The following is a 72089-nucleotide window of genomic DNA, read 5'->3' as shown; positions in this document are numbered from 1 at the left end:
TCATAGACTCATGAGATCTTGGGATGTGGAGTCCTTACATTTTTCAGAAAATAAAATTGATAGATCAACATCAACCTCTGACAACTTCATGATGTTCATTCTAGTTACTATTCGGTTGTTCCCTGAAGCCAAACAGTAAGTCAGAGTGAGTCGTTGACTTTCAATCTGAAGTCATTCACCTCTTTGTTGAGTAACATATTGACTCTTCTTCTTCAAATAATTGACTCATGTACTTCATTTGCAGTCAGGACGACAGCATTATCGATTTTAAAAGTTAAGGCAGCTTCTATAGGCCTACCTGAATAAAGTAGGAGTACAGGAAGGTTCCACTGTTTGAAACCAATCGTTAGATGTTTGGACATACCAGTCGATTTTTTTTAATTACTATTTTCGGTCGACACCATTTCTTTGGAAACGGGAGGGGGCTCCAATAAATAAGACCGATTTCCACATCTTTTAAACTATCATTCCGAAACGTGCAATCGATACTCGTTATATAGGTTCTAAAAATCAGCATCTCCGTATATTGCTGTTATATTGCTTTCAGTCATTTCCACTTCAGCTTGCTGCCTGTTCACAGAGGCATCTAAGACCGTGTTTGTTTTTCCCTTTGCCAGGCAGTCATGTAAATCGACTAGATAATCATATTATTAATAATTTCTTGTACATAATATAAATGCCTCTTGATATTCCCCCACAAGGGTACTCTCGGTTAAGGAGTACAAGAGGCGACAATTGGCAAACATTCTTCAGCATGTTCAGATGCACTTGAAGACGTCAATCATAGGGTAATGTCCCCTAGCCTGTCGTTAGGCAGACCCAGAGGGCGTTGTAGAGTGTGCCGTCCGTGAGTTCCCATCGTCTGCAATTCAGATTTGTATTTGTTGAACACTAAAAGTGAACTTGCGCGAACAGAGCCTCTATCTGATTACAGGCACGAGCATTCAGTTGGAAAATAAGTGATTTCGTTGCCCTTATGGGAGGAATTCATTCTCATTATTTAGCCCCTCAGTAAGAACATGAAGGAACTGTCCACTATTCTCCCTGACTTCAAGATGGTGTGACTGTGAGAGCAAGAAACATATCTAACATGTCTATCATGTCTATATAGGCCTACTATTTTAGTGCCTATATAATTCATTGAAATTTATTTCACTTTCGGGTAGTTTTGCTAACAATGTTTTATCTTTTCTTCATTGTTCCACCGAACAGGTTCTTGCTGTCAAGAGATATCGCAAGCTCTGTCCCTTATTTACTGCTTCCAGGCTGCAAGTTGAGAGGTAAGTCAATTCAAAAGTGAAGAAGACAGATGGAACATTATTCCATTCGTATGTGTTACACAAGTTAAGAGAACTAATTTTCTGAAACTTAACAAAGGTTCAATGTCCTCTCATTTATGATGCCAATATTCCGAATATCCTCCTTTGCACACCTACATCTAAATATTCTTGTTCACATGACAAATTTTGGTTATTTGAAACAATAGTCAATTGATGCTATCGCGATTGGTGTAGATGTCTTGTTATCATTGGCAGGCCTCACCAAGCTAATCAAACATGGCATCCATCTCATTTACTCCTTGCCTATCGAACTTTCCCCTTTCATGTCCGTCTATCGCCCCAGAGAACTGACAGGTTTAAGCTATAAAATCGATAGTAGTCTAGTGAAAAAAATGCTTGGTGTGATCGCCTGCATGCTTTATATTCTGTCAATACACTTTCACTACTAGTATTTACTCCCGTTCACAAGGTGCCTTTGTAACTGGCTGTTCGAGCCTACTGAATCTTGACAGGATAATGGTGACAATGTTGATGATAGTAATGATGATATAATGATAATGACGATGGTGATAATAGTAATGATGCTGGTGGTGGTGGCTGTGATGATGATAATGACGACGATGATGTTGATTATCATGTTGACCATCATGCTTGATCATTGATGTTGATGCCCATTTACGACAGTGGAGTATGTATGGTGATGATGTTGACTGATTAATGATTGTAAACAATGGTGGCAAACGTAGTGACATCGACGACATCCTTGTCCGTGATGGTGTTACTGGTGGTGTCGCTCCTTCTATAGTTTTGATTTGGTTTTAAACAATATTATTTTCTAGTTTAAAAGTGAGAGTAATTTAAAGCAGACCAGCAATGGTAGTAATTATGACATTTAGATGCTTCGAGATGGTTAGTTACATAAAATATCATACCATTTTCATCAAATTATATTAAACAAATAACAGTCTCGGCTCACACGCCTTGACGATAGCAGACGTCATCGCAGAGTGTATCTTCGGTGGTTTCACCTTCTACTGTTTTACCTGCCTTGCGGCGGCGTCGTTGTCCGGGTCATGTTTTCGTCGTTCCGCGTCAAAGCCCGTATCGATGTCGCTATGCAGAGAAGCGAGTGGGAGGATGATCGAAATCGACCGCCGTCATCAATTTGGGTCACCGTGCCGCTCTTCCTTGACAGTTGATGGTGTTGTTGAAGCAGTAAAATCCTCCAAAAGTGCATTTTGCGGGAGAGTGAAAACTGCCGAGATATGAAGATTCTGTTTTGGTAAAGTGCATCTTCATAGTGAATCTATTGGAATGTTGTTTCAGCTTTCCTTGTTAAAGGTTGCATTGGGGCCCTGTTTCAAAGGGTCAAAACACGATGCAGTGTCCTCATGGAAATCATTCTACATATTCTGTGTGTTTGAGCTACCAGTCCGTTGCCCATACACAGTCTTAAATCAATATCAGATCTTTATGGAATTTCTTGATACAGAATTCATCTGAAGATTGAGTATTAATAAGAATACTTTTTGTTACATTTATTTTCATTCAACCCGTAACAAATATCGACGACCCTGCCTTTTATAAGGTGCATTCAGTAATGTGCATATACTATTTTTAGTGCAGCACTAGTTTGAATGCCTACATTTATTCAATCTTCCTTTGTGGCGGAGGCAAATGCGGCAAACGACATACATTGAGAGACAGCACCAGGACGGGTCCCGACTTTTTTTACCCATCTTACAACATTATCATTATGCAGGCTGAATTTGGATACATGCGCATTTAACCATTTTCAGTCGAATCTTCAACCCCTCCCCCTCTTTTCATAACAAAGAAATATATATCTTAGTATTTCCACTTTTGTTTCTTAAAGTTACGAAGATAGGATATGGATGGGGACAGTGTGGGAAGAAACTCTTGGAGCAAGTTAGCTTTTGTGAAAGCAGAAAAATCAAAGAATAAGATCAACAAAAGTTTGAGTAAAATAGGACTAGCAATAGAAGAGTTATGAGCATTTGGATGTCGAGATCACTAATGCTATGGAGATCCTCCCATTGGCAATGCGACCAAGATCTATGATGTCAACAAGCCTCCCCTTTTGGACGCTGAAAATATACCCCAAAACATCTCTTTTTGCTCAATCTAATCATATGACAAATTATTCATCAATGATATAATGTTGTGAAACCTCTGTACTTGTCCTCTCATAAAGAGAACACCTCACCTTGTGATAGACTCTATAAAAGTGAGAATATAAGTGAAATATGTACTAAAGTAATGAGGGAGTTGTACGTGTGTGACATCACAGATCTTGGTCGCATTGCCAATGGGATGATCTACATGGCATTAGTGATCTCAATATTCAAATGCTCATAACTTTCTTATTATTCATTCAATCTTTCTAAAACTTTCAACAATATGTTTCTTTGATTTTTCTCTTTGATATGGATTCAGCTGGTTTCAAGGGTTTCATTCTCCTTTAAGAATAGAATATTAAAGAAGATCGTGAAGTTTGACTAAGGAGTTCGGATTTCATGGAACTAATTGTATGCAGTTTTTAATAGCAAGTATAAATCTGGTGATTGGATTTCTAAATAAACCTCTCAGCCTGAACAAGTGCTGATTGAGACAATATTGATCTAAAACTATCTTGTCTTTGATTTCATAAGCCACTAAAAAACCAGGCCACGTCTGGCTGATCGGAATCAAATAATGTCGGCTTACTTCAGGCGTATCCCCGTAACCCCAGGCACAGTTTTGCGTGTCTGAAGCTTTCACCTGAAAATCTTCTGAATTTGGGCCGGAGTTCCGACAAGCTTTTTGACTTGTACACGCATTAAATCTCTTCCGCGTGATTCATTTACACCTAATTCTTTAGGGAAAAGGAACAAAAAGAAAGCCTTTAGGCCGCTAATGATTTGACATTTAAATCAAGATCTACGTCCCTTGAACACATGTTGAAAAGCTTTCATTGACATTCGTCGCTGTCAGTGAAGAATTCGAAGTTCCTATTAATCTTATCTAAATGTAATCATGTTTACTTAACAAAAGTTAATATTGTATAAGGCAGTAGACCTTGTGAGGCAAAATAATGAATATAAAGGACAAGAAGAAAGAGAGAAATGAAAGAACGAAAGACAGAGAAAAGTGAGATCGAAAGAAAGGAAGAATAAAAGTCAGAAAGAAAGAAAGAAGAAAAGAAAGAAAGAAAGGATGGAAGGAAGGAAGAAAGAAAGAAAGACAGAAACGGAGATGACATTGAAGAAAAAAAAATTGAAAGGTCAAAGTCACCCCAGAGTCAGACAATCACCTGAGAGTCGGCTGATCATTCTGAAAGGTTACCTCAATTTGGTTTTACCCGTATACCATAAGCAGGTGAAAAGAATACCATTAATCAAATATATCCAGACGGATATCCGAAGCTGGATATCTTGGGATCGAAAGGTATATACTATTCGAAAGTTTAGGGTCATTTTAAGGCAATAGTTGGATAATTTGGATATCGTACATGGTCAATTTCGCTTCAGTTTGTAAGTTTACGAAGAATATTACAGTTAACATGGTTTACTTCTGGTAGTTGGAATTTTCAGGAGCTCTTAAATTGTTTTTCATCGCTCTGACAACTATACTCCCCTTTAGTGGTTACACAACTACATAGGAATTATGCACACCACATTTGTTAGTGTCGGTTTATCCAGGCCTACATTTTCAAGATATTATATACAAAGAAGTAGGATCTCATTTAAAAAGAACCGTCCAACTTCTGACCAATGAAAGTTATTGCTTTATTGCAGATTACATTGATAATAGATTGTTTTAGACATGGTTTCTGTGGTTTATATGTAGCATGACCAAGCTATAAAAAATTCTAGTTTGAAACCTGTTGCCTTGAGGGTGCTTTAATACTCAGGTGAACGCTCGCAAATTACTTCTGACAAATTGCTTCTTGCGACCCGTCTGCTGTGGTTTTACGTCTTTCATTAAGAAAATTAATTTCAGAGAGTGATTTAGATGGAAGATAACCACTGAGAGAGGACGTCGAGATCCTCTCGCTTAGAAAGAGTCAAATGGAGAAAGTATAAAAAGAAGTATGTCCCTGTGGACCCCTAACGGTCTTTGCAAGGTTTAGGATAATTTCCTATATGGTTTGTTTATATAGCTAGTCTCCTCCGAGGCTGATATGACTCGGTATTAACGTGAAAATATGATCCGATATGACCCGATTGTAATCATGAGTTGCGAAGAAACTCAAACATTTTCAAAACCCTATTTGTAGCTATTGAGACACATTTATCGCAAATGATGCATGATTTAGTGCTATATACATTGTATTTGTAGATTTCTGAAAGACACACTCTATTAAAGATATATATTTGGCTTTTGTGCAAATCGAAATAATTAACTTGATTTATGAACGTTTACGAAGGCGAGGCATTATGGATTTCTTGATAAGTGAAAAATTGAGATAAATTCAGACAATTGTATCAAAGATGCTAAACAACAGGAATCTATACTAATTTGCCCCCCCCCCCCCCCAAAGTATCTGAAACAGTTTTGTGGTTGTCGCAAATGAGCCTTGAGAGGAGACTAATAAGTCATCAGTGATGGGGGAAGGCAATTCAATATCATGGGGTAATCCCTTAGGTCCTATGGTGTATCCTGGACACGTGAAGATGTGTCAACCCTCAGGTAGATAGCAACAGGTGCATACAATCCTATATAAGTTATATTTTTCTAGGACGTGTGTGGTGTGTGTGTTGGGATTGGTGCAATGTCGGGTAATGACGGAGCTGGGATTTAACTATATTATGAGAAAATGATCATTGTAAATAATAAAAGCAATTTCTGATAATGATAAATACCGAGTATCCATTTACTTTACCTTCGTCGTGAGCTGCGAAATTATATTAAAGCCTATTAATTTCATATATTTTCATTTGAAAATTACCTAAATAAAACACAATGCATGAATAAATGTTTTACAAATGCTCGTTTTTCTCCAAAAGACAAAATAATACCGATTAAAAAGAAAGAAGAAAATTATGTTTGCCTGGCTCATCTCCGATCTCATTATATTCAATCTGAATCACCTGTGTGTGGTAGGGCAGTTGCTTCCTTCACATTATTTTTGTTGTATTGTTATGTTTTCCTGGAATCTGTTTTCCAGAAATTAAAGGAACATGAAGATACTGAGTCACATCGTTCCAGTAAGCGGTTCCAAGAACTTTCTGTATTTATTAATACTTGCTCTTTGATGGAGTTCAATTAAAAAAAATATATTGTTGAAATACTTCAAATTTAACAATTTCATCAGACACTCATTATGACTGATAATTAGATCCTCCGTTGAGACACACATTTCTTGTATTTGAAAAAAAACCTGATAATTGTTTGAATGTAACGCTTCCCCTTTTCCTTTATCATGGATAGTAGCATTTAACAAGAAATAATTTTGTTGATCTTGCATTTCAAATCCCGTGTTCTAAAGATGTAGCTCCCGGATATCAAAATAAAATTTCTACAATCCGAAATGAAGTGATGAATAAATATTATGACTTACTTACTTACTTGGAAATTTACTTAAGTCAAAATGTACTTAAATGTACTTAAAATGAAACTGTCGGCATACATGGAAAGTAAATGATAAAGTATTACTTTTACGCAACAGGTGGGGACACGCGTCGCCTCATCGTCATAAATACAACGAATATACTTTGAGTAATGTTCACAGTGACGTATAGTGGAGACAATAGTGCAATGATATTAATCATCATTGTTTAACCTCCCCATCGGGGGTAGTAGCAGTGATAGTAATTAATTGCCCTGATAGCGCATTGGAAGTTAGGGTCATTGCTCTCCGTTGTATCAACCCCACTTTGCTCACATTGCCAAAGTCAATGAATCAGGAATGAGATGGATTAACTTACCGACTGCCATGTAGCTCAGGAAACAAAAAGGCTACGGCTGAATAAGAAGTCGAAACAAATACTTTTAGTGAAATGTCTCCTTTGATCAGCAGTGCATCACCGGGTGATCACCCCATGGACTTATCCATGATCACCCCAAGATCCAAAGAGTTCTGAAATCATTGGGATCTGAACTTCTATCTCCATACTCAAATTGGTCCCTGGTTCTGTTCCTGTGTACTTAAGCATTCAGCCAGCATGCTAGATAGAACGATAAATGATTCGCTGCCATTAGTTACGATATCCAAACCAACATAGTTAGCGAAGAAACAAATCCATAGGGTTAGCCAATAACAGCATGATTCAGGTATTCCTATTTTTCGATATTGATCTAAATGACCACCATTACATTTTACCAACCATATTAGCCTTCGCTGTGTGTGGAGTATCTTTGAGGACGTTACCCTTTAGACGACAATTAATTTTTTTAATGGAATGTTCTATTCCAGATATTTAACCATGTAGGGTCATCTCTATCCAAAGTATAGTGGTATGTAGGGAGGAAAATAAGAAAATAGAAACAAAATCTTGCAATTTTTAAACGTCTTTAAAAATAATGGACAACAATGAAATGCTCCCCATGTTGTGGATCTAGGATCGCTTGTGAGCAACACTTACCATGGTGTGAGCTGTTAAAAGTTTTCAAGCAAAACTTAATTCAGGACATTGTTGGTGTATCTATTCTATGAATACCTATTTAGTGTAATTGTTTAGAACTTTTGCACATTTCCAGCGCTTTGATATCACCATGGAGATATCAACACTGTGTTGATATCTCCATGGATATTTACCCAATACGCTGCCGAGTTCGTCTATTCTACATCTTTTGACCCATACTACGTCTAGCTATACCGATACATGCCAATAATGACAATGGCACAAGAAGGGTTAAGAGAAGCTAAGAATTAATGAGGACACAAAGATAATAGCATTGAAAGGGTTAAAGTGTGCTCAAGTGACTTTCATAAAGTGACTGTCCTTTCAAAGTGAACTCTGTTTAGAGAAAGACAGGCGGAAATCAGCAATCAATTGCGAGCGCTGTTGATGGCTAATGCCAATTTGATGCCCTGCCAATAACACGTATTCTGCGTCAATTTTCATTTATATTGAAATAGAAGTCATTGTCGTCAAATTTTACTCTTTTTTTCCCCCTTTATATGGAATTCTTGTTATTGACAGCTTCTGGAATGTCAGTCAGTCACATCAAAGTCACGTAGCTAGAGATGTTCTGCAATTGTTGAAGATTATTGTGCTGAAGGAAACGGTTGTCCATTAGTTCCCGGTTGTCACCCGATATTCAGGATCAAAAAGGACATTATTCTTTATAACAGGATCCGCGTCATTCATGTATTCCTCACATCATGTTAAATCCCAATGCCTTTTTAGACTTTGAACAAAATCTCAAGTGTTTCTCGGCGATTTTATTAGATGATTAGACGTTATACTGACTTTATATTTCGAACTGAATGTAGCCTACAATGATTCGCAAGTTATGTGAAATAACAATTAATCAGCCATTTTTATATACATCACTTTTAAACAAAATAACTAAAAACTTCAAAGTCAAGTCCACCCAAGTAAAATGTTGATTTGATGCAATAGAGAACTTCTGTGATATTTTTATTTTTATTCGATCAAACTTTGGCTGAAGTGGACTTGTCCTTAAAATAAAAGTGTTAGGGTAAATTAATAGACCGTTCAGTTTCCATTTTATTTTGAATAAAATTTGAATTGTATGATTTTTCATGTGATATAAAATAAATAAAAAAAGAAGGATAAAATTCCAAGGAAAGAAAGGAACAAGAATGAAGATGGGCCGTGGGCTGATAAAAAAAATCCGTCCTCGTGTCATGTTATATTAAAAGGAGGAAAACAAAGTTGTTCTTATAAAACTACCTTTACACCGGCCTTTTTCCAATATTAAACTGATATTACAAAGTAAATAGTAGATATAAATATAAATTTATTAAATTGGATAAACCATAATAACGATGCAGTAGTTCAAGAAATTGGAAATACTGGATTTTATAGAGATGTATAGGCCTACTTTGATTTGATTCACGCCATTTATCAATTTTTAATTCTATCTACTGGGTGTCATATTAATCTCTAGATGTCTTTGTTTATGGAAAAGTAGTTCACGTGGAAACAGCTAGAATTCCAGAGAAGGTCCTCCGACATATTTTTCACATTATCTGAACTTTAGATAAGGAGATGAATAAAAAAGCTATTCTATCGACAGACTATCTGCGTAACTCATCGAACTGCTGTGACTACTTTCCGGTAGCGGTAGCTCGCCTCTGTTTTAGAATGAGATAAGACACAATTTTGTGGTGACGAACTGCTGCTCTTAATTAGTGATAAAATGTGATTTAAGTGCACCTGTAATTAGCGATAAGATTCCACGATTGTAATTTGATAGAATATACTGCACATGGGTAACACGCGCCCTGGTAATGAATAATCAAGATACAAGATAATTGTGTAGAGAGGATAACTCCTTGATTGAAGTACTTAGGTAATGTTAACCATGGCGAATACTTTAAAATGTCTTTTACAGCTTTGGTATATGTCGTACATGTGGTGCGTACGATATTTGTTTCTTTCATATTCTCTAATTTTTTTTTCATTTCATTTCATTTTATTTTCCACAAATCAATCAAAATACAAAAACATATAACTCATTCCGAAATAGTATGCATAATTACAATATAAATGCAGATTCAAAGTGGATGGACCTTAAGTAAAGCAAAAGCTTGTTGTGGATAGGCCCTTAACAAATAATTAATGTGTAATCATCGATAGCTAAAAATAGTTACAGAAAAAATAGAGCTGAGCTCGGAGAAATTTACAGAACTGGACAAGGACGAAAACAGAGAACGTTACAAAGAACAGGGACACACAGGTTACTAGACAAGACAAGGAAGACAAAGCAAAACATAAAAGAGAGAAAGAAAGAAGGAAAGAAGACCCGTCTATTATATTGCTGTTCACGATTGCGACGTTTAAGGATGGCATGAAACATTTTGACAGAATTGGTCGTATGCCAATGAAATAGAAAATAGTAGACGGGTCCTTTTTTTATTCTATTGTCGTTCATCATTTCACTTAAAAAGCAAGGGGCGATAGTGAATATTATTGAACGCTATATGAGGAAAGATAATGCCATAAAAAAGCTTACTGTTGTCATGCACATGGTTCATCGGAGTGCAAACAGTCACATGTATACCACTGCACCGGCATTATTATATCAGTTTAATTCACCAGTTACATTGCGAAGCAATAACTATCTCCTTTAATTGCTAATACAATCCTCATTTTTAACAGTAACGCGCGAGAACGCACACATTAATATTATCATGTTCATACTGTCTGTTGGCGTCTCGTGCATGTGAACTGGGCTTATTGTGTGTATTTAGTTTTGCTGGTATTGCCCCAAACCCCCAAACTCAACTCATGTGTGGTTTAATAACACATTCAATATTTACATATTTACCCTAAACACGGCTCACGTGATTGCTTTGACTTGGCCGTGCAGCGGTTCTATCGTATGTTAGCGCTCTTAATTAATTGACTTAATTGGCCTAATTCCCAGATCTATCAATTTAGGATAAAGGGGAAAGCCATTGACGTACATGGTATTTTATCATGTTTATGGAAAGCAATTTCCATTAGTGGTACCTGGTGGGTGTTTCATAAAGCTGTTCGTAAGTTAAGAGCAACTATAAGAACGACTGGTGATCCTTTCTTACGCGCAAAACACTCGTCAATGAAGGTTTTTGTGTATATTATTTACCCCAAGAAAGGATCACCAGTCGTTCTTAAAGTCGCTCTTGACGTACGAACAGCTTTATGAAACGGCCCCCTGGTTCATGATGTTTTAAGGCAAACACTTTCGTGCTCCTATACTATCTCGCTCTTCAAATCCAAGCATGTAGGCTACCAGCAAAGCTAGGTTGTATTTGTATGTTTCCCTTGCCTATACAGTATACTACATTCTTTTGTTTGAAAATGGGGGTCCGTGTGAAAGGAAAGTTTAAATCAAATAAAGAAATAAAAACTCAGGAAATGTTTAAAATTTGAATAAGTTTTCGCTGAATTATTATTGCTATCTGATAAAAAAATGAGTGGCAAAGAAAACGTTTTATTCATCCAAGTTATCGGTCACTGTATTTATGAAATTCCTCTAAAAAAATCATGCAAACTTAATTATCCTGTAGGTGTGTGTTCGTATGTGTTTCAGAAGATAAATTCATACATGTATGCCTTCGGGATTGCACTCTAATAAACTAGGATAAATGTTTTAATTAGGGGCAACGTCCACTGACCACTGCGCACAATGAATTCTTTGCGCAATGCCGGAAAGGACTGATTTCCTGAGTTTGGTTTTACAGGGGGTAAGGGGAGGGAGAAGGGAAGTTGTTGAATAGGGAATGTTGGCCTATATGAGTTAACAACCTTATGTTCTTTATTCCCATTACAGATCGTTGAGGAACATATCAAAGCCCACAGACAAGATTTGATATGCTTTAGGGTTTAATTAGAAAGATATAATGTCGGTTAAATGGTCAAATTATAAGCAGACAAGTGAGTATTTCTATTTGTACTATGTACACACCATGTATACACACGATGGAAAAGTAGTCTAAGTAACCTCTCCATTTAAATTTGTCTTTATGTGCGTGCGTATTTTTGTTCTCTTTAAGATACAAATAGGCCTACTCTGCTGGCTAGTTTATGCAAATGGAATATTATATGAATGTACATGCATACGGTATGATGCACAATATGTTCTTCGGTTTTAGGTAACTGCTCTGAAACAAAATTAAAAACTATTGCAACTTGCTTAAAGCGAATGAAAATCAAGTATCACCGTCTAGGATAAGAAGTGAAATACTTTATTAAGACAATTCATTTCAAAAGACAAATTGACGCAACCTTTGTAATGAACATCGTCGGGATCAGCTAGCTACAATACCATTATAATGTGGTCTATTATGTTCCGAGATTATGTTAATGCAAGGAGCTTCCAAGCTCCTTGGTTAATGTAATTGAAACCATGTAGGCCCTACTTAGAGTTAGAGGCTGTATGTAAGGAGCGTTAAATATTTTGTTCTTATTGGAAGTTATAATTTAGCATGCCGCGAAGCTCATCCTTGCCACTTCCGAATAAAAAAAGAGGCTTTCTTGCTGTCATCGTCCTCTGTAATGCCTGTGTAATCCGCGACCTTGTTCTATAATCAGGCAGCTCTCAAGAAAGATCACAAAAATTAGCAGACAGCTTCACGAACCATGCGATACTCAAATGCATGTACTTTCATATCGACACGCGCGCGACGGACGTCCGCGCTTTCCACTTCTCCCGCGGAACGCATTATGGCACGTACCAAATGTATTTGGTGGATCGGATGGCCCTACAGCGGTTGCAAGCGGGAAGCTCATTTACTGGCAACTCCTCATCATTAATACACGTTTCCCTGGTTTTTACGGACTGACCACCAAACACGGATATTATAATTTGGAATTTAAAACTGTTTGCAGGATACCGTGCTATTGTTCAGTGAGTAAACTTATAACAAAGACATATATGTTTGTAAGTGTGGGAGTAGGCCTATTTATTTTCGCATGTGTTGTTGATTATGTCATTTGACTCTTTAATGAATTGGGAAGTCAGATATTAGTATGGTAAATAGTAATATGGCCTATGTATGATCAGGTTTCTATTATCGTATGTGATTACATACAGAACTAAATGTAGGTATTCTGTATAAAGCATAGTTGTTTAGGTTGGCATAATATTATTACAATCCTTCAGCATATCAATACGGCCCTTTAAACTACAATTAAAATGCTTATCTCTCAATACATTTTGTTTGGTGATATAAATCTACGATTCACTGTAATATATTTATCAAATTAGACACACTTCGTGGTGATATTATTTGTCTCATCACATATTACAATAGAATTATTGTTCCGCAGCAGCCAAAGAGATTCTTAAAAAAGAAATGAATTTCTCGAATTTCTCCGACAATCTTCTTACCTTGTTATTTGATAGTGTTTTGATCGGCAAGAGTGCCAGTACATTTAGCGAATACAATATGATAAGTGTGAAACTTTATAGGCATATCGAAGCGCGTTTACGGCCTATAGCCATTTGCATTCAACTCTTCAAATTCTCGTTCGATTAATATCATAATTATCATTTTCTTTTAGCAAATTGTGAGAAGATTGGTGTTTTTAATATGAATGTGTAATATCAATTCATCACTCATAATAGGCAAGGATAATATACACAGCGCCGATTTTAGCATGAATGCATATATTGTGATTGCGCTGTGCGCCCGATTAGGACGTATATGCTAAATATTGGGGTGTATACGCTTATGAAAGCGTTATGGAAAGGATGGTACTTGCTGTCCAGACAAAATGCATGTTATTTTTAATATCTATGTGACCATATTCAAGCAATGCTGTAAATCAACTCCACAGGCCTATACTTGATCAAACACTTGGGCCTAAAGTACATATCCGCAGATAAATTAGCTAACATGACAGGTCTTTTTTCTAGTCAGGAAGGGCAATAGGGAAACAGGACATAGCACTTTCCTGTGTGTTTCCGTTATAAGATAGTAGATTATCGTTTTAACAGGGTGGATGGATAAATAAGCGACACGAATCTATTAAGCAACATAGTAAAATTGGGGTTATTATGTTCATGGAGGTACTTCCGACACCGACACTTGAGCACCTCACATCTAGCGCCATGTTTCAATTTGTCGATTAACAGTAAAAATAAAAGGCCATTGAAATTATACAATTTCATTAACAGGAGTGATTAATTGATATAGGCCTATATGCCTGTGTGAGTGACTACTTCTTGCGTTTGTATTTTTTATATATAAATAACAGGTGTTTCCAGTATACCATATCCTATCCAATCATAGGCTAAACATTGACCCCCCCCCCCCCCCCTCCCCGTGATGCCAAGTATATAGGCCTACAATATATAAATACAAAATGCAGTAGCCCTTTTGCTTACGGATATTGTTACGTAATTTGCAGGCCATTACAAAAAAGATGGAGACAAAATATCCGCACTGTGTTCCACCCTGTCAGTTGCTCGTCGACATGGCCGACGTGCACTGGCTAGAGGTAGATCTATGTTAATTCGCATGTATCGGTTACACTTATGAGACGAACGGATAATCGAACACTCCGTTTAATAACTGTACGGATCATGTATGGATCATGAAGAATCCGGAGGTGTCATATTTAGTGTGACCAAGACACCAACGAGACCGGTTATCCACACGTACCGAAGTCAAAGTCTGCGTTAGGACTCCTAAATTAACGTCACTATCAATCATAAATGATGTATACTGTGGTCTATAATGACTTTCGCTCCTTATCATTAACTTTGGTGAGTCCGTCCGTTCCATAAGTGTTCATAACGAGCATTCTCGAATAATATTTTCTGTTAATGGGTTTCAGTTGGTTCTGCAAGATTTAGCAGGCCTGTCCCGCGGGGACTCCTATCGTTCAAGATGATGAATCCGTGGAATTGTGGGTAAACCTCATGAATATCAAATGCCGGTTATATTTGCTTATACAATTTGAAAATCGGATTTGATTCTTTTTCTCGGGAGTTTGCTTTTGTGGGAAAGCCGTGGGGAATAGAAGGATCTATGAGAACTGAATAAACTTGGCACTTACGTCAGAAAGCGATGTAGTTATAGCGATCTTCAGATTTCAAGTGTCTTTCTGTTCAGAAAAGTTGCATTTGAGCTCGAAGAGTATATTTAAGACTGATGAGATTAGCAGAATATAGGGCACATTTATAAAATGACCCCCCCCCCCCCCCCCCCCATTAAAAAAATCATACCCATTTCGTCTTAAGATTTGATATTTATGTCTATTCATGCTTTGGGGTAGCATATATACAATGGGTACAATATTTGGATCTTCGTACTGGCATTATGTTGATGGCGGACACTCATTATACTGGTAAATTCGATATACCGCCTATGTACATGTAGATGATAACATTTTGATGCACTAAAATGCCTGGTACAGGTCGATGCTGATTGTTTTTTTATCAACATGTGTATAATATTTCAAATTCATCAGGTTTCATACAAGTATATATTGCGTTATTTAGTTTAGTCATTTTAACCCATTCAGAGACAGGGTGTTCTTTTTTAAAAATATGAATTGATGTTAAATTGAAGCTGGATTTTGTGTCTTTTAATCTACCCGATTCGTTAACTTTGTTACTCACAATTGTGTTGAATGGTTCATCATCGTGCATGACGAACGCACGTGCATAGCCTGTCTGGTGCACGTCTCGCCGAATGGCCCCTCTGTACTCTTCCATGTTGTTTACGCTTTGATTTCATCTTGATCAATCTTTGATGAATGTTTCTCAAGTATATAAGCAAACTGCTTTTGTCTGGTGCACCCAGTCCCTTCAGAAACCCCCGCTTACACGCGTCCATGAGCCCCCGGGGCTTTGGTGAAAGACTGAGCGCGCGCTCGCTGAAGGCCCATGGATCACTGCAAGAACAAGGAAACGTCTGGATTAAAGATAACATCGACATCTGGAAGCTCGATCAAATAATCGAAGAAACTGACTTGAGGGTATAGATTTGAATCACTGATTACATACTATACATTTGAAAAATGTACAATTTTTCTAGGAATCATGATTAAAGGAGTTATATTCATTTCATTTTATTTCTATAATGCCCAGTTGACACACACACAGGAATGAATATGTGGGACTGGATACATCATGTGGCATGGGAGTTTGGTTAACTTCGAGATAATTATATTGAGTGTGATTGCTCACAAAAGCCCATACATGTATTTTGGCAATGTTTTTTTCCTAGAGCAATCATTCAAGACATGAAGGAATAAAGCCACATTTCATGTTTTACTTCTTACCAAACCAGAACCGATTTTCCCTTTAATCGCGATTCTGTAAACGAGGAGGATGACGAGACACGAGGACAAAGCCCATTGAAACGCCATCTAATGGATCCTGAAAATTAATTCTAGTCCTCCCATCATCAACAATGCCGAGAGCATGTATCTTGAAACCAATTTACATGATTTATCAGGTACTATTAGAGCAGGTGGGTAGCTGGAGTGACGAGGGGGGGGGGGGGATGAGTAGGCAGAACGTCGTCGGTCGGCTGTAATCTCTGTTGATACCAAAAGATGCAGACAGTGTGATATCAAAGAAAATGAAATTATGACATTGACCTTTTCATCATCCTTTCTTATATGAAAGCCAAAGTTATTATGAAAGTATCAAGGATATCATAGCCCTTCTCAGACTGCATGGGAAGAACTGTTATCGTGTTGGAAATCATTATGTAAATGATGACATTGTAGTATGGCACAATCGGTGATTTTCAGGATATTGAAATCTGCGAACAAATGTTTTAACGTGCCATAATTATCTATAGTGCCACTTCTCTTGACTTCATGCCGTCCGCTTAGATCAGATCGATTCAATGATTTTGGTTGTAGTCGAAGTAATGGTTATCCAGGCTGGGTTATATCCATCGTTTATCACACATGTGTTATGTAGGCCTACTATGTTGAGATCTACCGTAGATGTAAGCCAAACTTTGACAAAAGCAAATTCGAAAAATTAGAGCTTCGCTCAACTGACCCTAATCCTCATTTATCTATTAGATGCGAAATGATGATTAACTTAGAATTGGGAAGAACGAATGGACGGATATGTCATCTTGTGTATTAAAAGGTCGTACGTAAACAAATTGGAGAGCCCGAGTTGCAGACTAGATGTCAGTTTAGCCCGCGAATCGAAGAGCACCCAGACATCGCCTTTCTAGACAGATGTCAATCTTATAATCTAATCTAGTCCTAGATCTCGTTTTTTTTTTTTTGGGGGGGTAGCTTAAAACTCAGACACTGACGCAGTACTTGAAAGATCAGAACGGCTTTTTTTTTTTGGGGGGGGGGGGGTAACTTAATGATAGAAGTTAGAATTAGAGCGTGCGCGTATTCATGAGCGATCTGTGGTAGCCCCATAGACAAATGTGATTCCCGAGAGATTCATTCCACTTCCATTTTGCTGTTTTGGCCTCTTGCTTCGATTCCTTGCCATTCTCATTTCGCCATCTCCCAATCGGGAGGGGTTCCCCCGAGGTCGTCGAGCGATTGAAGATCAGGATGTTTTACCAGTTTTTGGCGCGTTTTTTTTTCTCTGTAAACAATCTTAGTCATATGCCTGAGGGCGCACGAGTCAAGATCAGAAGCAAACATCAAGGAGGTAATGGATAACCTATGAGTGTCTGCAGGTTCAATACCTAGTCACGTGATTACGGTGATACTTTCACTCTTGATCCTATCCAATATCATTTATTCCTTATAAACTATTTTCATTTATATCAACCTTCCTCTTTCGAAAAAAAGAAATTTGCACATTTGGTACCCGTGGGACCGCACTATAATTCTTTATCTTTATTCATGCAGTTCTTTAAGATTTTATCGTATATTTTTTTAATAATTATTGCCTGTTCTTAAAATTCTCTCCGTTTTTCGTCACGTGGTTCCCCTGAAATGCTGCTACAATATTGTGCCATAATTGTCTTCACCTTTCCTTTCCCTCCATTACCATATAAAATTCATCGTACATCCCCCTACGTCTTCTTACTATCGAAACGAATTATGCCTTTCGTTAATAAGCTAGGGTGACACCGGAACCGAATCAGCTGCGAATTCATCCGAATACACGTATTCGGGTGGTTTCGGGAGTATTCTCTTCTCTCTCCGCGAATGCAAGAAAATTGTTATCCACCAAAACCATCCGAACCAGGCCGGATTCGAGCAAAATCGTTCCGAATTTATTCGGGAGAATTCGGTTTTGGTGTAACCCTACCTTTGACCAGCTGTGCTTCCTTGTATTTATTTCACGGTATTCCATCTCCATTCTTTTCACTTTACACCATTTTGTCCCGTTTAGTCTATCTGTCGCACCTCCATTCATCCCTCCAGAACTTATCCAACTTACTCCTGCTGACAGTAAAGAAAAAAGGAAGAAAAAAAAAAGGAGTCAATCAGAGACTACCGTGTCGAGGGGATACCCTAACTCATTGTTTGCATTTAGTCATCTCTGTAGCAGCCATTCGATTTATTTTTTATTGAATGTTGAGAGAGCTGGCAGGTTCGAAGACGGTGTTCTTTACATTGGGGGTGATACACATGCCAGAGTAGTATACTCGAGCGAAATTTCGGCATCCTCGCTTTAGTCATAGTAAGAGAAAGTTGTAGATACCGATAATCAATACTGTTAAAATTCATATCCATGCGATTGCACTCCACTCGTTCGTTTAGTCATAGTAAAATCAATGTAACCAAAGAAAATCAATTTCCATTTTTATCGCTCGTACAACTTTGCTCAGCTTTATTTTTTAGATATAAATTTATAGCCAAATTTTAACTTAATGAGACTAGTGCAATAATCGCTCAATTTGCATATCCCCTTATTGGTAGCTTTTGCATTGGTCTTATCGGAAACCATGGATCCGAAATGAAAGGAAATTGAGGCATGCCATTTTGGTACATGAACATAATAAGAGAATACAAAGACAGATCGAGATAAAGAGCGGGGAAGGTATATGGGAGTCAAACATTTCAGATTGAATGGCAAGGAATAAAACAATAAACATGAAACACTGGGTAAGTGACATTTGATGCAGCCCCCTCCCCCACATACACACACTCACGCACCCACACACACGTAATAAGAATTATGTACAGAAATGACACAAAGTGGTGCAGACTATGGTCTATGATTATGATCTATGGTCGTAATGCTTGCCAGCAGGTGTATGGCGGAACGGATTAATAATAGTATTGTGTGTAGTAATCCCGAGGATTACAAGTATGAATATCATCGTCATAAGTTATCATGATCATATGTAAATGTTGGGGGCCATTTGGACAGTTGGACAAACAGTCAGAGACGTGGATACATGAGATCAACCTTGGTGTCTGTCTTGTAATACCAGGGATTTGTGGAGTTATTGTGGTCATGCGGTTACGTCAGAGGACTATTGATCATAATGGTTCGAGGTCCAAGCCCTTTTGCCTAATTTACGTTTGCAATTCTTGCGGACTGAAAGGGTGTTTGTGTGTCTGTGTTTGAGGCTCCTAGGACCAATTACTGTCACAGTGACACTCCCTTTAAAATTCAGTGATACTAATACTACAAAATCAAACATTGACCAGTAATGTTTTTTAACACAAAATTAAAATAACTTGACCAATTTCTTCATCTGCACTATTCTCAGAAGAGAATCGTATCACTGTGAACAAATGTGATGCACTTTTAGCTCTATTTTCCAACTAAAGTTTTGTTCAGGGAAGTCTTGACGAATGTTTTGCTACTGCAAACAGACTCCAGTCTGCATTAATTGAAACCACGCTGTCTACATGGTCTATCACTGAACTCTGTGGCATACATGAACAAAATTAAGTGAGGAAATAGTCTCGAATAACATTGACTCACACATCGTCATATTCAGTTGTATTTTTCTTTCCAAAAAATTACCCATCATAAATTAAAACCTACAAATTATCTGACTCGGCACCCTGGTGAGCTTGGTGTATTGCTAGGGATTTGAGCAGATCTGTCACCCCACTCGTAAAGATCGGTGTAAGGAAATTGGACAGACATTGCCGGAGTGAGCGTTTATTGGCCTGATTTCCTCCCCAGTCGCCCGACGATGTGGATGGGTTGATTTCGTTGATTTTTTACAAAGTTTTTTAGTGACTTCAATCTGGTTTTCATCTTAGACTGGTAAGCATCCGACAGACCCGACTATCTCATTAGCATTTCCTCAACTCGCAAATAGCCAGAATTGTCCAAATGTATTTTCCTTTCAAAATCTATTAGTGTCATGCTATTTCATGTATGTGTATTTAGTTGTCACCTTATACAGGTACCTGAATGTTACCCCCTTGCTTTCCAATTTCATGTTCGCAGAAAATTATCCAGCAACAATTGAAAACCATACATTCTACACTGTTAACAAAACCCTGATTTTACAGGGGAAAAACAAGATTTTGCAGAAAGCAATAACAGAATTATTCTGTAAATTCATAAGACAGGAATTTTTCTACAATTTAACAGAACGGGTCTGTTTAAAAAGGGGGAAATGGTGTTTTATTTAAGGAAATTTGTAAGATTCCATACACCAAATACCAATCTCCTGTAAGATTACGCAATCCTGTAAGATTACAGGTGTTCTCGAGACTCTGCTGCAGGAACTTTTTAAGGATACATTTTCTAACAGTGTAAAACGACGTGACTGTGTTTAAGTCGGTATCCATGCATTGGAAGACAATATTTTAGAATGGACGAGAATCAAGCCATAAAAAATTACGGTATCCATATATCTTGTCGATAGACTTGAAATTGTGATGTCTAAATTCTTAATAGACTCTTTGATCACCAACACTTCTTTACATAATAGCTTGGTGCAGATACATATATAGGGTTTCATCCTCCACCGAGTCATGTCCCTTATAATGTTGTTGTTGTTTTTATTTAAGCAAGAATGGTATAATAATAACGTTACATGTATGTCTTGCAGGGTCAGCTGGAAGAAGAGCTACTGTCCACCCTGGTTGAACAATTATTATTATTATTTATTATTATTATTGTTTTGTTGTTGCTGCTGCTATGTTGTTTTCTTATCATCATCACCATCATGTTCATCGTCTCTACAGTATTTCGAAATATTCATATTTTGCTGTGTCTTATACGACCGATAAAGGATTTATGTTTAGAACTAAAAAGCCAAAGGCCCAGATCTTGGTTATGACGTCACAATGTCGTTTGCTTGCTGTGCTTCAGTTCCAATCTCCGAGGTCACCTGGTTTCCCATTTACCCCCTCTTATTCCCTTTCAAAGGGGGACAATCACCACACTTCGCTAATTGAGGAAATTTGGGTTAATATACTCCGGAAGGGCAACTAGTTCCTGTCATGGTCCCGCTATTAGCTATATTTGTATCATCATTAGTTCTTAGTTTTGAAGCACATTTTCATACTCGTCAAGATACTAGGGCCCGGTATTAGGGTATATGTATCGTATTGGATGCTATCAACACTGTTGTTTATTCAATAGAACATTCATCGCACATTTTCATGAGCGCATGTGTGCTTGAAATCTCAGCATGTTTTTGGCAGTCGACAGTGCCACTATGGACTCATGTTCAAGCTATATTTGATTAAATCATTGATTTGCCTTGATATTGAGTTTTGATTTACTCGTTAGCGAATTTGGTGTGATTTGTGATGAACATTAATGCTTTGGCAACATCTTCGACCTTAATGCTTGAGATATTTAACACTTTCGAATCCGCTCATATGGAAGAAGTGGGTAATACATTATGAACATGTTTATTTAACCTAACTTACACTTTAGTGTTCATCGTAAAATGGCAAGTTTCAATTCATAGTGTTCAGGCTATTTTAGCATTTATTTATCATGTCAGCTCGAAGAAAAAGTCATTATGAAGCACGAGCCGAGTATGCAATATTCTCTCGCTTGTATGCGTTCATGAAAACAAAGCTGTATATAGTTGTAAGCCAGTTTTCTTTTACTATTAAACTGCCATCACTTCTGAAACTTATCTTTTGAAATCTTTGTGTATGGAGCACTTTTAAAACAACCAAAATCAGAATGAGGAAGTGACTGTGTATAGTATCTGTTTCTCTGGGAAAACACAATTCAAGTCAAGAAATCTGTGTTCTAATTTTATCTCTCTCTGTCATCGCCCTCGCTTTTGGATTATGATAGGAGGATGAATAGTTTTTCTTTTTAAAATATGATTCATGATTATAAGAGGTGTGATGAGTGGTTTCTCTAATACCGTGGAAAGTTGTTTCATAGGTGTCATACTTGACTAGTTCGTCTTTTTCGTCGTTGATACTGTTATAATGTAGGGTAATATTAATTACGACCGACTTCCCCAGTGCTTCGAGAGTTATAGTCTGTGGCCCGTATTCTGAAGTCGGGTTTAACTTAAACTAAGGTTTAAAGTTGTGGTTTAAGTATGGAAAGCCAATTGTTACATAAATCGCTAACGGTAGAGATATATTTCAGCTCATTTGGCTCTCAAATCATTCATACTAGGAAATATAAATAGATGATTGTCTTCACCATCGATGAATCAGGAAAGAGCACAGTAAACATAAGAAACATAAATAACTTAATACAAATTTTGACACTTATTGCTTCCCATAATTTTAGCACAGAGTTAGACCATGGTCTAAATTAAACCTGACTTGTTTATTCATCTAACGGAGAACTGTACAACATGTACAAGTCAAGTGGAAGCCGACAGTGTATAGTGTTGTTTCTTGACATACAAGTTACAGTTATATATCATTATATTGAGTGTCTGGGATAATTATCTACATTATGCAGCGCCATATTTAGTCCGGCGTGGGGCTGTTGTCCATGCCCATCTAACTTTGAGTCAAATATTTCTTTTATCGTAAGAAATATCGTAGATTTACCTTCTCCGTCGATAGGATGCTTTTAATATTATTAATATTGTATTATAAAAGTTATTATTCACTATGTACGTATCTAGTTTTTATGCTTATTTTATTTATTTATTTGTTCGTTTATTTATTTATACATGAATTAATTAATTAAAATTTTCACTTATTTATATTTCATTTTTTATGTTTCATTTTTGAGGGAGTGGGGATTGGTATTTTTGTCTCAATCCACAGACCTCTTCTCCATTTAGAGACATCACTAATTTGGATTAATTGCGATAGGACTATTTCACTTTCACTTGTGGTATGTGTGATACTGAACTTCATGTAATTTGATTGACACAAGTCATTATATTGTTACCACAATAATTTATTATTCCTAATGCGCTTCCTTGTATGTTTTAAAGGGCTAAAGATGTGAAAGTTTGCAACTATTCTTGATTGGCACGTCGTGGGTGTGTCGAGATAGGTCAAGTAAAAAAAAAATATGATGTTAGTAACTATTTATCTTTTAATTAATATTATGATACTATCGGTACAACAATTTTCGAAAAGAAACTGTCAAAGTTATATATATTATTTCTAAGTATGAAGCAGATTTCTTTTAAATTACTGATGGGTGCTACAGAATCTCCTGACTCAATCTACATGATCTAACAGTGGCAAAATACACAGTTTTGTTCATGCTTACAAGAACGGTTAAATGGGTGCACGAAACGGCTTGGTCAACATGTTTAAACGGGCACAGTAAAACGGGAATTTAAGTTGATAATTTCTATTCCAAATATTCGCATTAAGAAAGTTTTTATTGTCTTTATTCGTTTTCGTGTATATGCCCACTGTCCAGCATCTGATGGTATAGTGATCAGCTATAGGCAAACATTGATTAGAATATTACAATCATTAATGTTAGTTGACTCATAATTTCAACTTAATCATGATTCAATACAAGAAGCAAATCAGTTTGTTGGGAGTATAGACTAAATTCCATTAATTCGAATTTCTGCTCATTCAATTTTTGCTCTGGATATATATATATTTTCTTGATTGGTGTTTGCTAAGGCATTCATGTTAGTGCCACCCGGCAGATGACTCTTTAGATCATCTGCAAATCCTTTACAACATCAGCAATTATATAGATATTGAAATAAAATGTTGGCAGTTTGTTCCATTAGTTTGACATTTTACGCACTGTATTTGTTTTACTTAAAGGGGAACCCAACCCAGATGAAAACTTGTTGTTATAGTCTTAGTGATCTCAATTTTAAAGCAGCTATAACTTTCCTCTTGCTTGTCCGATTTCTTTCAAACTTTCACCATTCTATTTAATGTATTTTCTCCTTCCCAACACACCATTTTATGGCCAAGGTTGGATTCCCCTTTAACCATGTTAAGTAAAGTGAATAACCGGATCCCAATAGGTTTTGAAGTGTTCATGTGTGAAGGTGAAGCATTGCAAACATATATACTTGTTTATGCATAATATTAGTGACGATACCATCATAATTTCCGATATGGACGCCGCTAAGTGATAGAATGTACGATATCTCCGATATCAATCAATCATGTAACACACACCCTACCTGCATATTTTCCCTTATAATCAAGATAATGTTCTTACTGATAATACACACCTTGAACATATTGAAATGTATAAACTTCCGCCTTCCTGTTTATACCGCATGGGTCCCAGTGTGTGGGATATGCGTTACATTAGCTGATTAGTGGTGGTCTTTATTCCTTTTTTACTGTTTGTGTGGATGATATGAAATAAATGTGGATGTGCTTTGCGGCTATTAGGAAACAAATTGGGTCACGATGCTGACCAAGTGCATTTTCTTCGTTTTGAATTTATAGAGCGTATGATATTGAGGGGATTTATATATATAATCTTTGTTTTGAAGCTTCCCGATGTGCAATCACCAAACTGGAAGGATATGTGGAAGCGTTCACAGAGCCTTTGCTAAGTCAATACAAAAATATTTATACAAAATATTATCGAGAAAGAGTGCTGAATACCATCAAAATTGTGTAAATTCAAATATTAACTATAGCCATCGGAGAAAAATATTGCTTTAACATGTTTAAGGGTCAGAACACTTTAATTTCAAGCAATAGCCATATAGGGAGACGTTCATGTTGTTTCAATGTTATATCACTTTCTTGTCGATGGATGAATTGTATTATTTGCCAAGACTTTCATTATTTATGCCACGGTTTCTACATATTTCTCTATCTTAGAAACCATATAGCATAAATGTTTTGGAGTATTCGTACCCTTCTTTGTTTTTTTAATCAGATGATATACTTGTATATACACTCCTTAAAATAGTTGGGCAAAATGTCCAACTTTTAACCAACCCTGCATGGGCAACATACTGTCCACACAACTATTGGTTAGAATCTGCCCAAATTTGGTCTTAAAAACTAATAATTGGGTGATAAATTTGCTTAATTGGATAATGACTAAATAAATAAACGTTGCCCAACATTTCAAGTGTGTAAATATCAAGTGCCACTTGATGGTGTTTGATATTAATCGTTAAGTTACATACAATGTTTGTGTTTAAAGCGAAACTCTTCCGCCTTTATCATGTTAATAACATGTACATGCTGGATGTTGTTATTTTTCAAGGTGTGGGAGCACTTCATATTATAGTCTTAAACTCAGATACAGAGTTTTTTGTCAAAATCTCATTCATATTCTTCAAATCCCGACCTGATTATGAAGTATGTAATTTGTATCTTAGGAAAGGAAACTTTCGTTCATCTGTGTCCCGTGTTTTGCCAATTTTAAGACACATTAAGCGCAATGAAAACGACTGAACATCACATGTAATGCTGCACAAAGCAAAACCTCATTTTTTGCATTCCGTTCACGTTGATTTTGTATTAACTTCATGAACTTACTTTAAATGTGCCGATGTCCCTAATGACATTCGACATTACATGCCCATTTTCAACCACAGACTTTCAAATATCTCCAAATTAAACAGGCAAATCCCCTTGATTGCACTTCCTTCGCCTTTCAAAACTAAAACCTTCTTGTATATATAGAGAGAGATAAAACTGGTAGTACAGTTGTTTTGTTGTACTTTATTTAAGTGACCTTCATTAATGCTCTTCAAGCAAGAAAAATCCTAACCCGCCCCTGTTCCCTATCACATCGTACACTTATTGGTTTATTCTTTTTACCCAATTTCTCTGACAATAAAGATCGTTGGAGATGCGGAGGAAGTCTGGAAGTGGTAGAAGTAGAAACTGCAACATTTTACATCTTAAGGTGTATACTTAATACAATCTCTTTGCATTTCACACATTATTGTACAGGTTGGAACTGAGTAGGCACTGGGCAGCCCTGTCACACTTTTCGCAGTTCGACGAGGGAACGCTGCGGGTAATCCGCGGTGAGGGTTTCTTCTCGGGAGATTGGCTTCGAGACACGGTGGAGAAGAGCAGAGGACACATTTCCATAGTAACGTGGTGGTGATAGATCGTTCACGATGGCGTCAGTTAGATTACCACACAGGACGATGCGTCTTGAAACTTCGCTCTTTTTTCTTCTCACATTCGTCCTTGGAATTTTCACAGTACATTCAAGTAAGTTATACGATATATCAAATATTACCTGTAAAAAGCAATAGGTCTATATGTCATTGACTATTGTGACACTGTGCGGGTGCCTTTGATATTAGCCTCATAGGAAGATGCATCGGTCAGCTCGGATACAGCTCGTACGCGCATCATAATAATTATGTAGATACTTCGTCCTGATATTAAACTGTATCAAAATTATAATTTCTGCGTCGGCGCGTCGACACTGCGATCGGGACCAGCACGATTCAAAATCAGGTCAGTAAAGATACTTAACATCCAATAAAAAAAACCCACTGGTCTTGAACTCAATTTTTTCATGTTGTACACATGTTAAAGCAATAATAATACTCTGGTGATTTTTAATTCCAAGCACAACGGACACATTGACTATTCATGATTTCCCATGTAAGCATATTGTGATGCCAATGCGCTAACATTTTACTTTCGTTAGATCGCAGAACACTTTAGGGGGAAATCCCCGCCCCCCCCCCCCCCCATTGAATAACACTCAAAGTCGTTCGATCTTCAAACCAGAGGGTTTGTAGAGAGGGAGAGAAAATAGAGAGGGAGAGATGGAGAGAATGAAGGGGAGAGCTTGAAGTCTTTTCGTCTCGTCCTTACAAATTAAACTTGAATTTAGTCTTAATGTGGTAAATCAGAGCTCATATTACCCCCAGAATTCGGCTTAAATAGGATTAGGCGTTGGTATTGCTTCCACACTCGGGGGCACAGATTCGATAAAAAAAGGCATGAAACAGTAACTTGGCTCCGAAAATTGGATGACCGTCTGTGCGTCGCACTCAAGTTTATATGCCGTATTTTTCCGGGGTTTTTTTAAACATGTTCTCTTTGCTGTCTCTTACTTAGTGATCTTACGACATGAACCAAATTTAAAACTTTTTAATTATTTGTTTTATTTTTTTCAAATTAAATAAAATCAGAAAATTTTATTATTTTTTTTCAATTTACAGATAGTTAGAATGATATAAATTAAAAGAAAGATAAAAATTACAAGACTTGACAATATTTATAGATTATACTTTAAGGCAACTCCATCCAAGTATTCGCCATTTTATTTTATACCGAGAGCTTTTATGATGATGTTCGAAGAAAGAGTATGAAAATGAGAGGCATGTCTTTTGCAAATCTACAATATCCTTAGTATCCAATTGAGAACAAGTTCATCATAAGAATAAAACATTGAGGATATAGACATAATGTACTGTATATCAGCATTTCTTTGAAACAAAAATATGCCTGATAATCTGATTATCAAAAGCGAGATTTACTTATTTCTACGAAATCCTTAAATTCACTTTATTAGCAACGCGTCCTGTTTTGGATCATGTTGTATCGCTATGATTCGGATCCATAGAGATAATGTTGATGTTTCATGTAACAATATCAATACCAGGAAATGCAAGGGCTTCTAAACCTAAACAAGGTCAAGGGGGTCATGGTAGCCTTCCGGTGGAAGCTCAAGATCTAGTTTCAAGAAATGTGTGCCGAAGATTGCGATTCAAACTGTTCTTGGTGCCGATTTTATAGGACAGAACCAAGCAAGGGGTTTCCTGGTCAATAGCTGTCCTATATTTTACTTTTGTAATGAAAGTAATGGTATAACATGCTTTATCAGATTCCATTCTGTGAAAATAGATTATAAAAAATATATTATTAAAAATATATATATTAAAATACAGGGGCGGCGGAGCGAAGTTGAAATTGGGGGGAGGGGGCACACTGAAAAAGGGCACTATTTTAAGACAAAGAAAAAAAGAAATCTACAGTGGTGTAATGACTAATGAGCCAAAAATGTTGAAGGGGCTAGATATGTCGTATCACGTAAAATTTATAAGAAGTTGCGAGCGAGCAAAAAAAAATGAATGAAAATCCAATTTTGTGATAGATTTTTACATAATATACAGAAAATAATATAATATTTCACCCTTCTCTCTTTCCATTTCTTTCATTTTCTCTTCTTTTCCTTGGTCGTGAATAATGACGGAGGGGGCAAGAGCCCCAAGCCCCTTCTCATCTATCCGCCGCTGAATACCCCACTCATGTGACTCACGAAACTTAATGCACGTAGGATTATTCTTACAAGTTTTTTTCCATCATAAGAAGTAACATCTGTTTAAGAAAGAGAATATTGGATTCTTGTTTCAAAGGGGCACTCGTTGTAAAACGGGTCCTTCTCAGGTGAAAGGGGCACAGAGCATGTTCATAAGGGGGCATTTTTCTTGCGTAAAAAGGGCACTTTTTCAGGGCTTCAAAAAGTGGGGGCACTGTGCCGCCCCTGTTACGATAATAGTAAAGGCATTGATATGGTAACTTTGTCATGTGAAGGAAAAATTGCTATTGCATTTTTATTTTACTTTTATGAACACGGTACAATGATTTTAGATGACTTATATATTACACCAACGGCTGAAGACTTTTTGTTGATCATTGGCTTCAGTCCAGATTTTAAAGGACACTCCTTGTCGGTCTTCTTATTTCATTAAAAAGTCACGACATTAAATCATTTCTATCTTTCTTTGTCCTTGGTTGACATGAAATACTTTATTTGTGTGTTGTCCCTCTTATTCATCAGATGATGTAGGCCTATTTTTCACATTACGCAGCATATCCCCAAACCGCTCGAATTGAACAAATAAACAATTTTGTGGAACATGACCATTTCCTCGTGTTTATGTGTATTCCGACATTTTTTTTTGTTTCACCCGAAATCGAAAGTTATATTCAATATTTTCAGAGAATTTTCAGCTTATATTAATATCTGACTCGTTAAATTCGAGTTCAATATGAGCTGAAATATGGAATATCAATTTCGAGTGAAAAAAATATTGTCTGAAAACGCACACCAAAAAAAAAGAGGAAATGATCATGTTTCACAAAATTGTTTATTGGTTAGAGCGGTTTGGGACTTTGGGGGTAAGTTGCGTAAATTGAAAAAAAAAATACACCATGTGATGAGTTACTGCTGTGCCTGTTGGTAATCCCACAGTGTATCTCAATTCACACTTCAATATATACATGGAAGCATCTGAACACCTCCACGGATGAGGCGTCTGCAGTGACTGTGTCGAATTGCCTTGACACTTATCACATTCTCATATAGTCCTCTATATGCACACACTGTGGTAATTCTCACACTGTAGACATGTCAACAGTGTGGAATTTATCTTCACTCTATTTTAAGCATCTAACAGTGAAAAATCACATTTCACATTGTCCACTGAAATACACTGTGGGTTCTCACACTAAAGATGTGTCAGTAGTAAGGAATTGTCTTTGCACTGTTAAATTTGAGCATTTAAAAAACTGTGAATCATATTTTTACGTAGCCCAATATCGTGAACACACTTTAATCAAAAAATGTGTATTACTATGTTCTTAGCTACTGGACAAAACACAGTGACACCCTTTTAGGTATTTCAATAAAAAACTGCTGAAAATGAATTCCAGACACGGATAAATCGATGGGCATCATGCTTTCACAATATTTGCTAATACATTAAAGCAGGGAATAGAAATGCTACAGTCCCTGAACTTTAAATCCAACCAAATATTTATAGATCCGTATTACTGAAAAATGGTTACACGGTTGAATAAGCGTGGGTGATGATCGACCAATTTATTTGACATCACCTTTGTTACATGTTTATTTACTTTTTGTTATTTTTCATACGAAATGAAAACACTAGTCTGGTGAAGGTTAAACATGACACCTTTGAATTGAAAGAGAACAACACGTCAATGGTAGTACCATTAAAATGTGTCAGTTTGTACCTTTCAATGTACCCATTGCTGTAATCATCGTCAGTGCATGGGACAAGAAAGGTGCAGAAGTCTGTAATCAGTGTGGCGTTTGGTGCTAAATTGGACGCTTTTCCCTTATTATGTGCACCAATATTGAATAGGCCCTACTCTATAAGACATCTGTATGTGAGTCATTGCGCAAGAAAAGGATGTATGGGAGGTAAGGAAATATGAAAAATAGATTATATTGCAGGGGAAGTTCACCCTGAAGAAAAGTGTGTTGTAAAAAATAGCAGGAAAAATAATTAAAAAACCATTGGTTAAGTTTTGAGGAAAATCCGTTAAAGATTATGAAAGTTATTATAATTTTAAATTTGGGATTTCGACGTCATAAACGAGCCGCTGTCCATGTGTTATGTAATATAAAATGCATGAATTCCATTTTTTTAATGGTTTCTGATGACTTTTTTTTGTTTTCTTTTCATGATCGGGTGTGAAATGACTATTGATTGTACATGTAACAAAAGGTACAGTAAAAACTATTTTCAATTTTCTGAGAAAATGACATTTCATTGATTTTTTTATCATTCGCTATGTAGGAATGCTTCTCGCATTTGGCGTCACAAATAAAATAATTGAAATTCTACTAACTTTTTAATTCATTGATGGATTTTTCTCAAACCTTCGGCAATATTTTTTTATTATTATTTCTGCTATTTTCACAATAAGCTTTTTTCAGGGTGAACTCCTCCTTTAAAGAAAGATAAAGAGAGAGCCGAAGAGAGGGAAAGACGTGAACGTTTGAACTGGGTATTATTTCGATGGCAGGGTAGAAGTTGAAGTTTGGATCGGTTATTAATTCTAATTCTAATCATTGGCAAACTAAAAAGGGACAGCCGCAGACCCACAGATAATAAAATGGGTTTATCAAGGCTTTTCATTTATAGGACAAAGGTATAACAAATAACAAACCATATTATTAGCTATAAAACAGGAAACTGCGGTGAGGCTATGTTTATAACGATTGAATCGATTTTATAGATCTATTTATGTGGGTCAATTTGGATTTAAATTTGGCCTCGCTTGTGCACGTATTATGAGGAAATAGACCGATGCGGTATGAATAAATATTACTCATTAAAAAATGTAATTCCCTTTATTAAAATCACGTAATTCGGGCCTATCCATACATGTCGCCGGTCTGTATCAATATAGATTTTGTCTTCTGTTCAGCTCCTTTCAACCGTCGAGATACTTTAAAAACAGATACATTGTAATACATTGTGGTACATTTAATCCCTGAGATATTTTCTCGGTTCCTTCCTACATGTAAACCTTGCTGTTTCGCCCCCATTTTATTATATTTTTAATGTCTTTATTAACTTTGAGGAGATACCTCTGGAGACTAATGTATTCTATTTATTCTGTGTGCCTATATCTAAAATTGTTTTTCATTCATAATAGCCATTTTTATATATAGGAACGATGGAGCTATTAATCAATTTTTGGATCTTGATATCACTGTAAGCATTGCAATTATTATTAAAGCCTACTTATAAAGTCACGTATGAGTAATGCACGTATACCAAGAAATCTATTTGACCTTTGACAGAAATAGACCAACCAATGTTAATGATTTAGCTAACGCATTAAACATCTGCCCCTCTCAGAAAAAAAAATCATAGGAATAAGACCGAAAATGATTAGTGGTTTACGTAGCGGACTCGGCAGAAATCTGCAATGGATATTAGGACATACCTGATGTATGATGTAGGCTGCTTAATTTTCCTTCTGCGAAAAATAGAATATCACAGCTTGGTGGGTAGTTTACAAAATATAGGTGCACATGAAATTTACAAATCAAATTAATTATATTTTGCGTCAAAAGAGTAAACCTTTATGGTCCTATTAGAACTATAGCTGAGTATTATTCCCAAATGTAGTTGTAGTCCCACTTACTGGCTTTAACTTAGCACTGACAGCAAACTACTCCCAACTTACTGGTAAAACCGATGCGTGCTTACCGTTCAGAGTCAGAAGCGACCAAAATATACCGTTTGCCGACCATTATCGCACAGCCTGTAAAATACTCAATACTGGGTTGACCATGAACTCATAGACTATACACGGTAGCTATAGCTCTGACTTGATGTCACATTGAGAGGATAATGACTTGTCTGCTTAGGCCATTAAAATGACGGATGTTTCCAATAATAGTAGTAGTAGTCCTACCCAACATGTATATACATTGCATGATTCACATGCAGAGTGAATTATGTAAACATGAAATGTATCAAAGAAAACTGTAAGATGTATTAGTTCGGGTATTATTACCACGATTATAGAGACACACGAACTAATATCATTTTGGTGATTATGCCCAACAGGTTCACAAGCTACATAGAATTTCAGAATTTCTCGTAGGATGGGGTCATATTAATTTGAGGGAGGGTACGAAAACATATACCATGTATATACGGTGGTATCTGAATTGCAAAAAGATTATCACAGTTTTACAATATTATCAGCCCTTTAATGACATTGTAATGAATTTGCTCAATTGAATAACGATTGCCCAGAATATATATATATATACATATTTTTTACCAACATACATTAAACAACAGACAGTGGACAGTATAGTTGCCCAACATTTTAAGTGTGTATTTATGTTTGTATTTCTGTAGGCTTACACAATGAAGAAATTTAAATGCGCGAGTGTCTAAAATGATAACAGCCAGCGCAGCTCGAAGTTTAATTTTAACTCACCAGTCCATTTTGTTGCATGCATGCACTTTCTTTGTCAATGTATGTGGTTCTATGTTAGGCAGCTATTAATAATGAAAGTTTGATGGAATTGCGTAGGTATTGTTGTACGTCTTGTTAATTTTCCCTGATTAAATTGACATGTTGTATCAAAGGCGCAGAAAATCTATGAAAATGTGAGTTCATCTTTGAAATCCAGGAAACCCTCTTTTTTATGATTCGCCCATGCGTGAAAATATTGATATTATAGGTTGCATCAAACAATCATAACTCTACAAATATTTATGTGTCATTTTATCAATCATAATAGTGGCTAGGTTAACAGGGAAAACATTTACCATTAAAGCAATATAGACCTACAATATGGTTCATCTTTATACATCTTCGACTGCAACCCATAAACTATACAGTGCGTCCCAGAAAAAACAAAACCGAGATTTAGCGATGATTTATCATAACTTAATCACAAATACAATAGACAAATGACCTACCAATGTAAAGCTTAGAATCTCCTCTTTCATCTGATAATACTTACATTATTCCTCATTCACGCATGAGTGAGCAAAAACAATTTGAAGAAAGGATACCAAAAACTCATTTGGCGGGGGGTATCTGAATTTTAAAAAGAAAATCACATGCCTAAAAAGTTCAATATCTGCTCTTTAATTTGATACCTTAATCACAAAAAAATGGTCAAGAAGTAAAAAAGTTACGTTCTCTCGAAACAATGCTTGTATTTCCATAATTTCATTATATAAACGTGTTTTCACCGGTTTCCCACAGAAGCTATAGCATGGTTAACAAAAGACTTCATGCATGGCTGATCGTCAACAAAACTGAGTGTCGAGTGAGTTTGAACGCTAGCCTGTAAAACCTCTTCATTTTATGAAATTATTGAAATTCAAGCCTTATTTCAAATAACCAGAACTTTCTAATTTCTTGACCATTTTCCGTAATTGAGGTATCAAATTAAAGAGCAGATATTGAACTTTTTAGAAATGTTGTTTTCTTTTTGAATCCCAGATACAGCCTGCCAAATGACTCTTTGGTATCCCCTCTTCAAATTGTTTTTGCTCACTCATACGTGAATGAGAAATAATCTAAGTAATTTCAGATAAAAGAGGAGATTCTATAAGCTTTACAATGGTAGGTAATTTGTCTATTGTATTTGTGATTAAGATATGATAAATCATCGATAAATCTCGGTTTCGGTTTTTGTGGGACGCACTGTATAGACACTCAATTTACAGTCGGAAATATTAGCCTCTCATCGGGCTACCCAAACGTGATTAGGTCATCAATCGCATAAATGTATTCAAAACTGTAAACTAAATCATGAGGTAGAGACTTCAGGAATTTATTGAGCGAGAAGGAAATTAAATAAAACTACATATCAAAGAAGGGGAACACTTAGGAGTGTATCTGAGTGATTGAATTATAGTTCACTATCCTTGTCGAATTTTAAAGCTTGAAGAGAGAAAAAATCCTGATATTAGCTCTCTTTCCGAACCTTCGTTTACAATAAGTCACGATCATGCTTGTTAATGAAAGATTCTCAAATCGAAAAGTAACATCTTAGATTACTGACAAATTGTTTTTAAGAAATTTGAATTAATTTATGTTAAACAAACAAAACATTTGTTTAGTTTATCAGCCGCTTGGTCTCGAAAGCTGTAATAGGCTTGATATCAATTTTATTAATAAACCATTCAGCACACACGTCGTCGAAGTTTAGCGCGTTATTTAAATGAAATGTGCTTGCCAGAGAAGACAATTCCAATCGCTGAACCACACTATGCATATAGATATTGATAATGATATAGGCCTCCATATCTTCTTCATACATTCATGATTTTATGATTTGACTTTGTATTCTCCTTTATTACAGATGAAGCACTCAGTTCGATGTGTAATGGTGCACAGACGTGTGGAGAGTGTATATCAGTAAACCCAGAATGCACGTGGTGTACTCAAGCGGTAAGTTGTCAAATTATAAAATAATAACTATTCAAATCACATTGTTCATTTTGTTTTAGTGGAAAACTGGTAGAAAATTCCTAACTACTTCATAATATATCTAATCACCAATTTGAGATATAAAGAGTCTTTGTGATCTCATATTAAAAAAAAAATCCCCATTCTTTGTCCGACTTCTTTACAACATTCGCCTTTTTGACGAGCATTTTGTCTTTGCTTTGCCACAGTGATTACACAGTCAGCGCCTATAGTTTGAAAACGTGTACACAAACCATTCTTTTGCTACTGAAAAAAAGTATAAAATTATATTCTCACTGATGAATGCTCTATTTTTTTAATAAAATTTAATGTACCATTCACAAGCACTTCGGCACAGTGGATGGCGATTTGATGTACCATAACATGCAAGGGAAAACTATCCGTAGCTTGACATTTTGTGAAAGTGAAAATTCATGAAGGCCTGATATTAAAACGGGATCCGATATCGAGGCCTATCCCTTGTAATGTTATCGGTGACATTTTCAAAATGACGGTAGGCCTCGAACTATCCGCAGACTAATTTGGCAGGAGGTACAAGGGGAGATAAAATAGTCAGATCATAATGAGGATGGGAGTGGAAGATGATAAAAAATGTCACTGGTTATCGAAACAGCTGTGGGCCTGGTTGGAAAGGAATTTCATGGTTGTAGAAATCATAGACCCTAAAGAAAATTAGAGTCTTCTTGAAACGTCTTGTTTGATCTGGGGCATGTTTACCATGTTTACGGGTGGGTGCTTGTGTGTTATTGTATGTGTAGTGTGGGAGCGGGATGATTGCTTATTTTCCGATCGCTAGACCACTTTCCTCTATGATCTGTCTATACAACCCTAACGACTGCATTCTATTTTTTTTTATTATTATAAAAGATACTGCCCTATATGGTGTCCTGATCAGTTTATACTTCTACCCTCCTGAGGTTGTCAACGGCGGTATTTTTTAAATGTTCTACAAAGTGGACATCGAAGTTATATCTCAGTCGTATAGGTCGTATCCTCCTCACTTTGTGCCAACTTCTGGAAGTCCACTTCCAATTTCCTGTTTCCAATATTCCCTCCATCTTATAATTCAATGCTTCCTCATACCTCATATACCTTGCCATTCCTCTCATCATCTGAGAATCCAAGCCTCCACCTTGTCCTTGTCGCCCCATCTGCTCTACGCACCTGAAGGTGAACGAACGGCCACCCGAAACCCCCCAAACGCCGTCCTCATCCCTCCAAAGTGCTATTTACTAAGCATCATGAAATTCTAAGCAGACAAAACATTTTGGCCAACGGTCCTTACCGCTTTTAAGAGCGAGCCGAGGTGCTTTCCTATGTCAAGCACTCAATGCCATATTGGTGAACGATTTTCAACACCTCTTGCAATATTCAAATTCTACTAATTATAATTCTACTCAAATTCTTATACTACTAACATTGCATTTTACCTACTATTGAGTAAAATGGATATATGCATTGTTTTCTTGAAATAGGAAACCAAAATTGTGATTCATTACTACAATTCAAAAAAAGAAACTGGATAAGATTTTTTTTAATTTCACAAAGAATTTGCATTATATTTCCAAACACGCATGCCCATATACAGATAGAGTAACAAAATATCGAGTAAACCATTTTTAGAATGTGGGTCTGCGATTATCTCGACAAATCTGCATCAACCTGTTAAAGAAGTTAGGAATTGTGTTTTGGCGTAGCCTGCCCGCCATACATCTTAAACTTTCCTTTTCAGGATATTTATCTGCGATGTGGAAAATGAGCCCGTGATACCATGAGACCTTCATAGTGTTGAATTCGTTTAAGATGCACGGTCATGAACCTTCATGTTCGATCCTATGCCTCCCGAAGCGATTCCAAGCAAGTGCCCTCAAAGTCACTGTCACACCTGGGTTCCGTAACACAAAGATTAGCGATCAATCGCTAAATGAATTGACCAATCATGATCAATGTTAGATGCGTATTTAGTTCAAAATACTGACCTGGAACCAATCAGAAGTGTTCTTTGTTATTTTCTATTCATCGCTAAGCTTTGTGTTACGGGACCCAGGGAACCCCCCCCCCCCCCCAATGGACCGACCAAAGATATTACTTCTTACCAATGGCAGATCATCGGTCGGTTGGGGGTCGGTTTGATAAGTGTGACTGTAACATTCAACCGTGACAGGAGATTTCCCAAAGTCGTCTTCCCAGGGTCCAGTAACACAAAGCTTAGCGATGAATAGCAACTATAAAAGAAGACTGCTGATTGGTTCCTGATCAGTAATTTGAACTAAATGCACGTGTAAAATTGACCTTGATTGGTCATTCCATTTAGAGATGATCGCTAAATCTTTGTGATGTGGAGCCATGTTACATTGAAATGTATGATGAATGGCTTACACCATGTTAAATACAGTGTTTGGTTTATCTAAGACCCCTCCCCCCCCCCCAAAAAAAAAAAGGAGGGACGCACCTTAAGACCCAATAAGGGTAATTTAGTTTGTAAGGTAAGATATTTACAGTGTTATTTCAGAAAAGGTCGTAATTGCAACGTGGCTATAGGCCTACGTTACTGTAATTGATGAAAAAAAGACAGAATAATGGTTTGTGAATCTTTTACATTACGACCAAGATCCCGTTTCACTACGACTTGCTTAAGAGATGGAAATGTATAATAACTTTGCCATTTTCCAATCAAAATGCAGTATTTTGGTAGATTTTACCAGTATCTTATAACTTGTCATTGATAACAATCTTTATGAAGCAGGCCCTGAATGAAGATGAGTTGGTTTTCCCCCAGAATCATCAATCAAGAATGCAGCTGTCAGTAACTAGAATCACGGATATCTTGGAAATGGAGGCGGGAAATTATTATTCGCTCTTTACAGCAGACTAAGCTATCGTAATAGTTGTTGTTTGTGCCACTTCTTACGAAATCCCCGTGATAGTTGGCATAGAAACCCAGTGTCCCCGAAAGACTTCCTTGCAGCTCAGATGAAGATGAGTCAACTCACATACAATATGTTACATTTTACAAGTTATAAGAACTTTTGTCCCCGAGCTTGTGTTCTTCCTTTGGCCAACATACTGTACATCAAATGCGATACAGATTTTTAAAGGAGAGGTTCTTATAAATTTCCATTCCAAAAAAAAGGAAAAGAGAGAAAAAAGCCTAGGCAATGAATTAAGCGAAAAGAAAATTATTAATTAAATTTGTTAGAGCAAGCACGAATTTGATAACCAGGTTTTAGATGAGTACTTTTGTTTCCGATCTGAGAACAAAATGCTAGCAACACAATATGAGTTAAAACATCTCAACAATCTCCTTACTAATATAAAGGACATTTGTTTTTAAGATATCAAAGAGAGGTTCCCCATATCTCTTAAAAAGGGGCTTACACCCATCCATTTGCACAAAATCGATAGAGATTGAAAGAATTTAGGAGATAAACGATGATGTAAAATTGATCTCTGATAACTATGTTTCTATGGCAACGGGTGATGATGAGAACTTGCATGAATTCGAGGATGGATTATTAGCAGGCAGGAACGCAAGGCATTTCCAATAATGGTCGATTAAAAATTGTTAAATTGTCCGCCAGAAGGCAGCTCTATCTCTCCCTTCACCCACCATGCCCACTCTCCGTCTCTCTTCTCTCCCCCTCCCTCCCACACACACACACATACTCTTCTATCTTCTTCTATCTCTCTCCCCTCTCTCTCCATTCTCTATTCCATCTCTCTCTTCTTTCTCTCTTTCAAGGATTTCAAAGAAGGAAAAGGGATTTTGGTTATCGATTTTTGTATGCCTGAGCAGGTGGTCTTCTCAAGCAGCAATTTCCTTCACAATCTCCTTTCTCCTCTTCTTCGAGGCAGATAACGAGTATTAGGCCTACACACTCGCGATGTCACTGGTCAAGACATCATTCATGCATTATAGGTTCTAAATGTTAATAGAGTTTCAGAATCAAAGATGCCCTGTAATAGAAAATATATTTATTGTAGAAGTATAGGTTACAATATAATATCATTATTATATAATCATACTGGTCATGCTGGTGGGGGAGTGACGTTACATCGGGGATCTTAAATGTAGATAGTAGATATAGTAGTAGTAGATGCAGATCTAACAGATGAAGATATAGAAAAAGTAGGTATGGAAGTTTAAAAAAAAAGAGGAAAATTAGTAGATGTCGAAATGAAAGAAGTATAATTAGTAGATATAAAAATAGTGTCATTATATCACTATACTGGTGGGGGTAGTGACGTTGCATCGGGGATCTTTGTAGATAGTAGATATAGAAATATAAGTAGATGCAGAACTAGCAGATGTAGATGTGGAATTAGTAGATGTAGAATTGAAAGATGTGGTGGATGTAGAAGTAGTAGATGTAGAATTTGTAGATATAAAAATATTATCATCATGTGACTTTAGTGACTCAAGTGACTTTAAATCGGGAGTGTTCATGTAGATAGTGAATATAGAGGTAGTAGTAGATGTAGATGTCGTAGATTACAAGTAGTAGATGAAGAAGCAGTAGAACTGGTAGATGCAGTTGATGAAGAACTAGTAGATGTAGTAGATGTAGAATTAGTAGGTGAACTATAGAAATAGTAGGTATAGAATTAAAAGATGCACAATTAATATACTATACATAAAATGTAGTGGATATATATAGAAGTATTAGTAGATGTAAAATAATTAGGTGGGGACAAATAATAATTATTGCTTCTTAGTACTGGTAGAAGACGTAGAAGCAGCAGTTAAAGTGTTAGTTTTCCATGTTTTCCGTTAGTAGGTGTGGTAGTAGTATAAATAAGTGCAACAAGTTTCTTAATTTGAAAATACAACTACGGTACACACCATTCGAATGTCGTGTCAAAAATCAAACTCTCGTCAGAAACTTAAGTGAAGCCTGTTCTTGCATTATTCACCACATTGCAAGTTCGCCAATGGGATGAAACAGTAGATATGAGATGGAATCCACAGTCAAGTCAATCTTGCAAGTTCGCAACCTCACTTGCGTTGCGGTCACGCGTGTTTATTCGTGGTTATTATTTTGTTCGATGTATTTCCCGCGCTTTCGAGCGCACCACCTTTTCAAGATGTCAAACTCTTAAGGCATGTACTTCTTCAGTGTGGTCTTTCACCGATGAATGCAATTTGAGGACATACGTAGGCCCAAAGTTGCAATAATGATAAAGGCGAGAAGAAGAATGAGAAAACGAAGAAGAAGAAGAAGAAGAAAGAGAGAGAGAGAGAGAGAGAGAAAAAAAAAAGGTAGCTCCTGCAAAATGATTTGTGTGTATATGGCAATACGGTTGTGTAAATAACGGCGCACACAGTGGATATGAATGTATGGCACACACAACCTCTGTTCTGACTTCTGAGGACAAGATAACTGATTTTAGAGAGCTGAGGTTTCATCCTGGGTGCGTATTTTTGGGAAAGTAACGATGAAGATCAGTTCCCAGACGTAAATTACTAACATCTAATTGATACATGTCCATTTATGATTAAAATAATATTTCACACGCGCAAACTGCTAAATAGACACAGACGCTCTAAACGCACACACACACCCTATGGCATATTTGCATAGAAGCGCGTATAGCGAATTAGATTCCAAAGCGCCCTCTTATCGATGTCACAAGTCATGTGAACTACTCTTAATCGTTCTTATTTGCTTTTTTTTTCTTTCTCCCCACTCGCCCTTTTCTTCCTTATAGACCTTCGAAGGACGAAGATGCGATCTTGAAAACGTCTTACAGGACGCTGGTTGCACCAACATCACCAATCCCGTCGCTTCTAAAGTGGCGACACAAGTAAGTGATCCATACATCATTTTGATTATCTGAACATGAGTGTGATGACGAGATAGAAGGAAGGAGAATTGCCTAACCCACTTTTGAACAAGGTGTATGTAACAATTCCCAAAATCGGTAACTGGTATTATGCCAGTTCGTAGTTCCACTCTGCGCATGAACAGAAGATTCTGCGCATGATCAGAGGAAGGTCATTTGTACTAAAGTGACATGGTGGTTAAAAATTGAATGAGATAATCACCAACTTTGATGTCTTGATTATTCATATATTCTTTTGCATTGTGTTTTTCATTTATATCCACAAAAAACAATGCGTCCACGAACGACTGGTATTTCACAGTTTGCCAAGTACTTGGAAAACATGCTATGAAATGCATTTAAGTAGAAATGTAACAATACGTTCATAGAGTGTTCATTGGTGTGCTATTCTAGTCACCTGGTCTATTCAATTTCTTCATACTGCTATGCAAGGCATGCTTACGTAATATCTTGCTTTGAAATCTGCCTATCACAATGAAAGAAATGAAAGATCATTTTACCAAAATTGTCCATGAAGTAACTACGAACTGGTCTATTCTTCGTCAATCATTGTCAATGCCGATTATGTGCGATTGTGGGCAGATCACTTCGAATGAGACTAAAATCCAGGATTTCATTTTTTAAAAATAATCAAAATTGTTGATTTTCTGAGAAGCCCTGGACTGTGATCTACTGATTCTTACCATTCTCATCGATTTGCGGAGAATTCAAATTTTTATGTGCTGAAATGATTCGTGAAACCATGCCAAGATTTTTTGTAGTCAAAATGGGGGGTACATATACCTTCCAAGGGAGGTGTTTCGTCTCAAGACTGCGTCAGGTTATATTCGTAAGGCACCAGAATGATCGAGTGAGAAAGATTCTTGGAGAGTGAGAGTTGGAGATAGCTTACACCTACTTGATGGATTGGTCCGTACCAATACAAATGAGTGGGTCAGGTGTTCTGCCATTATTAGTTCGAGAGAGAAATAGAAATAGATGGTGTGCAGCGTAAAACTGAAATGCATTCAGTGGTGACGGATACATTTTCTTTATTCGGCGCGTACTTCAGTTTTCGAGAAGGAGGACGAGCGGAGGACCCGCGAGGGGAGGAGGGTAAAGAGGTGGTAGTTTGGACGCGATGTCAAGGATGAATTGATGACACCGCAAGTGGATACTGTCACACCATCACTCCTCTGAAATTGTACATACATGGTCCGATGTAGTCGGGTTTTGAACCTAATGTAATAATCTATTTAATATATTCTCATGAGCCTATTGCGGACTCCTCCAAATATATTTCAATCTGCTGTTGGGTCCATAGGGCCTATCAGTGATGAATATATAGGGGGGCCCAGAGTCTCTGGTCCCGGGCGCCACTTGCGGGGGAGCCAAATGGAGCAGAAGTTAAAAGAAGAAAAGTACAAGAAAGAAAAACGATATAAAAGTTAGTTGACAATGTTTATCTTACTCAGTTACGAGAATTATTCAGAAATCACCTTCATAAAAAAGATGATTTAGCACATCTGAATAAATATGTTACTGCTAAAAATATGCTATCTATAACATTTTGTCCCTTTCGAGTTGAAGCATGGACCCTATCATGATTTTTTTAAGTAGCCGTGTGGTTCGGAATTATTTATAAAAGATAAATTATTTAATGAAAAAGTAGTTTGAAAGGCATGAATCACAGTTTGTTTCACAATGATTCATAGAGGTATATGTACTATGCAAAGATTGCAAACGTGCTGTCTGTTGTCTTGTCTAATAAAATGCGTTACATATACCATGGACCTATAGGTCCATGCATATACACTCTGATAAATAAGCACGTGGGATTCCACAATGCCTTGCGGTTATACAAGTTGACCAGACAGTATATATAAATTGCAGTCATCTCAATTCTACTCAGCAAATGGATGACGTATTGTGAATCATGTAAAGACCTGTCCAGCCAGTGGTCTTTCTTCATTTAATGAGAATGATATTGATAACGAATTGATTTGTTATGGGGGTAGGTCTATTTCAGGCTACATCGACATGAGACAATAAACCTCATTTTAGTTATTGGACGCTATCTGATGAAAATTGTAGACATTACATTATGTATGGACGAAAAAATCACCGCCTTTATATGAATGATATTCATAACCCATATTATCATAATTGATTCAATTTTTTAAGAGTTATTTTTCAGGCCTTCGTCGTTCCTATCATTCATTTACAATTATTTATTTATGTAAATATTTCAAAATTAATTGATTCTTGTCTCTTGATTTTGATTATTTTTTTTAATGAATGTTAGTAATTTTCTTATTCTTTATTAGAATTCTGCATCTACACAAAATTGGTTTACCCACTTGTAACCACCTGTAAATAAAGAGACCTTCAATGGCTTCTGTATAATACTCAACGTGAGCGCAGAATTGCAAGATTCAGGATACCTATTAAAATAGTCTAAATAAGATGCGATTTTAAATTAAGCATTGTGTTCGTATCCATTCTCCTACCGCTCTCTTGTGCATCTATTCATTGCGCCATGCATCTTCCCGTTGCCATGGCTACTACCTTATCGGATGCATTCAGCCTTGTTCGGAATTGCTTGCGATCGGTCCTCTTTCCTTTGTTTTCCTCACGTGCGGCCAAAAATGTTTTTTATCGGTTGGCAATTTTCTCATGAATCATTCCATTCAAGAAAATAAATTAAGCTTAGTCATATATGAATAACAATCTCAAATATTGTCTACCTACACAATAAAATGAAAATGCTTTAGAAGCATCCCCCCTCATTTTCGCGTGATCATGGTGATTGTAAGATCACAGGATAGACGAAAATGAAACTGAATCATAATGCTATACAAATTTGTATATAGTGTATCCAAGAAGCTGTTTTTACTGCCGTCTCCTTATTATTTGTGCATGTCTTAGAATTAGATGGATGAAAATTTATAGACGTTCAGAAATTCGGTTGAACAAGTCCATATCCCTTCTCTGCTTCTGACAAAAAATGGAAATGCATTACTTCTATTCTTTCTTCCTGCAAACCCAGGACCTGCTGCAAAGCTTATTTTGTTTGAATTAGGCCTACTTTTTAACGTCTCACTTTTACTCACCAAACATGCTATTTTCCTATTTCTCACCAGAACGATCCTCTAACCGAACCTAATACCAATACCAATCCAGAAGACATTGTTCAAGTTAAACCACAGAGAATGAAGATACAGGTTCGACCAAGTAAGTATTCATGGGGCCTGTCAATTATTGGCATTTTAGATGCCAATATGCCAACGTACTTCACGTGTGCAGTCAGGTTATTGCAATTCCTCGCTTTTTTATATCTCAATTTTTCTTATAATCAATCCTCTCCAATTTGGCATTTAGGTTTTAAATGAATTATCAAATATCCCTTCGAAATAAAATCTTGGAGTGTCATTTCAACCTCACACATCCATCCACACTCTACAAAGGAATGTCAGCTGATTCTAATATCCGACAGAATTATAAGTAGATCTACACTGCTTCAGTTTTCTAACCAACCTCGCACTGTATAAGTCGAACCTCTCCACGCGATCCCTCGCTTGTTTGCTGTTCATCGCTGGCACGATAAAAATGACGGGAACCTCATTATTGAACTTGGTCACTTTTATTTGCACTCTGTCAACAAAAAGGCGGGAACTTGCACTTCCGACCGGCATGTAGCGAATTTAAAACCGTTGTGTAAAATCGATAAAAATCCGCATGAAATCGACCTCCATGTATGATATGATATAACAAAAAAATGGAAGATGTTGTAAATGCACGATTTGAGAGGAAAAGGGGGATGTAAAAAGAGAATGATGAAGAAGTACGCCCCAAAGTTGGTTATTCTCAAAATATATGTAATGACATTTCAGAAACTTAACCTTCATTAAGTTAAAATTTGAATATTGACACCGATGTCGGTTGCTTCTGTTATGCATGCTGTACAAAAGAAACCCTCGCCAAATTGCTTTCACAAATTTGTTTATAATGCTTTGGTGTGATTTAAGTATTTCTTTTGTTTATAAATATGTTAATAATAATGTTATTTTCATGCGTTTACAGAGGAGCCTATTACAATACAGTTGTACGTACGCCAAGCTGAGGACTATCCTGTAGATCTTTACTACGCTATGGACCTTAGTCACTCCATGAAGGATGATTTAAACGCCCTCAAGGGTTTGGCAACAACCTTATGTAAGTCTTTACGTCACTTCCGGTATATCTGGCTGAGGAATTGCCACTTCTTTGAGAGGGCGATTTCCGAATTCTTTATTCGAGTACGATATAGCAAATATTTTGTTCACTCTTTGCCATCAAACAAGCACAAAATCAAGATTTTGAAACCTAACATTTATAGATTTTTTAAAAGTATTATTAGGTATGTTGGACATTCCATATAGAAACAGATTCATTCTCATATAATTTGGTTTAAATTCGTAAAGTGGGATTAAAATGAATGAAACTGATTCACTTATTGTCACAAAATAGTTATTTACTTCAAATATGGTCCCAATGTGCAGACTTAAATCTCTGAATTGCCACAACTTTCTTTTTATATCCGATTTTGATGAAATCTCTAGCTATTGACATAATTGTATATGTATGATTAAGTCTTACATAAACTTGTTAGGGTGGACCTTACAAATATTACTCTTGTGTGAGGTTGGATGAGTTGGGGGACCCCTGAAATTGTACTATCAAGCTAATGTACTACAGTATCTATTTACTTTTTATCATAATTGTCATCAAATTTCCTTTTACATCTTGAAGATTTAACCTTTTTTGTGCCAGATAACAAAAATATTGTTTTTTTTTTATTCTTTCTTTACACTTACTTGCAACTTTTCAGACTTTTTTTTACTGCATCATATCCAAACTCAGTGACTCTTTTTTATTATCTCATAACATCTTTACATTTACTCCTATACCTATCTCTCTTGCAGCTCAAGAATTGAGTTCCATAACCACGGATTTCCAGCTTGGCTTTGGGTCATTTGTGGATAAAACTGTTCTTCCCTATGTGAGCACTGTACCTGCAAGGTATGTATGTCACAGAAAGTTTGTTTAATCCCACAATACTTATCCTGTGTTCTCAGGCACTTTAATTAGCTTCTTGAGCACTAAATTAGGCAAAATACAATACTTAAGGTGAACATAAATAGTGTGCTTTATTAACGCTTTGGCATTCCATACTATACTCATATACTGTCCATTAACTTTAAAAGGTAAAAGAAAGTAATTGCAACAAACAATTATTTCATGAGAAAGCATATTGAATTACATGCATATGTTGCTCATTTCTCAGCAAGTACACATTTTTTTCAGAGCCAAATTGGCACATATTTTTAATTCACACATACAAACACTTGGGTGGTAATTTTATTGGATTCTGTTCGAACTCATTTTGAGAACGTTGCCACAACTGGTATTTATCTTTAAAGTGGAGAGATCCAATTGGTTAGCAATTGGGACAGTGGTTCGTAATGATGGTGTGTTAGAACGATTCAATGGATGACAGGGCAACAGGATGAATATGAAGTCTGTTATGTAATGGTTTAATTAAGAGTGTCATGATGACTGCAAGCTGTGTCATCATTTGATGTGAATAGATTGAAAAAAATCAATCTGACAGATATATAAGTGGGAATTAAACTGTTGTCAATACTTCTTTAAATGGTTGGGTTTCTCCACAAATGATGTGTATTTTTGCTTTCTGTATGCCCCTATTAGATGGATTGCACATTTTTTCAAAATGTTTTTATAATATTTATATAATTTTTTTTATTCTTTTATGCGGTTTGCAATTGTATTCTCCCATTGTAATCACGCCACATCCATTAGGTACTGTTAATTTGTTAATCAACACTTATAGTATCAGTTTCCAATTTCATTTCTCTAATGAAACATGTCTTGATTGTGAATGGTATCAATTTACTCATTCTACTTCTTATCTTACGCTGTATTTTTTTTCTCTCGAAAAGCAGTTTTTTATTTACTGAATGGACCAAACTGTCTAACAAACACAGAAAAAAAATGAATTAGCCAACCGTTGTTAACAATATAGGCCTAATGCTAAGGTGGTATGTCAGATGATGAATAGGTATTTTTATTATACAAACAGTCAGATAAACAATGAAAAACATACTACCCATATTTCCCCAATTTTAGACTAATATCACCATGTTCTGGATGTGCAAGTCCACATGGATTCCACAATGTTCTACCACTGAATGACAATTCAACACTCTTTGCTGTAAGTATAACATGAGAGATATAAAATTATGGAAAGGTGCCTGAAACCAATATATTTATATTATTAGTAGTTTTGGGGTCATACTCTTTCCAGAGATATTTGCTTTACTTTGGATTATGTAGTACTCATTTGTTGTGTGGAATTCTCACTGCTTATTCTGTGAATATCTCAACCTTACTTTCTAAATTAATTTGGTATTATGGATGTAACATTTTTTATATAATAGTAGATGATAACTCAGTCGTGTCCAAAATGATATTATGAAATATATGTAACAGCAATACATTTTGAATTTTTTTCAAATTAAAACAGTCATCACTTCATGGTAACCTGTTTGGGATTACCACAAATCAGTTAAACATGACAATAATGATCCTAGAAATGAACTCACAAAGTTGCAAACAAAAATATGACTGTAATGTCTATTTTGATGATACATTTTTAATATTGATGATACTTTTTCTTCTGTCAACGAAAGTAGGCTTATGTGGGTAAAATCAGGGCATTCGAATTCACTCTTATTTCTTCAGATCAAAATTTGACTCAGAAAAGAGTCAGCTAAGAGTCAACTGCATCCTAATTTAATATGACTAATATTACAAATTGCCTTTTACTCCGAAGGATGGGTCATCAAGTAACAATCGATCTATCTATGCAATACAGAGTCACACAGAATGATGCTAACTTACGGGTCACTCCATTTTGTTCCAAATTAAACTCTGCAGAATTGCTATACATATATGTATGTGTGTTTCTTTCTTTTTTCAGAGTCGTATCCAGAGCACAACAGTGTCTGGTAACTTGGACACACCCGAAGGAGGTTTTGATGCTTTGATGCAGATCGCTGTTTGTAAGGTAATAAACAAAAACAACAATATTTATTTTATTTATTTATTTTATATTGATAATTAATTATATGCATACCTATTAATAACAATCATAATGATGATAGTGATGATGCTGAGTGATGATGATAATAATAATGATAATGATAATAATAATGATAATAATGATAATGATAATAATAATGATAATAATAATAATAGTAATAATGATATTAATAATGACAAAAATAGCGTTGATGGTGACAATGATCAGTGTAGGCCTACTCCTCAAATTAATGCGTGACAATTTTTTTAACATATTCTTACTCACACATTGTGAATTTGAGGACCAATTAATTCATTTATTAATTAATTTAAAAATACTTTTCAAACCTTTTTCAAATGTACAAAAAAAGAAACTGTTGCAATGGGGATTGATTCTGCATGTGTCAGATTTATTGTTTGTATGAATTTTAGGGTGCTACTGTCAAAGCTATTGGGCAAAAGTACACAGTTGGTCACTCTGTCCAAAAAAGGTTTTAATAAGTGACATGACAGAAATCTTGTATGCCACTATACTCTTCATACATTCCAACTCCGATCTGGTGACACCAATGCATATTCGCAAAATCAAATATTCACCAAGGTTTCTAGCAATCCAGCCCTGATATCTGTGTTAAATATGACGAAAAATATCTCCTGTTTAAATGCCGTGACAGCGAGATGTTGTCAACGTCAGGTTTCCATGGCAACTCATACGTCAGTCATACCAGGTACATGTGACATTATAGTCGGGTGTGATGAGTAGAATGGGGATGAGAGGGTGATGACTTTTGTGTCAAATGCACTCAGGTGATCGAGGAGGATTCACAGGCTACCTTGGAAACCAAAGTGATATTTTTAATGTGGATGATTATCTTGAGGAATCAACTTTTAACGACACCTCTCAGTGGGATGGAAAGCATGTCAATTCATTCATACCTGGTCGCAAGAAATATGTGAATCCTTTTTTTTTTCCTATTTTGTCTAGCCTTCATTCTTTACATTTTTCATTGTCGCTGTCTTCTTCTTTCCTCTTTCTTGCTTGATCTCCCCTATTGTTTTCTCCCCCCTCTATTGCTGTATGTCTGTCTAACTCTCCCTCATCTCTATCTCTATATCTTAATCGTGTCCCTGTCCTTAGGCTCCTGGCCTTTATTGTTTTCTTTAACTGTCAAATGTTGAAAATTTTGTTTAAAACTAATTTTATGAGCACGACAAAATGAAAAAAAGTGAGTAAGAAAAGTATGCTTACATAAATCTTTCTCTTTCTATTATATTTGATTACTACATCTGCAAATTTAGCAATAAGTAAGTAAGTAAGTAAGTAAGTAAGTAGGATTATAATTTCTTCTTTGTTGTCATATGGAATTATTATAAAGGCTCAGAATATTTTATTTTAGGTGACAAAGAATCAGGGCCCCTAATCATTGGATATATTATATATGTAACTATAATATTTGACCTGTTTTTTTTTCCAGGATGCCATTGGTTGGAGGGATAAAGCTCGTCATCTTGTCATCTTTACAACAGATGCTTCTTTCCATTTTGCAGGAGATGGAAGAGTAAGTTTATTGCCCAAAAATGTGTAATTAAAGATCTATTCTGCTTATCACCTTTTCTTTTCTTGTTACGTTTATGTCAGTATTTGATATTTAGGTATAAAATCTAAGGAAGAAATGTTTGTTTTTGGTTGTACCTTGCAACGTCATAAACAAAAAGACAATAATTTCATTTTGCATAGGTATGTAAAAGGAATAAAAGGCTTTTCTTACGATTGCTTTCATTTGTTCCACTTTTTTTAGATGGATACTTAAGGCATTACCTGAACACTGCTGCACATCATCAACAACATAGTTTCCATTTAAAGTGGGTGTACTGCTGTTTGAAACCAAATTCCCCATGAATGTATTCCTTACTTTCATCTTACTTTTATTTCAAATTCTCTCTTTAGCTGGGAGGTATTGTTGAACCTAACGATGGACAGTGCCATATGGATAGCAGTACAAACATGTACAGCTATAGTACCTTACAGGTAAGTCTTACTTTTTTTTTTTTTTTACCAATCTCACATGGAGACATGATGATGTTGCACTGTCGATGATCCCAGTATATGATCATCACATATGGCTACAACTGACCACAATTTTATTCCTTAACTTGAAAGAGTAAATGATCAATACAGAGAGAGAGGGGAATGATAATTATGATAAATTATTATGATACCAATGGTAATACCAAATTTGCAATGATACTGATGCTACAAAGGCCTAAATATTGTGTACATACAACAATAAAATTATATTCCATCGTTTGAGTGATAAATTGACTTCTTCATGTAATTTGCTGATCCCTTTATATAAGCTTTGTTCTTTTGTTGCCATTAGTCTCATTGTTCATCTTCTATTTTTTGTATGTCTTTTTGATGCTTTAATAGTTGAATGGAGTGATAGCAGGACGTAGTAGCTTTGATGATAAATGATGATGGTGAACTTTGGCGGTAAACGATAGTAATTATAGAGCTAATGTAAATACTTTTTTCTTATTTACAGGATTACCCCTCTATTGGACACCTCAGTGCCAAACTAAGAGAAAACAACGTCATACCAATTTTTGCTGTCACCAGCGACCAAACCCAATTGTATGCAGTGAGTAAAATCTGTCAGTTTAATACGAAAGTAAAAAGCAAACAGCTCGACATAATCACATAAAATGATGTCATAAGGGGGTGATGAGACCAGATGATTGTTACTGGAAAAAAGAACATTACTATTTTTACTCTTGTATGTGCTACAGTCTTAAATAAGACATAACATTTAGTTATCAATATGAATGATTTCATCAGATTTCTTTTATTCATTCATTACATCTGGTTTACATTAATTATATATGACCTCATTGCACAGGCCATTCCACATGAAATAACAAACGTTATTGAAAGGAGTTTGACTTACTGCTTTCCTCATATTCTATATAAATAGTAAGAAAAAGGAAAATTTGTAAAAGTCAGCTTCCGATGTATGAGAAAAATAGGGAGTAGGGAAAACATGACTTCACAAAGTTAGCAATTCATGGGGGCAGCATTATGATTTAGACAAATCTTGCAAAATAATTTATCTCAAATGAAAACTTAAAGTTTGCTCAAATATTTAACTTTGGGTTCATAGATAATTTCTTCATTATAAAACCTCTTATTTATCCTTTGGATAATTGCTATGATTTATTTATGTATTTTTTTCTTATTTACAGAATCTTCAGACATACATTGAGGGTGCAACTGTTGGTACTCTTGACAGTGATTCTGGGAATGTTGTTGAGCTCATCAGAGACAATTACAATGTGAGACCATAACTTGTCTGTCTTTAGTAAAAAAATATGCATATTTATTTATTGATTATTTATTCATGTATTATTTATTTATTTATTCATTTATTTATTTGTTTTTTTAATCATTCATTCATCCATTCATTTATATATATATTTCTTTACTTACTCACTTATTTGTTACTTGTTTTGTTTTTTGTTTGTTCATTTTTTATTTTTGTATTTACTTATTCATTTTCAAAAGATTTAAAAACATTGTAAATGATGCAATTTGTTAGAGATGTTAACTTGAAATGATTATTTGTTCCTGTATTAATACTATTGGAATTTCATTAAGAAGTCAATATTTATCATGAAACACGATTAATGAACATCACACTATTATTTGCCTTTGGATAATGGCATTCTTTTCTTGATATTTATGATCCTATTATTTTACTTTCAACATTCAGCAAATCACATCCCAAGTGCGACTGACATCAACGGCTCCTGATGATGTGACATTGTCCTATCGAGCAAACTGCATACATGAAACAGTTGAGGATAGCAGCGAGTGTTCTGGGCTGCAGTTAGGTGACACAGTATCGTTTGATATCACCATTACAGCTGAGAGGTGTCTTGAAGGTGGCATGACAAGGTTATTATCATAATTGTTGTTATTATCATTTCAATCATAATTATTGTTACTTTTTTTACTATTATTATTATAGATGTCATCCTCATCATTATCATTGTTATAATTGTTATCTGTGTTATTATAATGACTATCAATGTAATGAAATATGTAAGCATTTTTTAAAATAATTTGTTATTTAAAGGGATGGTCAAGGCTGAAAATATTTATATCTGAATAAATAGAGTAAAATCCACAGAGCAAAATTATGAAAATTTCATCAAAATTGGATAACAAATAATGAAGTTATTGAATTTTAAAGTTTATCATTATTTTGTGAAAACAGTTATATGCACATCGTCATGAATATTCATTAGGTGGACTGATGATGTCACATCCCCACTTTCCTTTATCTTATGTTATTACATGAAATCAAATATGTTTCATTTTTTCATACATGTGTAAATGATGTGACTCCATTATAATGAAATAAGTTGCGGCAATAAATAACTAATGCTCTTAATCAGTTGTCAATCCAATTGTTTTAGTTCTTTGAATTTTTGAAAATTTGAATATACCTAATTTCATATAATAAAATACAAACGAACAAGTGGAGATATGACATCATCAGCCCACCTAATGAATATTCATAAAGACATGCTTAGAACTGTTTCACCTGAATAAGGTAAATCTTTAAAATTCAATAACTTTGTTATTTGTTATCCGATATTGATCAAATTTTCAGCATTTTGCTCTGTGAATTTTACTCTATTTATTGAGATATAAATATTTCCAGCCTGGACCATCCCTTTAAGATGGTTATCATAATTATTTTAGTTATTACTATTGTACATAAGTCTAATATCATCATTACTTTGGCTGCATAACCTGAAATATTTATGATATTTTTGTTCTCGCTTATTGAGCCTGCATGTTGAACACTGCCATAGTTTCCATGTCTATATATTGAGAAGATTGCACATGCTGTAAGACATTCACCTACTGTATTTGTATCTGTTTTGACACGTACATCCAATTTGTCTATTCCTACTATGTAGGAATATAGGGGGAGGGGTTAAACAATACTAATAATAATAATGGTAATAACATGCAAAATTTATAGAGCACTTAATGAATGATAATAATAATTATATGCAACATTTATAGTGCTTAATACAATGTATCTAAGTGCTGCATGCTATCGGAGCGTTGTGGCCAAGTGGATTAGTCTCCGGACTTTGAAACAGAGGGTCGTGGGTTCGAATCCCAGCCATGGCGTAATTTCCTTCGGCAAGAAATTTATCCACATTGTGCTGCACTCGACCCAGGTGAGGTGAATGGGTACCCGTTAGGATTTATTCCTTGAATGCTTTAGCGCCTATATGGCCGCTCAGCTACAGCCGGGGTAATATTAATATACCAAGTATATTTCAGCGCCTTGAGCACATAATCAATGTGGATTTGGCGCTTTAGAAATACTCTATATTATTATTATTATTATTATCACCCCAGCTTTAGCACGGCTACCCTGACCGGACGCTCGAGCATTCAAGGAATTCCTTCCTACCAGGTACCCATTTACTACACCTGGGTGGAGAATGGCAAATGTAGATAAATGCCTTCGTAAAGGACGCGAGTGCTGCAGTGGGATGAAATAATCAAATGTGTTTTAGTGCTGCAAGCTATTACTTCCATCAGCACAGCTACTCTTATGGGTTTGACCTCTTTTTATTCATTTCTTTATTAGTTTTGATATTGGACCAGTAGGATTCAGTGAGCAGCTTCAGATTGAACTAGAGGTTACATGTGAGTGTGACTGCCAGGATATTAGGGTAAGTATACAAACTTGCAGCACGGACCATCTCAAGTCCTTAATTACTCAAAACTGGCCAGTTACCTCACCCACAATGCATCATTCTGAGCAGTGTATTCATTATTATTATTAAGTATTGTAGCAAAACAAGTACTTCCCTCTAAAAAATCACTTAAGTTTCTCTGTACTAATAAAATCATAGCCTAATTTATTCTTTATATTATCAATAGTTATCTTAAAAAGTTGTGTTTTAGGAATAGCTATTAATAGCGCACACTTAATCAGAGATCATGCACAATGTTTGTCAGTTCACTTCCCTTTAAGAGATAGTTAAGTTGATATTTAATTGCATTTGCCAACAGATATAAGGATTGCTTAATTATGGTTGTTCCTGTAGTAGATACAACTTGGCAAGGGAAATGAGACGAAAGACGATTTCTGATTGGTAAAACAAATGGGCTGATTCCTTGACAAAACTATTTCCATGGAAATGAGTAGATGATATCATTTGATGAAAAAACCTGATACTCTTATAGTGCTCTTTTAAAAATGAATATTTGTACATTCACATCTCCCTCTGTTTACTCAATTAATGCTGATGTGAATGGGCTGGATCCCCTTATATTTTTTAGAGTTTAACATTTACCCTATCAAAAGTATCAGATTTCCACAATTCATTCTTGGCAAATTATTTTGTTACCAATCATAATCAACTCCAAACCGAACTTAACAGTCGCAAATTTTCGAATTTCGTGAAAAGCATTGATATGTGTAAAGCTTGGTCGTTTTTGTGACAGATGCAAAATAAGATTATTTAGAAATGATTTTATTGAATGTAGCCTTATTCTCAGGGTGCGAACAGGACAGAATTTAATATACTGTTTCTTGCTACTAACTCTTGTCCTTTCACATTTGATAGGAAATGAACAGCCCTGATTGCAGTGGGGGCAATGGGACATTGATATGCGGTGAGTGTGAATGCAACCAAGGCCGGTATGGTAGCAAGTGCGAATGCAGCGGTAATGAAATCAACATGGATAGCACTGATCCGTCACCTTGTAGAACGTAAGTATTCTAGGGTCTGTCCACATAGCTGTTCTTAAAATTATGTGCAGTATTTTGATTGACCAGATTATGGTACGTCAAATGTATGTCCCAATCACATTTGATAAAGTTGAAATATGCAGATGTAATATTGATGAACATTTATACTCTTAAAATATTTTTAGAAAGAAGTAGGCCTGTAATTTTTGGCTTATGACTGAAATAATATGTATTGTTTTGCACTTCATATTTTATTCATAAGAATAATGATAGCCTTTATTTTATTCATAAGAATAATGATAGAAGTAGTAGCAGCAGTGGAGGTTTATTTTGACAGTACTGATAGCAGTAATTATATATAGAAACAGAATTTCTATAGTATAGTTAATATTTCTGTAGTAGAAGTAAATGATAATAAAAATAATATTGGTGGGTTATTTTAAAGCACACACATCCATCAGGCATGGCGCTATGTACAATCATTAAAAAATAAAATAAAAAATAAAAAATAATGACAAAAATGATTGACAAATAAATGAAAAAGAAGAAGTAGTAGTAGTAGTAGTAGTAGTAGTAGTAGTAGTAGTAGTAGTAGTAGTAGTAGTAGTAGTAGCAGTAGTAGTACTTGTAGAAATAGTAGTAGTTGTAGAAGTAGTAGTATCAGTAGTAGCAGCAGCAGCAGCAGCAACAGTAGTAGTAGTTGTAGAAATAGTAGTAGTTTTAGAAGTAGTAGTATCAGTAGTAGCGATTCTAGTGTCATCATCTTCATACTGCTATTCTGAATATGTTCATTTTTATTATAAATAGTTGAATAGATTAGTTTATTGTAATACTATTCCATCTTTATTTTTATTACCGATATTATCCAGCGATAACACAACAAGAACATGTTCTGGACGAGGAGAATGTATCTGTGGGAAATGCGTCTGTGATAACACTGGGGTAAGATACCATAGACTTAACTTAATTATGAAAATAGAATGTATCTTGAAAGAACACTAGAGGGCAGTACTAATCTTTGTGATTCACATATTATACAGTATCTTCTTTTAATTGACATTATTGACATTCTGAATATTTTAGCATTATTCTGATTTTGAAGATCAACAAATTTTCCATTGGTGCCTTACAATTATTGTCTCATTTTGCCACTGTTTGTGTATGATAATATGAATATAAATATGTTTATTAAAGTGAATAGGAAGATTTCCTACCCAATACAATTTAGCATAACTTTTCAGTATTTTTAATGAATAGGTAGTGCTTGAATAATATCTGTCTGTTAGTAATAGTTGTATTATTTTGTTTATTTTTTTTGTCCTATGACAGAATCCTGGGGAGGTGATCTCTGGACAGTTTTGTGAATGTGATAACTTTAACTGTCCCTACAGCCGTGGACTCAGATGTGGAGGTATGTATTTACATTTCAAAATATCTAGTATTTTAGAAGTTATACACATTACGAACTTTGAAATTTCTAGTTTTCATGTGGGTATTGCTGTGGAGGAAACGAAGAACCCTATATCTGCTTCAGTATCTTCTGACTGTTGGGTGGGTAGCAGAGGGGCGGGATTGGATATATACATTGCCATTCTGGACAGATATTTTTTAGATATATTTTTTTTCAATATATTTGACATGGTGTAATAGACCTCATGGAGGTACTTTTAATAAATAATGTCAATCCATTCAAGTCAATATAGGTGAAGTATGCAAGTCAAGTCTAGACTTTTCCGACATCATTTTAACATATAAGATCACAAGCATAAACATACTGCAGAATGCACATAAATTTTTTAGTTTGCACTTTCCCTTAAGGTAAGTCTGCAAAGACATGGCTGCACCTCAGTAAGGTGAAAAATGGAGCTAACTGCACCATTATATGTGTAAAGAACTTCTTCGGGAGCAAGTTTCACTCAAACAAGAGTTTTCTTTTTTGTTTTTTATGAACATCCCACCTTACATTCTTAGTGTTTATTGACCGTCTGCTTCCTGTAAGCAACCAATTGAAATTAATTCTTATAACCCTTGGTTTAAATTGCAGGGCCTGATCAAGGGACTTGTGTCTGTGACATAGCTACAAGACAACCCAAGTGCGAGTGTAAATCGGGTTATGAGGGTGATAGCTGTGATTGTCCAACCCGGAAAGATATGTGTCGGGCTAGCAATGGGGTAAGTCACCAACTTTCTTTTAAAGATATTCAGCTATTCAAAGTTTGTTTTCATGCTCAAATAAAATAAAATTACATTGGCATAAAAATCATATTAATCATAAAGAGGCTGTGTTGTATGAGTCTTGAGATGATGGCGATAAGAGGATACCTTTTTCTTGCATTTCAGGATTTTAGATACCATGTCTCGGTGGAGCATGATGATAAACATCCGCAATCCAAATTTGATGCGGGTCAGTGTATTGGGGCTCTGTGATGTTACACATAAGAATTCTTAAGACCTGAGTTCCATGATTATGATACATTTGCCATGATAAAAGATGACATTGAAACCTTGTTTCTAATTGGTTATTGATAATAAGCGTGTACAAAAAGCATAAATGACCATTTGATTGTGGTTTTTTGGGGGGGATGTTAAGCCCCCCCTTTATCTTAGCCCCCTCACTCTCACATCCATAGTCCCTGTGTGTGAATTGCCCTATTGAATCATCTCCCATAGTGGCAAGTATTTCTGTTGTTATATTTTCAATGAACTTTCTTGTGATTAATTGTTTTTTCATAACTTTTTTTCTCTCCCTCTATTACAGTTGGAATGCAATGCCCATGGAACATGTGTGTGCGGTGCTTGTGAGTGTTTCGCAGACTCGCAGTTTCAAGGAAAAACATGCGAGAAGTGCCCTGTAAGTTTGCATAGTTTAAATTCAAATTCAAATTGGTTTATTTCTTTTCCGACAGAATAAAGTTCATATTTACGGTAAACTTGTCTCCCCTTAGATGTGGCTAAAATGCATTGTGAAATTAAATCTTAGTAACGATATTGTGACTTCGGGAAATAGATTTTTGTTATGGTACAAGCTTTTTTTTCTGTAGGAACTCCTGGTAAATTTTTCAGTTTGCTGTTTCGATTTGTATGGTATACACGGTAACTTATGTACAGGCTACTTTCTTTGATATTTGATTAGTCTCTGAACTATAAATTTAATTTTCACATTTTTTTATGCTATGAAATAAAGTCACTTGGCTGTTCAGTTGCCTCATATGTAGCCTCATAATTTACTTTTGATAAGAATATGTTATCATCATATAGCATAAGCTGACTCTGATTAAACTATGATCAAAATGTCTTTTCACTTTTTTTTTTCTTTCAATTTTTATTGTCTTTTAACAATTTGATGAAGCACTGTTTATATTTCATTTTAAATTCATGATCGTTTTTTTGTTGTGGTTGAGATTTTGCCCTGTTTTGTTTTCTTAATACTGCGAAATAACATCTGGCATTGTATTTGTTGATTTCTTACTCCCTTATGGCAGACGTGTCCACTAGGAATTTGCCACATACACCGAGACTGTGTAGAGTGTACTGTGTTTCAATCAGGAAGACTAACACCTGAACAGTGTAGCATGTGTAATTTCAATATTGTGAATGTTACAAGTATTGAAGAATGTAAGTATAGGCCTCTATTGAGTAAATCATAAATTATTATGTTGTGTTTCGTGTTTATTGGTTGTATAATGTGTTTTGCATTCAAAGTCCACAGTGTTTATGATTCATAAATGTGTTGTTCATCAAACGAACCTAGTCTTAATGCCAATGAAGGTCAGAAATTTATCATCTGCATTATTTACAGGCCACTTTAATATGATCATATCCATGAAAGTTTGGTACATGACAATTGTTTTGTTATCACTGACGTTTTAGTTCATTTCTAAATCCTTGTTGTTTCAATGTAAAACTTTGATCTAGAACATTAATAGTTTAATATTTGATCAATTATGGGATCTTATAATAGCACAACTGTGCCTAAGATGATCCTCTACTTTTATATCAAATTCATTGATTTTATTTATATGTCTGTTATTGTTATTATCCTTAAGAATGCAAGTATATATATATTTCAGTTGTTTAATGTGAAATCAGACCAAATCAATAAGTGAATGACTATGCTGACAATGCACAAAGTTAGCTGTTACTGATGTATCCGTTTTTATTCTGCAATCGTTTAGTAGCTGATTTGATATAAAACGTTTGTAGCTGTGCTATAGTCAGTTTAAATTGCAACCTTCTGATATTGATTTGACTTTCTTTCTTATCTTTATTTTTTTCTCAGATACCAATGACAATCTGAAATGTAGCTTTGATTTCAATAACAGCTGCACTTTTGACTTTGTTGTAGTCAAGGAAAATGAAACACTCACCGTATACGTCAACCAAGAGGAAAGTAAGTGCAGATGCATTTGTGGATCAAGGGTGGGGGGCCCTACATCCTCCTTGAAAGAAAGAGGGAGAGAAAAGAAAGAGAGGGAAATTATTTTGTTTTGTGTAGCAATAACCTTATGATGGTTCGTCGGATTGTTTTTCTTTTTGGTGGGGCAATTGAATTGTGACCATTTTTCAATTTTCTTGTAGTCATTTTAGAAAAAAATAGGGGGATTGGTGGACTTGTCAATGTTTAGGGGGCCAACATCTAGGCTATTCCTTTCCCATGAGAACCTTCTTGGTTAACAGGTCCAAAATTAATTGCAAATCTAATGAAACAATTTGGGCCCTCCCCCGATTTACAGAACTCTGGACCCGTCCCTGGGCAGATAACTGTAGAGATGTTAGGTACAAGTCAGGAGCAACGATGGTTGTGGAAGAGATAGAAAGATATACTGGAAGTAAGAATAAGAGAGACAAAAAGAGAGAATAAAACAACAAGCATACGGTAATTAAATTAGATTTTTTAAGGACAAACACAGATATAGTGCTGAACATACGTTTATGCTAACCCATACATTATTTCCTATCCCATAAAATGATTTATTTGACAAAAATATCTTCCCATCTTTGCCTAACAGGTTGCATCGTCCCCGTGAAAGGGCCCATTCTTACGGGAGAAGAGATCAGGTGGATTGTTATCGGTATCATTCTCGGTATTGTCCTCATCGGCATGATCCTTGTCTTCGCCTGGAGGTTATACACGTATGTCCAAGATAAGAGAGAATATGCCCAATGGGAGAATGAATGCAAGAAAGCCCAGTGGGATCAGGTATGGCTTTCAACATTCTTTGTATTTGTTACATCTTAATGGGTGCGTCTTGGTCTAGTGGTTCTGACTCTTGCCTTTGAAACAGAGGGTCGTGGGTTCGAATCGTAGCCATGGCGTGTTTTCCTTCAGCAAGAAATTTATCCACACTGCTGCACTCGACCCAGGTGAGGTGAATAGGTACCCGGCAGGAGTAATTCCTTGCATGCACTGAGCGCCGGTGATGGTAGCTCGAGCTAAAGCCGGGGTAATAATAGCAGCGCTTTGTATCCTCAGGCAAAAAGCGCTTTATAAATCCAGCTATTATTATCATTATTATTAATTACTAACTTTCATATAATAGATATCACTTTCGGTTAACTTCATTTTCTAAAATAAAAATAATTTTTTTCACCAGTTGTTCCCATTATATTTGTAAAATTCATTTTATGAAAGAGAAACCAACACTTAAAAAAATACCCTCTAGGAATTACATTCTGAAATACATGTTTGTTTTCAAATTGGTTGATTATTTTTTGCCTGAGTGCAATGGAAATACTAAATACCAGTAGAAGACAGCATGGTATTGATAATGATGATTGTTATGATTCCCAACCAGCTAGAGACATTCCTACTTTGACTAGTCTGGTAGGAATAGCTGGTTCTATGACATCTACTCTTAAGGACAACTTCTTTGGGGGCAACTCCCACCTGACAACTTCCCTGGTGGATCGACAGCTGCCCCCAGAGGACAGTGCTCCTGGAGGGCAACCCCCCTGCAGGGTAGGGTGGAGTTGCTAGGTGGGAGTCATCCCGGGTGAGTTGTCTTCTGAGGGACTTGTTTTGATACAGGAATAGCATACATGTAGATTAAGCTTTAAAAGATCGGATAGTCAATGACTGTTTGTATACTGAATTTTCAAGTAAACCTTAACTATCAATTGAAGATTCTCTACTATAATCAATCTCAAATCGGGGTTTTAAAATAATCGTATTCAGAAAGATATAAGTGCTAAGGATATCTAAGAAAAATAATTGACAAACTTTGCCAAAACTGGAGTAAAAGACATATCAAGACCATTCTTTCCAGACAGATCTGTTTTCTCGGGAAAAACATGGCAGAAATAACTGAAGGCTGAAATTTGTCCAGCGATGAGAGTATCAAAGGAATATATGTCCCAAAGAAACTGTTATAAACCAGCTGCCAGAAGTCCTTGATAGTTACACTGGTATAACTCCACTGCCTTGTTTCCCCGTATCATGTCATCATCATCATCATCCACTGCACTAACTTTTATCTGCAGGAAAACCAGAAAAGAAGAGGAGACGCCTTCCTTACCAAACCACAAAGGATTGTGATAATGATGATGATGATGGTGGTGGTGGTGGTGATGGTGATGATGATGATGATGATGATGATGATGATGCCGGTGATGATGGTGATGGTGATGATGGTGATGATGGTGATGATGATGATGATGATGATGATGATGATGATGATGATGTGGGATTTCGTGTTTGCTGTTATTTCAATTTTTTAAACTCACTTCTTGAGTAGAACTTCTATTTTGATTAATACATTTTATCTTATAGAGCAATGATGCAACAGTTGTTGAAATGTATATCCAATCTCTTGTATCTCCTTCCTTTGTATTTTCCAGAGTGATAACCCCATCTACAAGTCATCCACAACGACATTCAAGAACCCAACATATGGAAAATAACGTACACTCTTATATCTGCAATGGGATACCAGTCTCCTTATTTATTTAACTGGCTATGTTACAAGATAGTGTACTCGCGCTGAAAACGGGTATAAGCCAAGACATGTGCTATTACTGAATCTGTATCTTGTTTATTCTTTCCTTTATTTACAGAGGAAAAATCCCCTCTTCCAGTCGTCTTCAACCAGGTTTGAAAACCCAATGTTTGGGCAATAATAATAACAAAAGAATGGTTGCTTTGGGGAAAATATAAATTGCTTACAGCATAACATGATATAAATGTACGAGTATAAAGACTTTAACTATTTCTCGTTTCTATCTCTGCATTTGTTACCCTCCAGAATATCAGTGCTATCTATCTTCCTCCGATATCTCGCTTTGATAATCCGATGAATCAGAAAAATTAGCAAATGGCTTTTTGGAATGGAAAATATTTTTCTTGGTATGCGTGATGTGGTAACTATTTTCCAATTCTTGTTTCACAATCTGCTCTCTTTAGTCAATGAACACATTTAAGCACATACATACAACTCATGTGACTAATTCTCATTTTGTTTTACAAGTCACTCGACGAGAATATGCACTATATGATGCACCTTGGGGATGTATGATCCTCATTTGTCGCCTGACAAGTTGAATGATTTGGCAGCTTCTGATTGGCTGAGAAACAGTTGTCTGAATGTTACCATGGTAACTGTTGACAACTTGTCAATTCTGGCTACTTTTGTATTAAACACTCCACATGTATATGTTTCATCATCCTTCTTTTCAAAGTGTATGAACTATTAAAGGTCACGTCAAATAAAATGAGACAGGATTGTCTTAAACAAATCGACAAAAGTTAAATGTCTACTAAACGGATGATGTTGGATTTTCTTATAAAAAAACAACATTAGTTACACAGCTGATACCTTTCACTACCTAACACTTAATACTTCCAGTTAATGGTGAAGGTCACTTTTAAAATCTTACCTATGCACTTGTTCAAACATTAGAAATAATATTATGATATATATAGGGATAATATCACTCTTGCTTTCTTCATATTGGTGCAAATCTGTCGCTGTTTTTACTATATTTAAATGAGAACTTGGTGTAAAGTTGCATTTAACGGCTTGTAAACATTTTAAAGCAAATAGGACAGATATTTGAAATTACTCTTTTTCAATAAATGCTTTAGTTTTAGGACAGAAAATATCACACCGAATTAAGCTTCTTTTTAATGTAACATATCATAAAGCATTCCTGCATTTGAAAGAGTTATAATGCCTTGTCTGAAAGCAGTTGGCTTTGTATCCTCTTTGATGGTGTGTTCTGAATTTTAAATTTCTTTTGCCCGTATTCTGAAAGCAGGTTTAACTTAAACTCAGGTTTAAAGTTGTGGTTTAAGTATGGATAGCCAATTGTTACATAAATCACTAACAGTAGAGATATCATATTTCAGCTCATTTGGCTCTCAAATCATTCATAATTGTCTCCACCATCGATAAATCAGGAAAGAGCACAGTAAACATAAGAAACATACAAGTTAATGATAATTTTGATACTTTTGGCTTTCCGTAGTTAAACCACAACTTTAAACCTGAGTTTAAGTTAAACCCGTCTTCAGATTATGGGCCTCTGTCTGACAATGATTTGCTTGAAGAAATACACAATGCATTCTAAATGTTACTGACGTGCTTGAACCCCATGTGGTTATGATTAGGCAATGGGTTTCGGGTACTAACTCATAATGCACATTTCTTACCAGTGTAAGGTTACAAAACATCTCATCATTAGCTTTTAAATGATTTGATTTAATCATATTCTCTAGATGGAACATTGATTGGGGAATTATTTTTTACTACTTTCACAATCCCGCCCCCCCCCCCTATTGAAGGTGGCTCTCTTCATTAATATATACAAATAATATACATCAGTGCAGGGCATTGGTAAGGATTGAGCACACGTGGGACCTTTGGAACAGTTCTAATTTCCCTGAGTCATAGCCGAGGGCGTTTGGACTATTTCAAAGGTAACATGTGTTTGTAATTATTTCAACACACTTGCAAAATGATGTGCATTATTTGTTTTATAAAATAGTGATGTGGATCCTTGTTACATGGTAATCTATCCTCATCTCAAAACCATGACTGGTCAATAGAACTAGTCATTAGTACCAGACATTTAGCAACGTTTCCAGTCAGCTGAAATAAATGACTTGTCACATGATCAAGTTCAGCCAATCATTTGATGAGGATCCATATCACCATTTCATGACATTATTGCTGACACTTAATGATGATATGCACTGTTCAAGCTCGTGTGTCCAAATTTCATCATCATGATCAAATTCCAAATGTGCACAAAGATATCTTACCGTGTAACCATCATTCTTTTAAAAAAGAAAAAGACTACAGCATTTTCATATTTCACATCAGATTTAGTTTCAACATTCACATGTCTTTACTCCAACTTCCATCAAGCAGAATTAGTTATACCTTTTCACACTCACATGCCTACTGTAGATAGAGTAATGCACAAATAGCTCTTGACTAAGTCTGCATTCATCGTTGGTACATTATCGTCATGGTAACATGATTTTATGGCTGCAGTATCACTCTGAATATGTGCGTCAAATTATTAGTGACACACAATCAGATTTTTTGTGCCTTTTATACAGTTTACATTGTGTAATTTAATTAAACTTGCAATGCCATCGCGTGTATCATGGTTGAACAAAATTGTTTTAATGTGTAATGCAAATGCATTTGTTATGATAGTCCAAATAAGAAACTGCACATATGGTAATGTGTTTTGTATCGTATTGTAAAAGCACTGTAAACTTCTTTTATTGCTATTGTGATATTGCATCATTAGCAAATGTTAATTAACTTTCTATCACTTTTTGTAAAACAGAATTACCTAGAACTCTTCAAATTGAATGTGGTATGGTTTCTTTCCGTAAAGACTTGTAAATCTGTATATAGTTATAAACCATCATATTGATTATATGTGTTTGCTAGGATTATTATAATCAGTAATTAGTACATTTCCCTACAGTGTAATTATAAATTACTCATTGCTTTGGCCTATTAAGGGGCCATATGAAATGAATAGAGCTTGAGTTGGTCTTTCGTATTTTTCTATCAATATATGAAATTAGTGGCTGAACTGTAGTCTAATTGGTGTAATTGTGTAGATAATTTTGAATGATAATTATGATATTGTATTTTTTCAATTAGTTTATTACAGCGTGTTGGTTTGCACGTTGAGATCGTAGAGTTGTAAGAAATTGTTTTTTACATGGAACACAAAAAGTACTATTTGTAGATTTTCAAAGTTCAAAGAATTATTATTGTATTTTGCGTGAGTGGTGTAAGGTTGTGCATTCATGAGGAATATACACGAAAAATAAGAAAAAAATAAGTGTCAGTGTTACGGTGTTTAAACAGAAGACATGCGTATGAATGATACTTTTTTATTTATTTATGTAATATCGAACACAAATCGCGTTTTCGGAAATTTAGTTGAATGACCACTATTACAAGGTGGGTATGAATGAATTAGAATCAAGTCTAGCTAACAGCTTTCACCTGGCGTTTAATTGCACACAATTATGTCATCATAAGATTGTGTATATTCTGTTCAGACTAATGTATTACTTTTGCATTTTATGGCCCTGAGTATATTTCTTGAAATGCCTGATTGCTTACATCTGTCTTCTATCTCTTAAAATAGGTAGGAAAGAAAATTAAAATATGTATACAGTAATGTGATCTTCTTAATTATTGTGATAAGTAATTTGCCATAGGCTTTATTAATAAATACAAAGTGATGAATTCTCTTCTATTTTGCTAAATCTTTTTACGAATGTTCTGACTTCCTCAATATGGTGAATAGGTCACATTTTCTTAATTGTTCGAGATTCACCTTTTCAAATTGAACATTACATCAGTCTGCTCGTGCAGACTCTTCTTCCTCGACTCCTCTCGTCGTGCACAGCAATATCTGGAAATGGAATACAAGACTACTGACATCAAGCCGTAACTCTTGAAACAGTTCTGATATCATTGTAGCCACATACTGAGATAGCTCGACTCCATGCAGTCATGGCTTACAGATAATACTTTATTTTAACTTTACCCAGTGGTGGACCGTGACCCGGAGGAGACAAAGCATTGGAGGGGCACAGCATTGTTCACAAAGAATACAGTGCCCCTCCAATCATTTGTCTCCTTCGGGTCACGGTCCGCCACTGACTGTACCTGTCATATATTATAGTCAACTTTGTATTTACAACGCAACTTCTGCGACGCGTCTAACTCGCCCAAAAAGCTGTTATGCGCATGAGCAAAACAAGAAACAACTGTTCTGCGCAAGTGCGTAATAATATTTTCCTCAAGTAATTTCGTCACAGAAGTTTCGTCGCAAAACTTAGTCTGCCCAATGATCTTTGCAAAATTTCAGTTTTTAATTCCCTTCTTCCACTGGCCCGGGGCCTGTTTATCAAGATTTGTGAATAAGGTTACTTTTTGCAACTTTTACCATGCAAAACCCTTGATTTTGGTTGTCTGCTTTGAAGTTCTCTCACCCAGATTTAATTGAAACGGCTCCAGGCTTGTTTTAGACCTTGTAATGATTCCTGACCTTTGCTGTTGAAGGCGATAAATTAATCAAAGATCTTCCATTTTACTTTGCTTTTAATCTTATTAGCCTATAGAATGTCGTACTTTAATTTTGTTTCTTACTGAGTATACTCGTTGCAACTACAATGAAATGCGTATTGGTATATTTTGGGAGAAGGGATCGATTTGTTTGGGCACGTTGTCACCGCAAGCAACCCGAGGATTCGAATCTGAGTTAAGTTGTGCTATATATTGCAAAACAGGCAACTGTAGCGAGTATCATTCATTCAAAGGACCGAGCTTGCGATGTATGTTCAAATATGCAACTGCAATTATATTTTGTTTCAATATTTTACGTAATTTTTTTATGTTTCGATTGATTTATGTTTGTGTGTTTATTAGTGCAATTTTATATATAGAACACATATCTGACACTTACCACTTTATATTATTTGCTGACATCAGACATATTAGTTTACATTTTGTTGAGATGATGCAGAAAATTACATCAATGGTGCAAATATTTTTGTATGTTAACAGTTCTGGGGCCCGTTGCAGAAAGATTTGCAATCAATCGCATCTCAAAAAATCATGCGCAACTTGATGTTCAACCAATCAACAGCGCGCATTTGGGACTTGCGATTGATTTTATTTGCTTGTGTTTAATTTAATTGTCAATCGGCATCGTGTTGTAAGTTGTAAAATAAAGTTTCGTTTTAGTTTTCAATGTCACTGTAAATGTTGGATAAATGTATGTTCAACACATTAATTGATGGGAATGGAGGTAGTAATAAGGTCTAGGCAATTCTACCCGATTTCTGTAATGATTATAAGTGGGGCGCCACCAACGTTGGTTAGACGACAATGAAGAAAACATAAGAATATCAATACTTTTAGGCAGAGAGTGCTTGGTCAAATTATGTAACACCCCCCCCCCCCTTTATCACTGAGAGAAAAATTATGTCACATTATTAAAGGCCCCCATGTCCAGCCTTCCCACCTCCACCCGCCCCATACACTGTCGTCGCCCCCTGATTTATGTAATCTATTACATTTTGTATGTATTTATAGTTTGATTTCCAATTGTATGAAATGCATAATACTATACTAACGCTTTTCATGAATCGCGGCTATGTATAATTTCAGATTTTGTTATTTATTTATGAATATGAATTAATGGATATTGTTTTGACACAGACGTTATATTTTGTTAATTCATGAAATCAAGACTTGTAACAAATTATTTTGTTTTTGTCATTATGGTTTCATTGAAACAAGTAAGGCTGAGTTAGATTTATGTTTTTTAAAGAATAGTCAATAAGGCATGGCCTATGTGTAAGCTACAAATAGGCCTTTTGATAGTAGAGATATTGTGTATGTCTGTCATAATGATGAAATGGATACAAATTGAACGTTGCACCGGTGCACTTACTATGACCATAATGATAATTATGTTAATATAGATTTATTAAAACTGTCAACTTTTTTATTAACAATTTGCATTCTGTTACATTCTGTCTTTTCTTAACGTTATTATGAGGAGAGTGGGTGATTCGGAGAACAAATAGGCCCACAGAAATAGAGAGAGTGGAGACAGAGAAAAAGAGTGGATGGCTATTTAATAGAGACCAAGTAATGGGCTACATTAACTCTAATTTAACTGGGCTATTTCAGAAAAGGATATATGATGGTGGGCCCCAAGTCTGCGCACCTAACAATTTGAGTTAAGAATTAACATGAATTTCTTCATATTTCACAAAATCTTTCAGTTAATAATGTTCCTTATATTATCAAGAGTAAGTGTACCAAATTTCTCATTAAAAAATGAAAGAAAATGTAGGATTTTCTCGGGCAGTCATTTTCAGATTGAAAAAAAAAATGGTACCCCAAGTCTGCGCACTCATTCACTTTGCACACGATTCAGGGATTTTGATGAGAAAGGCTGCATTTCGAGGTCGCAACATGAAATGCCCTAAATGTATTATTTTTCCACCATTTTGAGTCGGATTTTTTAATGAATACCTGTCTATGCATTGCATGTGTAAAGTTCGTGCTCGTTGCATATCTTCTTTAACTAGAATCGCGCAGATACGCATGTGCGCAGACAAGGGGGACTGCGCAGACTTAGAGGAACTTGCCATACTTGAGGTCAATTTGACCCCCCCCCCCACCCCTTCAGATCTCGGCCACTGATTGGGCGATCGCCGCAAAAATTTGCAAGCGCGTAGAGCCGGAAACTACAAGACTGTACATGTAAACATTTAAAAAAACATTGTTTTATTTTTTAATTAACTCATTATGCAAATAAGCGTGTAAAATTTTGTGTATTTTTTGCATTTAACTCACTTCATATAGTTAGCAGAGTGCTAATTTTGGGTGAAAATATCAATTTTGCATTCCTAACAAATATCTAAAAACGCCAAAACATGATCAATTTACTTTGTATTTTATTTTTATGTATTTCCTCTGTTTTTTCGAACCTTTAAAGTTTGTTTTTTGTATTTTTATTGTTTGTCTGAGACCTTTTTCAATCATAAATAGCATAAAATAAATCCATTCTTACCAACAGAATAAAAACACAATTTGCATTGACTTTGTATACGGAATCACGTTTTTGAGCAATCACGTTTTTTGGGGTCTGACCGGTCTGACATGCGCTTACACAAAATGTTGCGTAATTTCAAAACCGTGCCTTCGCCAGGGTGTAAAACGGAAACGCGCACCCGGGCGTCACAATTTGGTCTCAATAGATGCACAAGACTTGAAAGTAGAAAGTCAACGAGCGGCGCGGTCAAAAAAAATTGCGCAGCGGCGTATATAGTGACAAAATCAGTCGAGCGGGGGACAAACTGACCCCCCCCCCCCAAAAAAAAAAAAAGGGGGGGTTAAAGTATTCTGAAGATTTGCTCAATGCTATGGAATGGGGAAATGGTTCTGTAAAAATGTCATTTTGGAGAAATTTGATATTATTTATATTATTGTGTATGTTGTTACTGGGACGTGGCAATTTTAATTTAGCAAGTTTGATTTACCCATGAATAGACCAATCAGATTTTAGATAAAATCTCTCACAAGATCTGTGTTTGGTATGTGAACCTGAACACTGATCTGTCATTTTACCAAAATCAATACTGATTCTATTATCTGCATGAGTGAAAAGATGTTAAAACTTATTCGACAAGGACCCCTTCTCCGTTCATGAATTTCACCGTAGACGGTTGGACATGTTTTTCTCTTTAATTTTGCTAGTTTTGCAGTATCCATGCGTGTAATCGCTTAACACTTCTCGAAATATCCGAGACACTCATCAGTATTGGAAGAATGTATTTTGTAGATTCCGATAGAGGTCGCTATTCATATCTTACCCAAACAACTTTCAGAATCTATTCTTTTTCTGGACGTGATAAGTGAAAGTCGCTGTCTCATGTTTGTCCTTGAATTTGGGTGACATACGAGATCATAAACACTGGCTTGAACACACAGACGAAACCAAAGTCATGAGCACTGTTGTGGAATAGGAATGTTTGAAGTAACGTACACAAAAGCAGATATCAACGATTTGCCAGCTTACCAAAGGCCCCAAAGGAAAGAAAGTTAGTTGCGTGATCTTTAAATTCAGCTGAATAAATCTCCCCATTCTTCACTTACGCTCGCCTTTAGGCTACAACTTTGGTTGTAAACCTCCTTCGCATGTTGGTAAGTAAGCCCGTAGATCATATATCTTTTTTTCATGACATCACAATTGTATTAAAAAATATCGATAGAATGCCTCACCCCTCCTTTTTTGATGTTGTATGGGTGACGGAGTAACTAGAGGGAGGGGGTAACAATCGCCTCTGATATCGTTCGCTATTAAAAAAGAACTCGAGTACGTACTAGGGAGAATGTGTATGGAATAGATCATATATGTAGACCTCATTTCTTTATTATTTGTGATATAAAGTTATATTTGTGAGTGTCATTTTAATTTATCTCCCTGTCAAATAACATGTCACTGTCACTGGGCACAAATTACAATGACCTGAATGTAGATATCCGGAAAGTAGTATACAGTGCGTCCCACAAAAAACGAAACCGAGATTTATCGATGATTTATCATAACTTAATCATTAATAAAATAGACAAATGACCTACCAATTTAAAGCTTAGAATCTCCTCTTTCATCTGCAATTACTTAGATTATTTCTCATTCACGCATGAGTGGGCAAAAACAATTTGAAGAGGGGATACCAAAAAGTTACTTGGCGGGCTGTATCTGGGTTTCAAAAAGAATACCACATTTATAAAAAGTTCAATATCTGCTCTTTAATTTGATACCTCAATTACAAAAAGTGGTCAAGAAATAAAAAAGTTCTGGCTATTTGAAATAAGACTTGAATTTAAATAATTTCATAAAATGAAGAGGTTTTACAGGCTAGCGTTCAAACTCACTCGACACTCCGTTTTGTTGACGATCAGCCATGTTAACCGTGCGATAGCTTCTGTGGGAAATCGGTGACAAGCATTGTTTCTAGGGAGCATAACTTTTTTACTTCTTGACCATTTTCTGTGATTAAGGTATCAAATAAAAGAGCAGATATTGAACTTTTTAGGCATGTGGTTTTCTTTTTGAAATTCAGATACCCTCCGCCAAATGAGTTTTTTTGGTATCCTTTCTTCAAATTGTTTTTGCTCACTCATGCGTGAATGAGGAATAATCTAAGTAATATCAGATGAAAGAGGAGATTCTAAGCTTTACATTGGTAGGTCATTTGTCTATTTTATTAATGATTAAGCTATGATAAATCATCGCTAAATCTCGGTTTCGTTTTTTCTGGGACGCACTGTACAGAGTGAGTCAGAAAAAATGTCCCACTTTTGTAAAGTTGAATTGTTTAAAATATGAATATTTAATCATTAGATTCATGATATGTCTTGATAGAGGTATCCTCCAAGTACATTCAGGTACCATTTTCATTTGATCCCGTGCACGCATGACTGAACATCGGACAATCTTTAGAAGACTGTCAGATCTCACTTGCGCCAAGTTACTGGGTGATGAATAAAACAGTGCTTTAGACAAAGACAGTCAGACAGACAGACTGGCATGCTCACACACACACACAAACACTCACAACACACATGGTAATAACTGGTTCATAATTTTCTCTTTTCTGAATGAGCATTGATTTTCAGCAAGATCGCTGAATGTTTAAGTGGCAATTCCCGACAATCTTTCCCCTTAAAACACATTCACTACCACCATCATATCATCATCATCATCCTCATTGTCATCATCTTGATCTTGATCTTGATCTTCATCATCATCATCAAGTGCACATAAATCCAATATGCTGGTTATGTCTTTTGTTGGTTAACAATGAAAATTTACAATGGATGTCTGTGCTTTTGTTGCACTTGCCTATAAAAGGGCTTGCCTGATTTGGCAGCAGTCACTTGAGCCTATTTTTACAGTAGCAAAAGTACACGAATCATGGTTGTGTGTTTCAGTCTGTCGGACTGTCTTTGTTCAAAAGAGTGTTTTATTCCCCACCCTGTAACTTGGCGCAAGTGAGATCTGACAGTCTTCTAAAGATTGTCCGCTGTTCAGTCATGCGTGCAGGGGAACAAGTGAAAAGGGTACCTGAATGTACCGGGAGGATACCTCTATCAAGACATATCATGAAACTAATGATTAAATATTCATATTTTAAACAATTTAACTTTACAAAAGTGGGACATTTTTTCTGACTCACTCTGTATAGATAAGATTATTAAAACCACTTTGGAAATACAATACGCCTATATCTGGTTTAACACGACTGGCCTACTGCCATTTTGTGTAGTTACGTCCTAATTTACTCAAAGAGATTAATAATGCTACTAGTTTAGAAAATAAAGACC

At 35.8% G+C, this 72089-nt stretch overlaps 1 protein-coding gene across 2 annotated transcripts; it reads left to right on the top strand.

Moving 5' to 3' along the window:
- Window positions 1–26124: 26124 nt before the first annotated feature.
- On the top strand, window positions 26125–64988 carry LOC129275192 (integrin beta-1-A-like). Of its 2 annotated transcripts, none has more exons than XM_054911983.2 (23): window positions 26125–26404; window positions 34818–34906; window positions 40655–40750; window positions 43912–44002; window positions 44852–44983; window positions 45733–45829; window positions 46958–47042; window positions 47811–47897; window positions 49387–49470; window positions 49860–49940; window positions 50458–50553; window positions 51155–51244; window positions 51682–51866; window positions 53590–53674; window positions 54575–54720; window positions 55569–55641; window positions 56029–56110; window positions 56744–56871; window positions 57458–57550; window positions 58182–58314; window positions 58979–59089; window positions 59709–59899; window positions 61537–64988. In XM_054911983.2, the coding sequence occupies exons 1-23, from the start codon at window positions 26308–26310 to the stop codon at window positions 61597–61599; spliced, it is 2415 nt and encodes an 804-aa protein (XP_054767958.2). In that variant the 5' UTR covers window positions 26125–26307; the 3' UTR covers window positions 61600–64988. The 2 variants fall into 2 exon arrangements, with proteins under 2 accessions (XP_054767958.2, XP_063964564.1); XM_064108494.1 differs by having other exon boundaries at window positions 61753–61917.
- Window positions 64989–72089: the final 7101 nt, after the last annotated feature.

The sequence above is a fragment of the Lytechinus pictus genome, chromosome 13 (genome assembly GCF_037042905.1).
Source record: "Lytechinus pictus isolate F3 Inbred chromosome 13, Lp3.0, whole genome shotgun sequence".
Taxonomy (NCBI): domain Eukaryota; kingdom Metazoa; phylum Echinodermata; class Echinoidea; order Temnopleuroida; family Toxopneustidae; genus Lytechinus; species Lytechinus pictus.
This window is presented reverse-complemented; position numbering and strand designations above follow the sequence as displayed.

What these genes read in the sequence shown, in the direction of transcription:
- LOC129275192 (XM_054911983.2), top strand. Translation starts at nt 26,308, where the DNA reads ATGGCGTCAGTTAGATTACCACACAGGACGATGCGTCTTGAAACTTCG. An exon ending in GCACGTGGTGTACTCAAGCG is followed by an intron (nt 34,907 to 40,654) that starts GTAAGTTGTCAA and finishes TCTTCCTTATAG; the next exon opens with ACCTTCGAAGGACGAAGATG. An exon ending in CCGTGGACTCAGATGTGGAG is followed by an intron (nt 56,111 to 56,743) that starts GTATGTATTTAC and finishes TTTAAATTGCAG; the next exon opens with GGCCTGATCAAGGGACTTGT.